This window comes from Lolium rigidum, chromosome 6 (assembly GCF_022539505.1).
Source record: "Lolium rigidum isolate FL_2022 chromosome 6, APGP_CSIRO_Lrig_0.1, whole genome shotgun sequence".
NCBI classification, from domain to species: Eukaryota; Viridiplantae; Streptophyta; class Magnoliopsida; order Poales; family Poaceae; genus Lolium; species Lolium rigidum.
Window position 1 is genome coordinate 25138527 of NC_061513.1, and position 72089 is coordinate 25210615.

At 42.2% G+C, this 72089-nt stretch overlaps 3 protein-coding genes across 3 annotated transcripts; all 3 read right to left on the reverse strand.

The window, feature by feature from the left end:
* Window positions 1–12883: 12883 nt before the first annotated feature.
* Window positions 12884–13507, reverse strand: LOC124660430. Its single transcript, XM_047198244.1, has one exon. The coding sequence runs from the start codon at window positions 13505–13507 to the stop codon at window positions 12884–12886; it is 624 nt and encodes a 207-aa protein (XP_047054200.1).
* A 20716-nt stretch (window positions 13508–34223) lies between these two features.
* On the reverse strand, window positions 34224–34969 carry LOC124662310. The gene has a single exon (XM_047200160.1). It carries the CDS (start codon window positions 34911–34913, stop codon window positions 34224–34226), a length of 690 nt encoding a protein of 229 aa, XP_047056116.1. The 5' UTR covers window positions 34914–34969.
* Window positions 34970–37859: 2890 nt separating this feature from the next.
* On the reverse strand, window positions 37860–38775 carry LOC124659695. The gene has a single exon (XM_047197521.1). It carries the CDS (start codon window positions 38697–38699, stop codon window positions 37989–37991), a length of 711 nt encoding a protein of 236 aa, XP_047053477.1. The 5' UTR covers window positions 38700–38775; the 3' UTR covers window positions 37860–37988.
* Between the last annotated feature and the right edge of the window lie 33314 nt (window positions 38776–72089).

The window sequence follows — 72089 nt, forward strand, 5'->3', positions numbered from 1 at the left end:
AATATTTTTGGTCTTTTTGTGTTTTGGGAAAGAAACAAAGTAAAAGCAAGAAATAGCAAACTAAAAGAAACACAGAAAAGCGAGATGGCAGAAATCTGCCAAAACCTGACAGCAGTACAGAAATCGATTTTTACAAAAAAATTACGTTGCTCAGTTCAAAAAGTGTTCAACTAATGAAAGTTAGATAATAACCTGGGGAACCTGCACAAAAATTGGCTTCGCGAAATAACGTTCTGGCTGTGCGCACGAATTTTTACGGTAACAGCCCAGAATCTGTTTTCAGGCAGCACTACCCCAAATATCATCTTCCTCTCATTAGAAAACCACTCAAAGAGACTAAACAAGTATATACAAGTATCCAGCAATCATAATATGCAAAGAATGAGTGATGCCGGTATACCTCCCCCCAAGCTTAGGCTTTTGGCCTAAGTGGAGTTCAATCCCATCGAGGCCATGAGGTAGTATCTCCCTGGTACGACGAAGATGGATCATATTCCGGGTATGTGCTAGAAGAAGCACCCGGATACGTGACGGTGTAGTCGTAGGAGGGCTCGGCGTCCTCGGAGTCATGCTGCTGGTGGAAATCTTGTATCTTCATATGTTCATCCACCTCTTCCTTAGTGCGCGACCATGGTTGCCTGTCAATATCGAACAAACCCGGCTGGGGAAGAGGGATTTCTTTCTCATCCCCGTCAGCAAACAACATTCTATAGGCCATATTATCTAAAGTAGACTCGGTGGTAACAAAATGATGGCTTTTCATAGCAATGATATCAAGCCTCCTAGGGGTTAATGGCACATCATTAGGATCAATAGGAAGCTCTAAATGTGTTAAAATGCGCAAGTGCAATAGTTCCTCCAAAAATAGGCCCCTTGGTAGACAAACGGCGAGCAATAAGAGAACCAAGATGATAAGATGTCCGTCCGAGTAAGTGCAATATTCAAGAAGGCAAGATGGTAACTAGAAATATTGCTAGTGTTCTCCCTACCAAGTATGCTAGTAGCAACGTAATATGCAAAATATTTAATGGCGGGGAGTTGAATGTTCCTTATCTTGCCCCGCTGAATGGTGCGGCAATCATCGTTGGTAATCCCTCGATAGAGCTCCAACAAGTCCCGGGGTTGTCATCAATCCTCCTTGCTGTACCTACAGGGGCAATATCCAATGCACGACAAAATTCTTCCAATTCCATAGTAACAGGAGTACCATAGATCTTGAATGCAACTCGTCGGATCATATTGCGTGTTTTGGAACTTGAAGCTCTCGACAAAATTTTTGGTGAGCATGTAGTATTGCTCCCTTTCATATCCAACGTAGGTGGCTAAGCCCGCCCTGTTGACAAGGGTGAAGAAATCATCCAATATCCCTGCATTTGTCAGAAAATCATAACATGGGAAGGATGAGGCATTAGGAGCCCCATTGTCTTCTTCGGGCGCGAAGCTAGGCGCGATGATGTCCTCATTGTACGATCGCCTAATTTGGGTGGCGGTCCTAGAAGGCCTCCCGGTGCTGGGTTGTTCCTTTCTTGAACAATTCTCCAAATTTGAACTTCTTCATTTTCTGAAATTTTCAACAATCAATATAAAACTTGATTTGGTGACATATAATTGAGGGAAACTACCATAGGAACTTGCTAGAGTACTAATCATGCATCAAAACTAGTTTCTACCACTTAGAACAAGCATGCAAGCTCACTAAGGCCTTGTTCGGTTGTTCCCATCCCGGGGGGGTTTGTGGCCCAATCCCGGTCAAATCCCGTGGTTCAGTACCCGCCGGGATGAATTCCGGCCCATCTCCATTGATGCGTTCGGTTAACCCCCGGGCGAGATATTTTCCGGCCCAATCCACCCCAATCTCCTCCAAACCACCGGGAAAAGAAAAATCGTCTCGTACCCCGTGGAATCATTCCCTGAAGCGACCAAAAAAATCCTTTCGCAAGCTGTGCGGCGTCGGCGTCGGCGTCGGCGGTGACGTATCCTGGATTGGTGGCGGCGGCGACGCGTTCCGCAGCCGGCGGCGGCGCGTCCGGCTCCGGAGCTGACGGAGGCAGAGGCAACACGTCCTGCAGGTTGCAGCCAACGGCTGTGGCGGCAGCGCGTTTAGACAGCGGCGATGCATCCTGGATCGGGGCGGTGGCGATGCATCCTGGAGCAGGCAGCGACGGCGACCCGTCCTGGAGCCGGCGGTGGCGCGACGCATCCTCGAGCCGACGGCGACGCGCCTCGAGCTGACAGCAGCGATGCGTACGACGGCGGTGTTGCTTGCTGAATGCAGGGATTAACCGAACAGTATCAAATGACAGGAATTAGCAGGGAACATGGGAGAGAGGTTAGTGGGGGATTCGGGTGATTGATTCGGGTTCACCCAGACTCTCCCTGGAATAGATCCACTAGTGGATCTAATCCCTTGCAACCGAACGAAGCCTAAACATGTTACCTACAGCAGCAAAATATTCAAGATATACTTCACCAAACAAAATTCTATTTGGATAATCGAAGGAGTCACATACCGGAGAGCAAATGTGCCAAATTTCAAACAGAAATCTGGGCTGAGCAAAGAGATCGAAAAATATTGAGCTCTTGAGCAAAAACGCGAGTGAGAGAAAGTTGGTTCGAGTTTTTTCGGGAGAGAGAAGATGCTGGGAGAAAGAGATGAAGAAGTGGGGCAAGGAGGGGCCCACACCACAGGGTGGCGCGCCCCCTTGCTGGCCGCGCCGGCCTGTGGTGTGGCACCCTGTGGTGCCCCACAGGTCATCCTCCGGTGCTCCCGAGTGCCTCGTCGAAAAATAGGACCAACGGTGTAATTTTCGCGAATTTTTGAAAACTTTGAAAAATGCACATTTCTGGGTATTAAGTTTATTATTACTGGCCAGGAAATTTTTTGAAAACTCTAATCTACTAAGAAAATTTAAAAATGCTACAGCAACTAAAGCAAGTGGAGGAAGAAAGAGATGTTGTTTACCTCCTCTATGCATATAAAATGTATTTGTTAACAAGGTTGATCAAGTCTTGCCACCAAATAAATTTTACATAGCATATGAAGAAATAAACCTCAAATCAATCATGTTACCTTGAATTGTATTGATATGGATCCAATCATAAGAGTTTGATATTCTTCTTTAGGCTCATATATAGGACAATCGATGGTTCCCACTTTGATAGTTCTCATATGAGAAATTGTATTAACTCCGTACGCTTTTTCAATCCTCTTGGGGAAATAGACAGTGTGTTCCTTATCATCAACATTGAAAGTAACCTTTCCTTTATTGCAATCAATAACAGCCCTGCGGTGTTAAGAAAAGGTCTCCCAAGAATAATAGACATATTATCATCTTCAGGCATTTCCAACACAACAAAATCAGTTAATATCAAGCAGTTATTAGTAACTTGAAAAGGAACATCCTCACATATACCAACAGGAATAGCAGTAGATTTATCAGCCATTTGCAAAGATATATCAGTAGGTATCAACTTATCTAGATAAAGTCTCTTATAAAGAGTAAAAGGCGTAACACTAACACCGGCGCCCAAGTCACATAGAGCAGTTTTAACATAATTATTCTTAATAGAGCAAGGAATAGTAGGTATACCTGGGTCGCCCAACTTCTTTGGAACTTTGCCATTGAAAGAGTAATTAGCAAGCATAGTGGAAATTTCCTCATTGGGGATTTTCCTTTTGTTAGTAACAATATCTTTCATATACTTTGAATAAGGAGGCAATTTAATAGCATCGGTCAAAGGGATTTGCAAGAATAAAGGTTTCATCCAATCACAAAATTTATTATAGTGTTCTTCTTCCTTTGATTTTAGTTTTTTAGCAGGAAAAGGCATTTGCTTTTGCACCCAAGGTTCTCTTTCATTACCATGTTTCTCAGCAATAAAATCTTCTTTAGTATACTTTTTATTTTTAGCATGCTTTTCGAGTTCTTTTTCAACCTCTTCTTTATCAGGAGTATCATTCTTATCATTATCTTTCTCATGTTCATTACCACTTTCAGTTTCAGCATCAGATATAGAAATACTATTAGGATCATTAACAGGTTCAGAGGATTCTACAACATTCTTATGTTTCTTTTTCTTTTTCTTAGATGGAGCTCTAGATTCAATGCGTTGAGAATCTTGTTCAATTCTTTTGGGATGCCCTTCAGGATATAGAGGATCCTGGGTAGAGACACCACCTCTAGTTGTTACTTCATAAGCATGTTTTTCTTTAGCATTATTTCCCAACAAGTCATTTTGCACTTTAGTGAGTTGATCAATTTGAGTTTGAACCATATGAAAATGTTTAACAAGCATCTTAACATCATTGGAGGTTCTCTCCACAATATCATGCAATTCACTAATAGCTTGAGAATTTTCCATTAGATGATTCTCTACTCTCATATTAAAATTTTCTTGCTTAATAATATAATTATCAAACTCATCTAAGCATTGCGCAGGAGGTTTTGAATACGGAATATCTTCCCTAGTAAAGCGCTGAAGGGAGTTTACCTCAATCATGGATGAAGGGGGAATTATCTCACATATATCTTCTATGGGAGGTAGATTCTTCACATCTTCGGATTTAATACCTTTCTCCTTGAGAGACTTCTTGGCTTCCCTCATATCTTCATCATTCAATTTAATTAAACCCCTCTTCTTCACTATTGGCTTTGGAGTTGGTTCAGGCGTAGTCCAATCATCATAATTCCGGCCTATTTTAGCCAATAATTCTTCAGCTTCGTCCGGAGTTCTTTTCCTGAAAACACAACCAGCACAACTATCCGGGTATGCCCTAGACTCAATGGTTAGTCCACTATAAAATATATCAAGTAAATCATGCTTTTCCAAATCATGGTCGGGCAGAGCTCTAATAAGAGAGCAAAATCTCGCCCAAGCCTCGGGCAATTTCTCTTCATCTCCACGATCAAAATTATAAACTCTCTGCAAAGCGAGCATGTTGAGCACTAGCGAGAAAGTATTTTCGGAAGAAAACATTAAGCAATTCTTTTGGACTTTTAATAGAACTAGGTGGCAAACTATTATACCAAGTTTTAGCGTCATCCTTTAATGAGAATGGAAAGATTTTAGCAACAAAGTAAGTACGCTTCTTAACATCATCGAGAAAACAAGCTACTCAAAGTAGATAACTCGATCATGTGTTCAACAGCACTTTCTTTTTCAGTACCACAAAAGGGTGTTTTCTCAACAATAGCTATATGAGATAGATCAAGAGAAAAATCACAATCTTTATCCCTAATGTTTATAGGAGATGTGGCAAATTTAGGATCAGGAGACAGTTTATATCTAACAGTATGTTCTGCAAGCAACTTTTTAATTTTTCTTGCATCGGTAGTAGCATTGCATTTTTCAATAAAATCATCATCAAGTTCCACATAATCTTCATCAAGATCATCACTAGAGTATTCAAGTTCGGGTGAATTAACGAGGTGTAGTAGCATCGGGAGTTTCGAGTATTTTCAATTTGTCTAGACCTAGCAATTGAAGCATCTAGAAAAGTTCCCAATGAACCACTATCATCAAGCACAGCAGAAATATTATCAGTATTATGAGAGTTTTCAGATTCAGTAGAAGTACCGAGCATTTGAAGCATGTGGCGGTGAAACAAGTTTATCAATCACGGATGGTGAATCAAGAGCAGCGAGAGGTACTCGAGTTGTACCTTTTCTTGTAGTGGATGGTAATATGGCGACCTTCGTATCGCCAGTTTTACCCATGATGGAGAATTTGCAGCGAACAATATCAATCCAAGTGAACTTCCAAATAAAGCTATGCTCCCCGACAACGGCGCCGGAAAATAGTCTTGATGACCCACAAGTATAGGGGATCGCAATGAGTCTTCGAGGGAAGTAAAACCCAATTTATTGATTCGACACGAGGGGAGACAAAGAGTACTTGAAAGCCTTAACGGCGGAGTTGTCAATTCAGCTGCACCTGGAAACAGACTTGCTCGCAAGAGTTTATCAGTAGTAACAGTTTTATAGTAGTAGCAGTAGTGAAATAACAGCAGCAGAGTAACAAAGACAGCAGTAGTGATTTTAGTAAACAACGGGATTAAAATACTGTAGGCACGGGGACGGATGACGGGCGTTGCATGGATGAGAGAAACTCATGTAACAATCATAGCAGGGCATTTGCAGATAATAATAAAACGGTATCCAAGTACTAATCAATCAATAGGCATGTGTTCCAATTATAGTCGTACGTGCTCGCAATGAGAAACTTGCACAACATCTTTTGTCCTACCAGCCGGTGGCAGCCGGGCCTCAAGGGAAACTACTCGGATATTAAGGTACTCCTTTTAATAGAGTACCGGAGCAAAGCATTAACACTCCGTGAACACATGTGATCCTCACGTCACTACCATCCCCTCCGGTTGTCCCGATTTCGTCACTTCGGGGCCATTGGTTCCGGACAGCGACATGTGTATACAACTTGCAGGTAAGACCATAAACAATGAATATCATGATGAAATAATAACATGTTCAGATCTGAGATCATGGCACTCGGGCCCTAGTGACAAGCATTAAGCATAACAAGTTGCAACAATATCATAAAAGTACCATCTACGGACACTAGGCACTATGCCCTAACAATCTTATGCTATTACATGACCAATCTCATCCAATCCCTACCATCCCATGCGGCCTACAGCGGGGGAATTACTCACACATGGATGGGGGAAACATGGCTGGTTGATGGAGAGGCGTTGGCGGTGATGGCGGTGATGATCTCCTCCAATTCCCCGTCCCGGCGGAGTGCCAGAACGGAGACTTCTGGCTCCCGAGACGGAGTTTCGCGATGTGGCGGCGTTCCGGAGGGTTTCGGCGACTTCGACTTCTCCCCGTGCGTTTTTAGGTCGAGGCGAATAAGTAGTCCGAAGGAGGGCGTCGGAGGCCGGCCGAGGGGCCGCACACCACGGGGCCGCGCGGGCCCCCCGGGCCGCGCCGCCCTATGGTGTGGGGCCCTCGGGCCTCCACCTTACTTGTCCTTCCGGCTCCGTCGCATTCTGGGAAAATAGGCCCTTTCGTCAAACTCCCGAGGTTTTTCCCGAAAGTTGGATTTACGCACAAAAACGAGACACGGAACAGTTCTGCTGAAAACGAGCGTTAGTCCGTGTTAGTTGCATCCAAAATACACAAATTAGAGGCAAAACAATAGCAAAAGTGTTCGGGAAAGTAGATACGTTTTGGACGTATCAAGATCTTCATGCATACTAACATGGGTGAAAAATTCTTCTATATTATCTCTTTCAATTATAGACCCTTGTCCCACAGGTATATCTTTTACAGTAAAATTAAAAGGAAACATGTTGAAATAAGTAAAGCAAATGCAAGTAACTAATTTTTTTGTGTTTTTGATATAGAGTGCAAGACAGTAAATAAAGTAAAGCTAGCAACTAATTTTTTTTGTGTTTTGATATAAGTGCAGCAAACAAAGTAGTAAATAAAGTAAAACAAGACAAAAACAAAGTAAAGAGATTGGATTGTGGAGACTCCCCTTGCAGCGTGTCTTGATCTCCCGGCAACGGCGCCGGAAAAAGAGCTTGATACGCGTACAGCACGCGTCCGTTGGGAACCCCAAGAGGAAGGTGTGATGCGTACAGCGGCAAGTTTTCCCTCAGTAAGAAACCAAGGTTTATCGAACCAGTAGGAGCCAAGAAGCACGTCGAAGGTTGATGGCGGCGGGATGTAGTGCGGCGCAACACCAGGGATTCCGGCGCCAACGTGGAACCTGCACAACACAACCAAAATACTTTACCCCAACGAAACAGTGATGTTGTCAATCTCACCGGCTTGCTGTAACAAAGGATTAGATGTATAGTGTGGATGATGATTGTTTGCAAAGAACAGTAAAGAACAATAGCAGCAGATTTGTATTTCATATGTAAAGAATGGACCGGGGTCCACAGTTCACTAGAGGTGTCTCTCCCATAAGATAAATAGCATGTTGGGTGAACAAATTACAGTCGGGCAATTGACAAATAGAGAGGGCATGACCATGCACATACATGATATGATGAGTATTGTGAGATTTAATTGGGCATTACGACAAAGTACATAGACCGCTATCCAGCATGCATCTATGCTTAAAAATTCCACCTTCAGGTTATCATCCGAACCCCTTCCAGTATTAAGTTGCAAACAACAGACAATTGCATTAAGTATGGTGCGTAATGTAATCAATAACTACATCCTCGGACATAGCATCAATGTTTTATCCCTAGTGGCAACAGCACATCCACAACCTTAGAACTTTACGTCATCGTCCCGATTTAATGGAGGCATGAACCCACTATCGAGCATAAATACTCCCTCTTGGAGTTAAGAGTTAAAACTTGGCCAGAGCCTCTACTAATAACGGAGAGCATGGAAGATCATAAACAACACATAGGTAATAGATTGATAATCAACATAACATAGTATTCTCTATCCATCGGATCCCGACAAACACAACATATAGAATTACAGATAGATGATCTTGATCATGTTAGGCAGCTCACAAGACCCGACAATGAAGCACATGAGGAGAAGACAACCATCTAGCTACTGCTATGGACCCATAGTCCAGGGGTGAACTACTCACTCATCACTCCGGAGGCGACCATGGCGGTGAAGAGTCCTCCGGGAGATGATTCCCCTCTCCGGCAGGGTGCCGGAGGCGATCTCTAGAATCCCCCGGATGGGATTGGCGGCGGCGGCGTCACAGTAAGGTTTTCCGTATCGGGGCTCTCGGTACTGGGGGTTTCGCGACGAAGGCTTTAAGTAGGCGGAAGGGCAACCTCGGAAGGGTCACGGGGCCCCCACACAGCAGGGCCGCGCGGACCCCTCCTGGGCCGCGCCGCCCTAGTGTGGCGGCGCCCCGTGGCCCCACTCCGTCTTCTCTTCGGTCTTCTGGAAGCTTCGTGCAAAAATAGGACCCTGGGCGTTGATTTCGTCCAATTCCGAGAATATTTCCTTTGTAGGATTTCTGAAACCAAAAACAGCAGAAAACAGCAACTGGCTCTTCGGCATCTCGTTAATAGGTTAGTGCCGGAAAATGCATAAATACGACATATAATGTGTATAAAACATGTAGATATCGTCAATAATGTGGCATGGAACATAAGAAATTATCGATACGTCGGAGACGTATCAGCTACCGGTAAGCTATTGTCGAATTTCATTGCAGGCTAGTGGTCATTATATCTCGCCAACACGAAGTCGTTGCTTCTAGGTTCTAGCTCTAGCATTGCATCAGCTCGACTATTTTCTGAGAATCCGGTGAAGAAACTACAATAGGGTCAAATTTGCAGAAATCGGACTGTAGTCATCAGTTGGAAAACCACATAGCTAGGTCGTTCACCTCAATGGTTGAGAACCTAAGATCCTTGAAGCACTGCGACTTGCAAGACCATCCTTCCTAGCCAGGCTGACAAACAGCTGCTTTGCCCTTCTATTGTTAGGAAGAGGATTGTTAGCAATACAGAGAGAACAATTGAGCAAACATAAGTCAACATCACATATGACATCATCATCACCTTGAACGATGGTTCGCAAGAGAAATTATGTAAATTCTCCTGAAGTGTTCGAGGTCAGACACAATAGGACCATTGCGAGGATAGAGTGTGACTTCTCTTCGCATGATATGTTGGATCCACCTTTGAGGCGCCGCTATCATGAACACATAAATTGAAGAAAATTCTTCACCCCGACGTTGATCTGTTGTTCCCTCACCTATTGGTCATTGTGTGCCTATCCGAGAGGAGGGTAACTAACAGAAAACACAGGTGAGAAAAAGAAGCTCTAGTGGCTAGGGTGATCACATGGGCCCTTTGTTTTGTACCTGATTCCTTTGTCTATTTGCTAGCACTTCTATTTCATATATGGACTAACATAGTAACAATAGCTAGTTGATGAGAAATTGAAGGCCATATTTGATGGCCACTATATCTAAAGCTAACACGCAGTGGACATTTGAAGATCTCCCCTCATGTATGACTGACAAGGAGTCAAAATTCTACATCCCATGGATGGGCCTAGTTTAATTCAAGGGTACTCAGATAATACCCATAATTTTTTGGCATAAATATTTTTATATATTGTATATATTTGTAAGTTAGTTATTCGGTAATTATTTTGTTTGTATTTGCCAGCACGAGTGGCCTTCAATAGCGTGAGAGCCCATTTGGCCCATCACTTTGCCTTCCATACAACGACCCATAGTTCATTTGAACCGGACACGGCTACATCTAGCTCCACCTCTTCCAAGTGTCCAGCGAGCGACATAATAGGAATTCATGATTCTTTACAAAACGTGCACCTTGGCAACCTCATTGTTGGCCGCCTGCAACAGGACTGCACCCATGTAGGAATGCAAGATGCGAGCATGGACATCGATTTGTTCCCATCTCCAAGATGAACATGAGTATGTTTTACACCTTTGATAGTTATTGATTGATTGGTGAATAAATTGGTTAATTTGATTGATGATGCCATCTTATCAGGCTTATACGGTGAATCATAAAGTTAGGCTATAGTTATTTATATACTATTTTGTAATATCTTTATAAATAAACATTCTGCCCTTATGATAAGAAATTTCTGAACATTTTGAGTTCCTTATGTAATAATTCTTCTGAAGCTTCATATGTCAAAAAAAATTTCATTACGAATATTGGCCGTTAAAATCCTGCGTCCGTCCATGCTGCCGCCAGGTTGTAATCTCCTCTCGAAATGCAGAGTTAAGGTTTCTCCTACGTACTCCCTTCCAGATACCTATCACCATGTTCGAGTGAGCAGAGAATATGATAAACTCGTCCACTTAGGGATGGAAATGGTTACCCATTACGCACGTCCTTGCTGCGAGAGCATCCATTAGGTGTACGGTTATGAAACTAAAAGAAAATACCCATGTATATGTAAATAGAAAAACATGATACCCATCGGGTAGAGCGGGTATGACTGGAATCGTAGAACCCATACCCGCATACATATTTACCTATCTAAAATTTACCAAGTGGGAAGCCATAATATTTCTAACATACTTATTTTTTCATTTAATCACGCATTTACGTTGCTAAGCTGAATCTCACGTTTCTCACCTTCCGGTCTTTAGTAGGTTACTTAGAATTCGACCCCTAGCTAAGACTGATTCACATCCTATCACGTGATTTTCGCGGTCTATATCATCTTTACATGATCACATCTTGACGTGTTATTGTTTACGGTCAAGTGTCGTTGTTTATGAGCATGTGTTATTGTTTATAACGTGCTCTTGTTTATAATTATCTGTTGATGTTTTTGTAATGTGTTGTTGTTTATAAATTATGGTTACATGTTCTTATTTACGACTATTTTTTGTCAATTTGATGTGTTGTAAATGCGGGTATTTTTACATGTGGATACCAATTTACCCTCACTTGGGACCGGTATAAAAAGCTAGGTGTAGGTAAGAATGACATGTAAGATCGAAGACGGTACGGTCGCTTTACCTCTGCCCATAACCTGCAGGTAGGGATCTACTCCTTTTTTTAAAAAAAAAACACATCATCCATTCCTAGGTCAATAGCAAGCCGCTTGTCGACAAGGTCGGTGGTTACCAACCACCGCTATACCTGGGCATCTGTCGGGCCAGGCAGAGCCGGCCGAGAAAAGCCCAATGTGTGAAAACCAGGCCCAAATCCAGCCCGGACAAAAATAGGGAAAGCATGTCGGGTCGTTTCGTTAAATGGCATTTTCGAGCTACCTAGGCCTGGCCCTGCCATCGGGCCAATAAATCTATGCCCAGTCCCGGGATTTTCGGGCTGGGCTTCGAGCTGGGCTACCCATGGCTAGGTATAACCACCGCACACCTCCCGAGCAGGTTTGAGCCCGGCCTAGGTAGTGTTCGGATTTTTGAAAAAAAACAGATTTATGAAATTTTCCAAATTCTAAAATTGTTTAGATGTAAAAAAATTCAGATTTTGGAAAAATTATAATTCTCAAAATTGTTCAAAATTCAAATTATTTTGAAAATTTCTTAGATTTGAAAAATATTCAAATTTTAAAAAATTTATGTATATTTTGAAAAAATTACAATTTTTTTAACTTTTGAAAAATGCTCGGACAAAAAAAGTTTATCTTTCGGACAGAAAACCGGCTACGATAGTTTGGCCTGCCATAAATGGAAACAAGTGTGTGTCGGGCTGGATCGGCATCCCACCGGATGGTGTATAGGAGCCCACGGAGGGGCTGGACTTGGCGCCGTTTCAAATCCGCACTGACCAATTTGTGGAGGACAGCCCAATGGATCCCGGGCCGAGTGACAATGAACCGTTGCTCTAGAGAAAATTTCTTCCTGGGGGGACAGTGCAGTTGGAGAGATCGGCAGACAGCAAGTTCAGAGATTAACAAGGTCCATAAAAACAAATAGTTGAGGAGAGATCAACAAACGGAGATACAGCTAGAAGGGGAAACAGACAGCGCAGAGAGCTGCAACATCCCTCAGAGAGAACGCGCCATGCATTTGTCATAGTAAGTACTACCGATGAACTGAGTTTGTTGATTCTGAACGGAAGAATCTCACAGCTGAATTTGTTCATCTAGACGAAAAACGGACCAAAGTTGAGACGTTTCGTACTGACTGCCACATTAATTTCTGTATCATCATAATCTCAGTTTCAGAAAATCTCTGTACATTTGTGCTTCGAATGCATCCCTGATCCTCGCTAACTATTTATTGACCTCTTAGCTCTCTACCTATATACCTAATCTGAATGAACATCTATGCACGTCAATTAATTAGTGGTGGTGCTCGACGAAGCGCCGGCGGCCGGCTATTGCGAAGCCAGCAGCAGCAGTCTGGCCGGCGACGGGAACACCCGCCTCTTGCCGCGCTCCGATATGGTCTCCAGCCTGGGCGATCAGGACCAGGGCCGGGTCCTCGGCCCGACGAGCTGCGCGTAGTGCCTCTTGAGCTCGGGCGTGCTGCACAGCTCCGTGGCCGATGCCGCGGCAGCCGCGACGCCGCACTTGCCGCGCCGGACAGCGCCGTCACTGGCACCGTCGCAGGTGATCACCTTCTCGATGAACTCCGGGAGGACCCGGATGAGCGGGGCCGCGCCGCCCTTGACGTACTCGAAGGGGCAGTCGCCGGGGCCGGCGAGGGACAACCGCTTCTCGCCCCCCGACAACGCGGCGAGCGTGGCGGCGGTGAGCACCGGCGGCGCCTTGTCGGACGGCCAGCCGGGGGAGAGGCGCGCGGCGGGGAGCACGAAGTAGGTGCGCCCGGGCAGGAGCCGCTCGGTAGGCGGCGTGATTGGGATCGGGAGGCCGACGAAGAAGCAGTCGGACGGGCACACGACGTGGACGCCGGGCGGGTGCAGCTCGGCCGCCACGTCCCCCGCCGTGGAGCATCCCTCGCCGTCGAGGCTGTCGTCCTCCTCGTTAACGAGCAGCACCCGCGTCTGCCCGCCCCAGTACACCAGCCTCACGGCCGTGGGGGCCGTGGCCGGCATGCTCACGCACGGGGAGAGGCCGTTGCCCATGGCGCGAGAAGAGAACTTGGGAAGTTTGTTCTAGAAGCTTCTAGACTGGGATGGAGGAAGAGACCGAGGAGAGCTGGTCAGCACAGGAATTGCGGCATGTCCCTGGGCATGTGTGTTTGAGGAAGAGGAGTATATATATCCGGGCAGAGTTGGATGGGGTTGACCATGGAAGATTCAACGAGTCCTGGCAGGGTCAGAGGCGCGTGCATGGCGTCGGCGTCGGCGTTGGCGTTGTTGTTGGGCTGGATCCACTCAGATCTGCTAATTTTTACTATTCACTCGGTCTCAAAAAAAAAAAGCTACTACTCAGTTGACTACTGCTCCAGCGCCGACTTGCATGCGTGTCTACGACAACTATTGTTTTTTCGACAAAAAAATATTAATCTCATGAGAATATAATTATTTCTAGCATACTCGGATACCCAATCATCAATAATTGTTTGCTATATATATGTAGGGTGTGCTTATGTCTCAGTCGACTGAGATTTTCTTAAGTCTCAGTCATCTCAGAAAAGTGTAACTGCAGTTCAAAAGAAATGTGCAACTCGGATCAGTTGTACTTTTCTAGTAGAAAAGTGCAATTGCATTTTTTTGACAGAAAAGTGCAACTCGGGTTCATTTTTATGGGTGCCTGAAACTTGAATTCTCAGTTGACTGAGATATAGCAAAACCGATATATGTAACTATCGTGTATGACTACGTGGCAACTGTCTTATTGCAATCTTGGAAAAGATCGACGCAAGTGGTGCACAAATAGTAGCTTACTTGCTTACATACATAGCATCAATTAAACATGATCGGGAGGGAGTAGCTGTTAACATGTTTTTCAATCATGGTCAATAGAGCACTGGATGGGGTTTGATCACCGGTTTAGCTCCTCGCGTGATATGACTATATCTATCTTGTTGTACGAAGATGATGATATGTTGCTTCCGTCGGATGATCTAGAGCAAGCTAGATTTAAACTTATGTTTTGTCCAAATGGGTATGTGTTTAACCTCAAGATTAACTTTAACAAAAGTGAAATCTACTGCTTAGGGCAGGTCAGGGAAAGATCTCTTCAGCTTCAAGAGATTTTACCTTCAAAGAAAGGGCATTATACCTGTGATACTTCCTCCGTTCCTTTCTATAGTGCCTATTGTTTTTTGGCACGGAAATTAGCGCGAGCCATTTTTTGACACAAAACCCCTAGCGATATCACAGACAAAATAGGAAACTGAAAACAGATCCCAGAAATATATGACCAGATCGGTTTCCAGATTTTCTAGACTTGACCTGATCGGTGGAAGGGGTTCTTTGCAAAAAAAACATAGCTTTACTCTTATATTCTGAAACAAATGCGAAAAAACAATAGGTATTATAGAAAGGAACGGAGGGAGTATATCTTAAGAATTTAGTACGAGAGTGAGAAAGGGTTATGAATAGTTATCGGATACCAGCGAGTGGTAAATTGAAAAGGAGGCCAGAGCGATGGCAAAGTAGAACTTTATCTTTTTCTAGGAGGAACAATGTCATTATTACTTAATTCATTGGAACTTTCTACCAAAAATATTTATATCTATATATGCTAACATAGACACATACGACTTATTAGCATACACGTAAGAAATGTGATATTGTCCTTACATTGTATCTATGGGTACCGAGCTAACAAAAGGTTTCAACGTAACTTATTTTGTGTATTATAGTTTTAGTTTCGTACAATATATTTACAACATTAGGCAATTCTTTGTAAACAATAACATAAATTTAGCAGCACCATTGTATGGCAACTTGTGCCAAGTATAATAGAATGTACAAATTGTAGATCTAATTTTGGTTAGATAACTCATACATAAGTAAAATAGTTTGATATAAGTTGATGAGTGAGAACAATTTTATTACCCTTGATTGTTGAGACCACAAATTGCTTGTACGGGTTCTATGCAAAATAACTTTTAGCTCGTTATTATTGGATAAATTGAACAAGTATGTAAGAAGTCCTCGTTATTTTACTATAATATATTTAGACCCATAAAATGACTAAAAAATGGATAAATTAACCAAACAATTATTTTAGAACTTTGAACGGTTTGTACCTGACTTTTTGAAGGCCGAGCAAAATGTAATAAATGTCAAAATAACAATTGTGAACAAAAAAACACAGCGTAGTCATATGCAAAATATTTATCCAACATAATTGCAGAATAAATTGAATTACGGCATACAATTTGTTATATTAAGTAGGATGAGTAACACCTACTTCAACTTGTGGATCCACCCTAAGTCGTCCATCTTGTTTTAAGAACTCTAGCACTTGTGAATTACAGTACCGTTGTCAGTGTCGCTGATACGTCTCCGACGTATCGATAATTTCTTATGTTCCATGCCACATTATTGATTATATCTACATGTTTTATGCACATTATATGTCATATTTATGCGTTTTCCGGAACTAACCTATTGACGAGATGCCGAAGGGCCGGTTCTCGTTTTCTGCTGTTTTTGGTTCCGTAAATCCTAGTAACGAAATATTCTCGGAATCGGACGAAATCAAGACCCGGGTTCCTATTTTTCCCGGAACCATCCGGAACACCCGAGAGCCGCCGGAGGAAGCCACGGGGGCCCCACACCACACCCCGGCGCGGCCGGAGGGGGCCGCGCCGCCCTATGGTGTGGTGGCCCCGAGCCCCCTCCGAGGCTGCCCTTCCGCCTATTTAAAGCCTCCGTCGCGAAACCCCCGATGCGAAGAACCACGATACGGAAAACCTTCCGGAGCCGCCACCATCGCGAAGCCAAGATCCGGGGACAGGAGTCTCCGTTCCGGCACGCTGCCGGGCGGGGAAGTGCCCCGGAAGGCTTCTCCATCGACACCGCTGCCATCTCCACCGCCATCTTCATCACGCTGCTGTCTCCCATGAGGAGGGAGTAGTTCTCCATCGAGGCTCGGGGCTGTACCGGTAGCTATGTGGTTCATCTCTCTCTTATGTGCTTCAATACAATAATCTCATGAGCTGCCTTACATGATTGAGATTCATATGATGATGCTTGTAATCTAGATGTCATTATGCTAGTCAAGTGAAATTTTACTTATGTGATCTCCGGAGACTCCTTGTCCCACGTGTGTAAAGGTGACAGTGTGTGCACCGTGTGGGTCTCTTAGGCTATATTTCACAGAATACTTATTCACTGTTATGAATGGCGTAGTGAAGTGCTTATTTATATCTCTTTATGATTGCAATGTGTTTTGTATCACAATTTATCTATGTGCTACTCTAGCAATGTTATTAAAGTAGTTTTATTCCTCCTGCACGGTGTAATGGTGACGAGTGTGTGCATCCGTGTTAGTACTTGGCGTATGCTATGATCATGATCTCTTGTAGATTATGAAGTTAACTATTGCTATGATAGTATTGATGTGATCTATTCCTCCTACATAGCGTGAAGGTGACGAGTGTGCATGCTTGTGTTAGTACTTGGTTTAGTCGTGTTGATCTTTCTTGCACTCTAAGGTTATTTAAATATGAACATTGAATTGTGGAGCTTGTTAACTCCGGCATTGAGGGTTCGTGTAATCCTACGCAATGTGTTCATCATCCAACAAGAGAGTGTAGAGTATGCATTTATCTATTCTGTTATGTGATCAAAGTTGAGAGAGTCCACTAGTGAAAGTCTAATCCCTAGGCCTTGTTCCTAAATACTGCTATCGCTGCTTGTTTACTGTTTTACTGCGTTACTACTGCTACCATATTACCACCATCAACTACACGCCAGCCAAGCTATTTTACGGTGCCGTTACTACTGCTCATATATATTCATACCACCTGTATTTCATTGTCTCTTCGCCGAACTAGTGCACCTATTAGGTGTGTTGGGGACACAAGAGACTTCTTGCTTTGTGGTTGCGGGGTTGCATGAGAGGGATATCTTTGACCTCTTCCTCCCCGAGTTCGATAAACCTTGGGTGATCCACTTAAGGGAAACTTGCTGCTGTTCTACAAACCTCTGCTCTTGGAGGCCCAACACTTGTCTACAAGAATAGAAGCACCCGTAGACATCAAGCACTTTTACGGCGCCGTTGCTTGGGAGGAAAGGTAAAAGGTACTCACACTCCGGATCTCGGCTACTAAGCTATTTTTGCCGTTGTAAGTACTCGAAGCTATTTCCTTTTGATCCTGCAATTGCATCTTTTTGTTTCTTGTTTACACTAGTTAGGCATAATGGACAACAATGAGCTTCTTATTCTATTTTCTGATTTAAGACATGGATGGTTTGATGCGAAAATTAAAAAACCTATGGAATCTTATTTGCATGCTGGTAGTAATATTAGTATGAATGCTTTGAACACCATTGTTGATAATGATATAGAAAGTTCTAAGCTTGGGGAAGCTGGTTTTCATGATATTTTTAGTCCCCCAAGCATTGAGGAGAAAATTTTCTTTGATGATACTTTGCCTCCTATTTATGATGATTATAATGATAGTGGTCTTTTGGTGCCACCTACTATGGAGAGTAAATTTTGTTGTGATTATACTATGCCTCCTATATTTGATGATGAGAATAATAATGATAGCTACTTTGTTGAATTTGCTCCTACTACAATTAATAAGAATAACTATGCTTATGTGGAGAGTAATAATTTTATGCATGAGACTCATGATAAGAATGCTTTATGTGATAGTTATATTGTTGAGTTTGCTCATGATGCTACTGAAAGTTATTATGAGAGAGGAAAATATGGTTGTAGAAATCTTCATGTTACTAAAATGCCTCTCTATGTGCTGAAATTTTTGAAGCTACACTTGTTCTATCTTCCTATGCTTGTTACTTTGCTCTTCATGAACTTGTTTATTTACAAGATTCCTTTTCATAGGAAGCATGTTAGACTTAAATTTGTTTTGAATTTGCCTCTTGATGCTCTCTTTTGCTTCAAATACTATTTCTTGCGAGTGCATCATTAAAACTGCTGAGCCCATCTTAACGGCTATAAAGAAAGAACTTCTTGGGAGATAACCCATGTGTTATTTTACTACAGTATTTTTGTTTTATATTTGAGTCTTGGAAGTTGTTTACTACTGTAGCAACCTCTCCTTATCTTAGTTTTATGTTTTGTTGTGCCAAGTAAAGTCTTTGATAGTAAAGTAAGTACTAGATTTGGATTACTGCGCAGTTCCAGATTTCTTTGCTGTCACGAATCTGGGTCTACCTCCCTGTAGGTAGCTCAGAAAATTAAGCCAATTTACGTGCATGATCCTCAGATATGTACGCAACTTTCATTCAATTTGGGCCTTTTCATTTGAGCAAGTCTGGTGCCCTAATAAAATCCATCTTTACGGACTGTTCTGTTTTGACAGATTCTGCCTTTTATTTCGCATTGCCTCTTTTGCTATGTTGGATGAATTTCTTTGATCCATTAATGTCCAGTAGCTTATGCAATGTCCAGAAGTGTTAAGAATAATTGTGTCACCTCTGAACATGTTAATTTTTATTGTGCACTAACCCTCTAATGAGTTGTTTCGAGTTTGGTGTGGAGGAAGTTTTCAAGGATCAAGAGAGGAGTATGATGCAATATGATCAAGGAGAGTGAAAGCTCTAAGCTTGGGGATGCCCCGGTGGTTCACCCCTGCATATTCTAAGAAGACTCAAGCGTCTAAGCTTGGGGATGCCCAAGGCATCCCCTTCTTCATCGACAACATTATCAGGTTCCTCCCTTGAAACTATATTTTTATTCCGTCACATCTTATGCACTTTGCTTGGAGCGTCGGTTTGTTTTTGTTTTTGTTTTGTTTGAATAAAATGGATCCTAGCATTCACTTTGTGGGAGAGAGACACGCTCCGCTGTAGCATATGGACAAGTATGTCCTTAGGCTCTACTCATAGTATTCATGGTGATACGTCTCCGACGTATCGATAATTTCTTATGTTCTATGCCATATTATTGATGATACCTACATGTTTTATGCACACTTTATGTCATATTTGTGCATTTTCTGGAACTAACCTATTAACAAGATGCCGAAGTGCCGGTTCTCGTTTTCTGCTGTTTTTGGTTTCGAAATCCTAGTAACGAAATATTCTCGGAATTGGACGAAACGAAGACCCGGGTTCCTATTTTCACCGGAAGCATCCAGAACACCCGAGAGCCGCCGGAGGGGCCCCGTGGGCCCCGGATGATAGGGTGGCGCGGCCCGGGCCCTGGCCGCGCCGGCCTATGGTGTGGCCACCCCTTCGACCCTCCTGCGCCGCCTCTTCGCCTATATAAAGCCTCCGTCGCGAAACCCCCGATGCGAAGAACCACGATACGGAAAACCTTCCGGGGCCGCCGCCATCGCGAAGCCAAGATCCGGGGGACGGGAGTCTCTGTTCCGGCACCCTGCCGGAGCGGGGAAGTGCCCCGGAAGGCTTCTCCATCGACACCGCTGCCATCTCCACCGCCATCTTCATCACCGCTGCTGCTCCCATGAGGAGGAGTAGTTCTCCATCGAGGCTCGGGGCTGTACCGGTAGCTATGTGGTTCATCTCTCTCCTATGTACTTCAATACAATAATCTCATGAGCTGCCTTACATGATTGAGATTCATATGATGATGCTTGTAATCTAGATGTCATTATGCTAGTCAAGTGAGTTTTACCTATGTGATCTCCAGGAGACTCCTTGTCCCACGTGTGTAAAGGTGACGAGTGTGTGCACCGTGTGGATCTCTTAGGCTATATTTCACAGAATACTTATTCACCTTGTTGAATGGCATAGTGAGGTGCTTATTTATATCTCTTTATGATTGCAATGTGTTTGTATCACAATTTATCTATGTGCTACTCTAGCAATGTTATTAAAGTAGTTTTATTCCTCCTGCACGTGTGCAAAGGTGATAGTGTGTGCACCGTGTTAGTACTTGGTTTATGCTATGATCATGATCTCTTGTAGATTGCGAAGTTAACTATTGCTATGATAATATTGATGTGATCTATTCCTCCTACATAAGCATGAAGGTGACAGTGTGCATGCTATGTTAGTACTTGGTTTAGTCTTTTGATCTATCTTACACTAAAGGTTACTAAAATATGAGCATTATTGTGGAGCTTGTTAACTCCGGCATTGAGGGTTCGTGTAATCCTACGCAATGTGTTCATCATCCAACAAGAGTGTAGAGTATGCATTTATCTATTCTGTTATGTGATCAAAGTTGAGAGTGTCCACTAGTGAAAGTCTAATCCCTAGGCCTTGTTCCTAAATACGCTATTGCTGCTTGTTTACTTGTTTTACTTGTGTTACTACTGCTGCGTTACTACTGCTTGTTTCTTGTCCTGGGCAAAGCACTTTTCCAGTGCCGTTGCTACTACTTATTCATACCACACTGTATTTCACTATCTCTTCGCCGAACTAGTGCACCTATTAGGTGTGTTGGGGACACGAGAGACTTCTTGCTTTGTGGTTGCGGGGTTGCATGAGAGGGATATCTTTGACCTCTTCCTCCCGAGTTCGATAAACCTTGGGTGATCCACTTAAGGGAAACTTGCTTCGCTGTTCTACAAACCTCTTGCTCTTGGAGGCCCAACACTGTCTACAAGAATAGAAGCTCCCGTAGACATCAAGCACTTTTACGGCGCCGTTGCTCGGGGAGGAAAGGTAAAAAGGCACTCATACTCCGGTTCCGAGTAACGAGTACTTTTCTGGCGCCATTGTGTTTGTGCTCGAAGCTATTTCCTTTAGATCCTGCAATTGCATCTTTTTGTTTCTTGTTTACACTAGTTTGGCATAATGTACAAGAGTGAGCTTCTTATTCTATTTCCTGATTTAAAACATGGATTGTTTGATGCGAAAATTAAAAAACCTATGGAATCTTATTTGCATCTTTGGTAGTAATATTAGTATGAACGCTTTGAACACCATTGTTGATAATAATGTAGAAAGTTCTAAGCTTGGGGAAGCTGGTTTTCATGATCTTTTTAGTCCCCCAAGCATTGAGGAGAAAATTTTCTTTGATAATACTTTGCCTTCTATTTATGATGATTATAATAGTGGTCTTTTGGTACAACCTACTATGGAGAGTAAATTTTATTGTGATTATACTATGCCTCCTACACTTGATGAGAATAATAATGATAGCTACTTTGTTGAATTTGCTCCCGCTATTACTAATAAAATTGATTATGCTTATGTGGAGAGTAATAATTTTATGCATGAGACTCATGATAAGAATGCTTTATGTGATAGTTATATTGTTGAGTTTGCTCATGTTGCTACTGAAAGTTATTATGAGAGAGGAAAATATGGTTGTAGAAATTTTCATGTTACTAAAACACCTCTCTATGTGCTGAAATTTTTGATGCTACACTTGTTTTATCTTCCTATGCTTGTTACTTTGCTCCTCATGAACTTGTTTATTTACAAGATTCCTATGCATAGGAAGCATGTTAGACTTAAATGTGTTTTGAATTTGCCTCTTGATGCTCTCTTTTTCTTCAACTACTATTTCTTGAGAGTGCATCATTAAAACTGAGCCCATCTTAATGGCTATAAAGAAAGAACTTCTTGGGAGATAACCCATGTGATATTTTGCTACAGTACTTTGTTTTATATTTGTGTCTTGGAAGTTGTTTACTACTGTAGCAACCTCTCCTTATCTTAGTTTTGTGTTTTGTTGTGCCAAGTAAAGTCTTTGATAGTAAAGTGAATACTAGATTTGGATTACTGCGCAGAAACAGATTTCTTTGCTGTCACGAATCTGGGTCTAATTCTCTGTAGGTAACTCAGAAAATTAAGACAATTTACGAGCATGATCCTCAGATATGTACGCAACTTTCATTCAATTTGAGCATTTTCGTTTGAGCAAGTCTGGTGGCCTAATAAAATCCATCTTTACGGACTGTTCTGTTTTGACAGATTCTGTCTTTTATTTCGCATTGCCTCTTTTGCTATGTTGGATGAATTTCTTTGATCCACTAATGTCCGGTAGCTTTATGCAATGTCCAGAAGTGTTAAGAATGATTGTGTCACCTCTGAACATGTAAATTTTTATTATGCACTAACGCTCTAATGAGTTGTTTCGAGTTTGGTGTGGAGGAAGTTTTCAAGGGTCAAGAGAGGAGGATGATATACTATGATCAAGGAGAGTGAAAGCTCTAAGCTTGGGGATGCCCCGGTGGTTCACCCCTGCATATATCAAGAAGACTCAAGCGTCTAAGCTTGGGGATGCCCAAGGCATCCCCTTCTTCATCGACAACATTATCGGGTTCCTCCCCTGAAACTATATTTTTATTCCGTCACATCTTATGCACTTTGCTTGGAGCGTCGGTTTGTTTTTGTTTTTTGTTTTGTTTGAATAAAATGGATCCTAGCATTCACTTTGTGGGAGAGAGACACGCTCCGCTGTAGCATATGGACAAATATGTCCTTAGGCTCTACTCATAGTATTCATGGCGAAGTTTCATCTTCGTTAAATTGTTATATGGTTGGAATTGGAAAATGATACATGTAGTAAATTGCTATAATGTCCTGGATAATTTGATACTTGGCAATTGTTGTGCTCATGTTTAAGCTCTTGCATCATATACTTTGCACCCATTAATGAAGAAATACTTAGAGCTTGCTAATTTGGTTTGCATATTTGGTTTCTCTAGAGTCTAGATAACATCTAGTATTGAGTTTTGAACAACAAGGAAGACGGTATGGAGTCTTATAATGTTTACCATATGTCTTTTATGTGAGTTTAGCTGTACCGTTCATCCTTGTGTTTGTTTCAAATAACCTTGCTAGCCTAAGCCTTGTATCGAGAGGGAATACTTCTCATGCATCCAAAATCCTTGAGCCAACTACTATGCCATTTGTGTCCACCATACCTACCTACTACATGGTATTTCTCCAGCCATTCCAAAGTAAATTGCTTGAGTGCTACCTTTAAATAATTCAAAATTTATCACCTCTGATTTGTGTCAATGTTTTATAGCTCATGAGGAAGTATGTGGTGTTTTATCTTTCGATCTTGTCATTTACTTCTGACGGACTTTCACAATGGACTAGTGGCACATCCGCTTATCCAATAATTTTGCAAAAAGAGCTGGCAATGGGGTTCCCAGCCCGATTAATTAACTTGCATTAATAATTCTCTTCACATGTTTTGCTACGATTCATCGGTAAGCAACTTAATTTTGCAAATAGACACTCCTTCATGGTATGTGATTGTTGGAAGGCACCCGAGGATTCGGTTAGCCATGGCTTGTGTAAGCAAAAGGTTGGGAGGAGTGTCATCCATAAATAAAGAAAAACTAAACTAAAGTACATGTGTAAACAAAAGAGAAGAGGGATGATCTACCTTGCTTGGTAGAGATAACGTCCTTCATGGGAGCCGCTCTTGAAAGTCTGGTTGATGAGGTAGTTAGAGTGCCCACTACCATTCGTTGACAACAACAAACACCTCTCAAAATTTTACTTTTATGCTCTCTTTATGTTTTCAAAATAAAAGCTCTAGCACAAATATAGCAATCGATGCTTTCCTCTTTGAAGGACTATTATTTTACTTTTATGTTGAGTCAGTTCACCTATCTCTCTCCACCTCAAGAAGCAAACACTTGTGTGAACTGTGCATTGATTCCTACATACTTGCATATTGTACTTGTTATATTACTCTATGTTGACAATTATCCATGAGATATACATGTTACAAGTTGAAAGCAACCGCTGAAACTTAATCTTCCTTTGTGTTGCTTCGATACCTTTACTTTGATTTATTGCTTTATGAGTTAACTCTTATGCAAGACTTATTAATACTTGTCTTGAAGTACTATTCATGAAAAGTCTTTGCTTTATGATTCACTTGTTTACTCATGTCATTACCATTGTTTTGATCGCTGCATCCACTACATATGTTTACAAATAGTATGATCAAGGTTATGATGGCATATCACTTCAGAAATTATCTTTGTTATCGTTTTACCTGCTCGGGACGAGCGAACTAAGCTTGGGGATGCTTGATACGTCTCCGACGTATCGATAATTTCTTATGTTCTATGCCATATTATTGATGATACCTACATGTTTTATGCACACTTTATGTCATATTTGTACATTTTACGGAACTAACCTATTAACAAGATGCCGAAGTGCCGGTTCTGTTTTACGCTGTTTTTGGTTTCAGAAATCCTAGTAACGAAATATTCTCGGAATTGGACGAAACGAAGACCCGGGTTCCTATTTTCACCGGAAGCATCCGGAACACCCGAGAGCCGCCGGAGGGGGCCCTGTGGGCCCCGGATGATAGGGTGGCGCGGCCCGGGCCCCGGCCGCGCCAGCCTATGGTGTGGCCACCCCTTCGACCCTCTGCGCCGCCTCTTCGCCTATATAAAGCCTCCTTCACGAAACCCACGATGCGAAGAACCACGATACGGAAAACCTTCCGGAGCCGCCGCCATCGCGAAGCCAAGATGCGGGGGACAGGAGTCTCGTTCCGGCACCCTGCCGGAGCGGGGAAGTGCCCCCGGAAGGCTTCTCCATCGACACCGCTGCCATCTACCGCCATCTTCATCACCGCTGCTGCTCCCATGAGGAGGGAGTAGTTCTCCATCGAGGCTCGGGGCTGTACCGGTAGCTATGTGGTTCATCTCTCTCCTATGTACTTCAATACAATAATCTCATGAGCTGCCTTACATGATTGAGATTCATATGATGATGCTTGTAATCTAGATGTCATTATGCTAGTCAAGTGAGTTTTACCTATGTGATCTCCGGAGACTCCTTGTCCCACGTGTGTAAAGGTGACGAGTGTGTGCACCGTGTGGGTCTCTTAGGCTATATTTCACGGAATACTTATTCACTTGTTGAATGGCATAGTGAGGTGCTTATTTATATCTCTTTATGATTGCAATGTGTTTGTATCACAATTTATCTATGTGCTACTCTAGCAATGTTATTAAAGTAGTTTTATTCCTCTTGCACGTGTGCAAAGGTGACGGTGTGTGCACCGTGTTAGTACTTGGTTTATGCTATGATCATGATCTCTTGTAGATTGCGAAGTTAACTATTGCTATGATAATATTGATGTGATCTATTCCTCCTACATATGCATGAAGGTGACGAGTGTGCATGCTATGTTAGTACTTGGTTTAGTCTTTTGATCTATCTTACACTAAAGGTTACTAAAATATGAGCATTATTGTGGAGCTTGTTAACTCCGGCATTGAGGGTTCGTGTAATCCTACGCAATGTGTTCATCATCCAACAACAAGAGTGTAGAGTATGCATTTATCTATTCTGTTATGTGATCAAAGTTGAGAGTGTCCACTAGTGAAAGTCTAATCCCTAGGCCTTGTTCCTAAATACTGCTATTGCTGCTTGTTTCATTGTTTTACTGCGTTACTACTGCTTGTTTACTGTCCTGGGCAAAGCACTTTTCTAGTGCCGTTGCTACTACTTATTCATACCACCTGTATTTCACTATCTCTTCGCCGAACTAGTGCACCTATTAGGTGTGTTGGGGACACAAGAGACTTCTTGCTTTGTGGTTGCAGGGTTGCATGAGAGGGATATCTTTGACCTCTTCCTCCCTGAGTTCGATAAACCTTGGGTGATCCACTTAAGGGAAACTTGCTGCTGTTCTACAAACCTCTGCTCTTGGAGGCCCAACACTGTCTACAAGAATAGAAGCTCCCGTAGACATCACATGGCGAAGTTTCTTCTTCGTTAAATTGTTATATGGTTGGAATTGGAAAATGCTACATGTAGTAATTCTAAAATGTCTTGGATAATTTGATACTTGGCAATTGTTGTGCTCATGTTTAAGCTCTTGCATCATATACTTTGCACCCATTAATGAAGAAACACTTAGAGCTTGCTAATTTGGTTTGCATATTTGGTTTCTCTAGAGTCTAGATAATATCTAGTATTGAGTTTTGAACAACAAGGAAGACGGTGTAGAGTCTTATAATGTTTACAATATGACTTTTATGTGAGTTTTGCTGCACCCTTCATCCTTGTGTTTGTTTCAAATAACCTTGCTAGCCTAAACCTTGTATCGAGAGGGAATACTTCTCATGCATCCAAAATACTTGAGCCAACCACTATGCCATTTGTGTCCACCATACCTACCTACTACATGGTATTTCCCCGCCATTCCAAAGTAAATCGCTTGAGTGCTACCTTTAAAATTCCATCATTCGCCTTTACAATATATAGCTCATGGAACAAAATAGCCTAAAAACTATTGTGGTATTGAATATGTACTTATGCACTTTATCTCTTATTAAGTTGCTTGTTGTGCGATAACCATGTTTCTGGGGACGCCATCAACTATCTTTGTTGAATATCATGTGAGTTGCTATGCATGTCCGTCTTGTCCGAAGTAAGAGAGATCTACCACCTTAATGGTTGGAGCATGCATATTGTTAGAGAAGAACATTGGGCCGCTAACTAAAGCCATGATTCATGGTGGAAGTTTCGAGTTTTGGACATATATCCTCAATCTCATATGAGAATAATAATTGTTGCCACATGCTTATGCATTAAAGAGGAGTCCATTATCTGTTGTCCATGTTGTCCCGGTATGGATGTCTAAGTTGAGAATAATCAAAAGCGAGAAATCCAAAATGCGAGCTTTCTCCTTAGACCTTTGTACGAGCGGCATGGAGGTACCCCATTGTGACACTTGGTTAAAACATGTGTATTCCAATGATCCGGTAGTCCAAGCTAATTAGGACAAGGTGCGGGCACTATTAGTATACTATGCATGAGGCTTGCAACTTGTAAGATATAATTTACATATTTCATATGCTTTATTACTACCGTTGACAAAATTGTTTCATGTTTTCAAAATAAAAGCTCTAGCACAAATATAGCAATCGATGCTTTCCTCATTGAAGGACCTTTCTTTTACTTTTATGTTGAGTCAGTTCACCTATTTCTCTCCACCTCAAGAAGCAAACACTTGTGTGAACTGTGCATTGATTCCTACATACTTGCATATTGCACTTGTTATATTACTTTACATTGACGATATCCATGAGATATACATGTTATAAGTTGAAAGCAACCGCTGAAACTTCAAATCTTCCTTTGTGTTGCTTCAATGCCTTTACTATGAATTTATTGCTTTATGAGTTAACTCCTATGCAAGACTTATTGATGCTTGTCTTGAAGTACTATTCATGAAAAGTCTTTGCTTTATGATTCAGTTGTTTACTCATGTCATTACCATTGTTTTCATCGCTGCATTCATTACATATGTTTACAATATGATCAAGGTTATGATGGCATGTCACTCCAGAAATTATCTTTGTTATCGTTTACACTGCTCGGGACGAGCGAGAACTAAGCTTGGGGATGCTGATACGTCTCCGACGTATCGATAATTTCTTATGTTCCATGCCACATTATTGATGATATCTACATGTTTTATGCACATTATATGTCATATTTATGCGTTTTCCGGAACTAACCTATTGACGAGATGCCGAAGGGCCGGTTCTCGTTTTCTGCTGTTTTTGGTTCCAGAAATCCTAGTAACGAAATATTCTCGGAATCGGACGAAATCAAGACCCAGGTTCCTATTTTTTCCCGGAACCATCCAGAACACCCGAGAGCCGCCAGAGGGAAGTCCTGGGGGCCCCACACCACACCCTGGCGCGGCCAGAGGGGGGGCCGTGCCGCCCTATGGTTTGGTGGCCCCAGGCCCCCTCCGAGGCTGCCCTTCCGCCTATTTAAAGCCTCCGTCGCGAAACCCCTGATGCGAAGAACCACGATACGGAAAACCTTCCAGAGCCGCCGCCATCGCGAAGCCAAGATCTGGGGGACAGAAGTCTCTGTTCCGGCACGCTGCCGGGGCGCGGAAGTGCCCCCGGAAGGCTTCTCCATCGACACCGCTGCCATCTCCACCGCCATCTTCATCACGCTGCTGTCTCCCATGAGGAGGGAGTAGTTCTCCATCGAGGCTCGGGGCTGTACCGGTAGCTATGTGGTTCATCTCTATCTTATGTGCTTCAATACAATAATCTCATGAGCTGCCTTACATGATTGAGATTCATATGATGATGCTTGTAATCTAGATGTCATTATGCTAGTCAAGTGAATTTTACTTATGTGATCTCCGGAGACTCCTTGTCCCACGTGTGTAAAGGTGACGGTGTGTGCACCGTGTGGGTCTCTTAGGCTATATTTCACGAGAATACTTATTCACTGTTATGAATGGCGTAGTGAAGTGCTTATTTATATCTCTTTATGATTGCAATGTGTTTTGTATCACAATTTATCTATGTGCTACTCTAGCAATGTTATTAAAGTAGTTTTATTCCTCCTGCACGGTGTAATGGTGACAGTGTGTGCATCTGTGTTAGTACTTGGCGTATTCTATGATCATGATCTCTTGTAGATTATGATGTTAACTATTGCTATGATAGTATTGATGTGATCTATTCCTCCTACATAGCGTGAAGGTGACAGTGTGCATGCTGTGTTAGTACTTGGTTTAGTCGTGTTGATCTTTCTTGCACTCTAAGGTTATTTAAATATGAACATTGAATTGTGGAGCTTGTTAACTCCGGCATTGAGGGTTCGTGTAATCCTACGCAATGTGTTCATCATCCAACAAGAGAGTGTAGAGTATGCATTTATCTATTACGTTATGTGATCAAAGTTGAGAGAGTCCACTAGTGAAAGTCTAATCCTAGGCCTTGTTCCTAAATACTGCTATCGCTGCTTGTTTACTGTTTTACTGCGTTACTACTGCTACCATATTATCACCATCAACTACACGCCAGCAAGCTATTTTCTGGTGCCGTCACTACTGCTCATATATATTCATACCACATGTATTTCACTATCTCTTCGCCGAACTAGTGCACCTATTAGGTGTGTTGGGGACACAAGAGACTTCTTGCTTTGTGGTTGCAGGGTTGCATGAGAGGGATATCTTTGACCTCTTCCTCCCCTGAGTTCGATAAACCTTGGGTGATCCACTTAAGGGAAACTTGCTGCTGTTCTACAAACCTCTGCTCTTGGAGGCCCAACACTGTCTACAAGAATAGAAGCACCCGTAGACATCAGTCGCCGCGTGCTCTAGCATTTCATGTCCATGGCAATCATCCACCCTTGGGACATTGATGGCGAGCGTGGACGCAATGAATTCATGATGCAAATTTTTTTGTTTTTTTTTACCAAGGAGAAAACCACTGGGCTTGTAAATGCCATGGGTTTGGCCAAAAATTGAAACTGAGATGAATTTGTTTCACCAGTTCTTATCTTTTTTTAACCATCTCAAGAGGGTCTAGTATCGCAAAAAATTCAGGCATTTCGGTCCAAATCACAAAACATCGGTTTGGAACCATGTATAATTTACATTTTTATGGATTCGTGTGGAAATTAGAAACAAATATGAATGTATCAGGTCAAAGTTCCATTGGAGTACAGATAAACATAAACAAAAATACCACTTAAACTAGGAATAAGTTCATTTGCTAAAAGATCAAGGGGGCTTGTGGATTGTGTATGTAGAAATCGTGAATATTACTTTACTTGCAAAGTAATTATAGAATCTTTTCAATTAGAAGTGTTGCTGGCGAACCCTATGTACAAACGAATACATAAAGAAAATCACCGGCAACCAAGTTGTTCAGAAGAATGGGGACTCTTGCTTCAGGCAGGGCTTTATGGAGATCAACAACCCTTTCTAATTTTGTTGTTGTAAGTTCATGTTTAGGTATGAAAGAAAACCTGCTTTTGGTAAGAGAACAGGTATACTCCAAAACGTTTTGCAACTACCTTCCCCGGGCCTTTTTTTTCCACTTCTCTTGATTGCAATGCAAGAGAAGATTACATCACGTTTAGTTTAAAAGGGCCTTGGTGGTGGAAAGATTTACACAATGGCAATAATTAATTCGTTCTATCATTTTAAATGATGAGGATGGCTGGCGTTCATGGAAACTGAACACATCTAGTGTTTTTAGTGTCAATTCTTATTATTCTGCAACTGCAGAATTCGTGGAAAAGCTTCCTAGGGCATGTACAGCGCTAGGCACTTACTTGGGGTGCTTAAGTGGTTGGTTACTCCATGCAGCAAGCGTCGGCCGCTAGAGAGGTGTAATTTGCAGCTTATTTCCAAGCGCCCGCCTCCTACTTTTCCACCGACGCCAAAGAAACGGCCAGGAACTTCAGAAAACAGCCAGAGATATTTTAGAAATTCTTCTGAAGTGTTCGATATCAGCCACAAATAGGACCATTACGAGGATAGAGTGTGACTTCTCTTCGCATGATATGTTGCATCCACCTTTGAAGTGCCATCACCATGAACACATAAATTGAAAAGTTTGTTGCACCCCAATTTCGATCCGTTGTTCCGCCACCTATTGGTCGTTGAGTAGCTATCCGAGACAAAGGTTAACTAGCAGAAACACATGTGAGAAAGCGAAACTCTCGTGGCTATGGTGATCACATGGGCCCTTTGTTCTCCTTTGTCCATTTGTTGACACTTCTTTTTCATATATGGACTAACATAGTTATAATAGCTAGTTTAGTGGGAATTAAAGGCCATATTTGACGGCCACTATCTAGAGCTAACGCACCATGGATATTTGAAGATCTCCCCTCATGTATGAGTAACGAGGACACGAAGTTCTGTCGTCCAGGGATGGGCTAGTTCAATTAATGGGTACTCAGATAATACCCATTACTTTTTGAATAAAAAATTTATAGATATATATTGTATATATTTGTAAGTTAGTTATTCGATAATTATCCAGTTTGTATTTGTCAGCACGAGTGGCGTTCAATAGCATGAAGCCTATTTGGCCCATCTCTTTGCCTTTCATACAACGACCCCTAGCCCATTTGAACCGGATACAAATACATCTAGTCCCACTTCCTCCAAGTGTCCAGCTAGCGACATAGTAGGAACTCATGATTCTTTACAAAGCATGCACCTTGGCAACCTCATTGTTGGCCACCTGCAAGAGGACTACACCCATGCAGGAGTGCATGATGCGAGCATGGACGGCGATTTGTTGCCATCTCCAAGCTGAACATCAGTATGTTTTACATTTTTTATAGTTATTATTAATTAATTGGTGAATAATATGGTTAATTTTATTGATGTTGCCATCCTATCAAGCTTATACGGAGAACCATAAAGTTAGTCTATAGTTTTTTATATATTATTTTGCAATTTCTTTATAGATCAACATGCCACCCTTATCATAAGAAATTTCTGAACATTTTAAGTTCCTTATGTAATAATTTTGTGAAGCTTCATATGTTGGATTTTTTAAATATGAATACCCACAGTCAAAATCTTGCGCCTGTCCATGCTGCCACCGGGTTGCAATCTCCTCTCGAAGTGCAAAGTTGTGGCTTCTCCTACTCCCTTCTAGGAAACAGGCTGTCACCACATTCGACTATGACAAACTCATCCACTTAGGGATGGCAATGGCTACCATTTACCCGCGTACTTGCCGCGTAAGAACCCATTAGGTGTAGGGTTATGGAACAAAAAAAATTCATGGGTAAGTAAACGTCAAAATATCCTACCTATGAGATAGAGCGGGTAGAGCTATGGGATCATAGCACCCATACTCACGTATACATTTACCCGTCTAAAATTTAACAAGTGGGACACCGTAATATTTCTAACGTACTTATTTTTTTCCCATAATCACGCATTCATGTGGCTAAGCCGAATCTCACACTTCTCACTTCTGCAATCTCTATTAGGTTAGTTAGGATTAGATCCCTAGTTAAGACCGCATCACCTCCTATTACGTGATTTGCACGGTCCATATCATCATTACATGATCACATCCTAATGTGTTATTGTTTACGAGCAAGTGTCATTATTTATGAGCATGTGTTATTTTTTATAACATGCTCTTATTTATAATTATGTGCTGATGTTTTTATAATGTGTTGTTTATAAATTATGGTACCATGTTCTTATTTACGACTATTTCTGGGCAATTTGATGTGTTCTAAACGCGGGTATTTTTACTTACGAGTACCCATTTACCCTGGCAGGTGACATATATGAAAAAACTAGGTATAGGTATGAATGACAGGTAAAATCAGAGACGACGGATACTGGTATGGTTGCTCTACCAACTGGTAGGGATCTCTTCTTTTTTTAAAAAAAAACAACTCATCCACTCCTAGGTCAACATCAAGTTAGAGCGGCTGGCAAATTTGACATGCGCCACGGGGTGTGGGCTTGCCTAGGTAGCGCTTTTTTTTGCTTCATTTTTGTTTCTTTTTTTGCTTCTTTTTCATTTCTTTTTTCGTTTTTCATTTTTTATTGTTCTATTTATTTTTTATAAACATTCAGCTTTTCAAGGTGTTTAGATTTTTGAAAAATCCGAATTAAAAAATTCAAATAATGAAATTTGTTAAGATGCAAAAATTATTCAGATTTTTGAAAAAATATAAATTTTAAAAACATTCAAATTTCATATTGTTAAAATTCTGATTTGTTTTGAAAAAAATCATATTTTAAAAATTCTAAAAAAAGTTTAGATTTTATAACAAAACGAATTTCGACTTTGTTCAAAATTTTAAAAATGTTGGGACACTTTTCGAAACTGAAAAACCCAACATAAAACCATTAAAACCAGGCTGAAAAACCAATTAAACCTGACAAAAGAACAGCCTCGGTAGAATGGAAACAAGTGTGTGCCGCACGTGATCGGTACCACACTGTGTGTAAGGATGACAATGGGCAGGGTAGAGCAATACCATACCCATGCCCGTGTAGTCAATGGGTACTACCCATACCCGTACCCATGGGTATAAAACATTACCCATACCAATACCCGGCGGGGTACCCGTACCTATTGGTACCCGATGGGTAGGTTAAACTGTACACAAGTCAATCACAATTTTACATTTATTGATAACATATTCGATTGAAAAAATTAATTATCTTAACTCAATAACAAGTAGTTGAATACATAACAATTAACATAATATAAATATCACATTCTCATATTCTAACTCATAAGTCAACAGAAGTAGACATGTCACGTAAAACTTTAACAATAAACGGACAGGGTATGAGTATACCCGTGGGTACGAGGCTATACCCGTGCCCTCCCCGTGACTTAGCGGGCAGTGTATGGGTAAATTGCCATCCTTAACTGTGTGGCTTATAGGAGCCCCCAAAGCGGCTCAACTCGGACCCGTTTGAAATTCGCACTGACTATGAACACTCAGTGTGGCCGGCCCGTGCCGCCCAGTTTTTGGAGGACAGCCCAATGGATCCCGGGCCGAGTGACAATCAACCGTTGCTCTGAAGAAAATTTCTTCCTGGGGTGACAGTGCAGTTGGAGAGATGAGCGTACATACAGCAAGTTCAGAGATTACCCTAAAAAAACAAGTTCAGAGATTACCCTTAAAAAAAAGCAAGTTCAGAGATTAACAAACGGAGATACAGCCAGTAGGGAAAACAAACAGCGCAGAGGCTGCAACTTCTCTCAGAGAGAACGCGCCATGCATTTCTCATAGTATTCCATACTACCGATGAAGTGAGTTTGTTAATTTTGAACTGAAGAATTGCACAGATGAATTTGTTCGTCTACAGGAAAAGCAGGCCACAGTTGAGACGTTTCGTACTGAAGAATATACTTGCCACATTACTGTATAAACAATTATCTCAGTTTCAGAAAATCTCTGTACATTTGTGTTTGGAATGTATCGCTGATCCTTTCTAACTACTTATTGATCTCTTAGCTCTACCTACCGTTAATCTGAATGAACATCTATTTACATGAATTAATTAGTTCAGCCTGGCCGGCGACAGGAACATCCGCCTCTTGCCGCGCTCCGATATGGTCTCCAGCCTGGGCGACCAGGTCCTGGTCCTCGGCCCGACGAGCTGCGCGTAGTGCCTCTTGAGCTCGGGCGTGCTGCACAGCTCCGTGGCCGACGCCACGCCCACGACGCCGCACTTCCCGCGCCGGACAGCGCCATCACTGGCACCGTCGCAGGTGATCACCTTCTCGATGAACTCGGGGAGGACCCTGATGAGCGGCGCGGCGCCGTGCTCGCCGCCCTTGACGTACTCGAACGGGCACTCGCCGGGGCCGGCGAGGGACACCCGCTGCTTGCTCCCCGGCGCGGCCGACAGCGAGGCGAGCGTGGCGGCGGTGAGCACCGGCACCTTGCCGTCGGACGAGAGGGAGAAGCGCGCGGCGGGGAGCACGAAGTAGGTACGCCCCGGCAGGAGCCGCTCGCTAGGCGGCGTGATCGGGATGGGCAGGCCGACGAAGAAGCTGTCGGACGGGCACACGACGTGGCCGCCGGGCGGGAGCAGCTCGGCCGCCACGTCCCCCGCCGTGGGGCACCCGTCGGCGTCCTCGTCGTCGTTGACGAGCAGAACCCGCGTCCGCCCGCCCCAGTACACCAGCCTCGCCGCCGCGGGGGCCGTGGCCGGCTTGCTCACGCACGGGGAGAGGCCGTTGCCCATGGCGAGAGAAGAGAACTTGAGAGCTTTGTTCCAGAAGCTTCTAGTACAATCGAATGGAGGAGGTAGTAGTCAGACAAGAATTGCGGCATGTGTCATGTGTGTCTGAGGAAGAGGAGTATATATCCGGGCAGAGTTGGAGGGGGTTGACCATGGAAGATTCAACGAGTGCTGAACTGGCCATCTGGGCGTTCCATGTGCACGTGCTTGTTTATCATTTTTACGGCGCGCGTGCATAGCGTCGGCGTCGGCGTCGGCGTTGGCGTTGTTGTTGGGCTGGATCCACTCAGATCTGCTAATTTTTACTACTATTCACTCGGTCTCAAAAAAAAAAAGGTACTACTCAGTTGACTACTGCTCCAGCGCCGACTTGCATGCGTGTCTACGACAACTGTTTGTTCTTTCCACAAAAAAAATATTAATCTCATGAGAATATAATTATTTCTAGCATACTCGGATACCCAATCAATATTTGTTTGCTATATATATGTAACTATCGTGTATGACTACGTGGCAACTGTCTTATTGCAATCTTGGAAAAGATCGACGCAAGTGGTGCACAAATAGTAGCTTACTTGCTTACACATACATAGCATCAATTAAACATGATCGGGAGGGAGTAGCTGCTAACATGTTTTTCAATCATGATCAATAGAGCAGTGGATGGGGTTTGATCACCGGTTTAGCTCCTCGCGTGATAATGTGATATGACTATATATATCTTGTTGTACGAAGATGATGATATGTTGCTTCCGTCGGATGATCTAGAGCAAGCTAGATTTAAACTTATGTTTTGTCCAAATAGGTATGTGTTTAACCTCAAGATTAACTTTAACGAAAGTGAAATATACTGCTTAGGGCAGGTCAGGGAAAGATCTCTTCAGCTTCAAGAGATTTTACCTTCAAAGAAGGGCATTATACCTGTGAAATATCTTAAGAATTTAGTACGAGAGTGTATGAATAGTGATCGGATACCAGCGAGCGGTAAATTTAAAAGGAGGCCAGAGCGATGGCAAAGTACAACTTTATCTTTTTCTACGAGGAACAATGTCATTATTACTTCATTCATTGGAACTTTCTACCAAATATATTTATATCTATATATGCTAACATAGACACATACGGCTTATTAGCATACACTATAGTGTATCGATTGGTAAATATTAATCTAGTAGGAAATGCGATATTTTCCTTAAATTGTATCTATGGGTACCGAGCTCAACAAAAGGTTTCAACATAACTTATTTTTTGTATCATAATTTTAGCTTCGTACACTATATTTACAACATTAGGCAATGCTTTGTAAACATTAACATAAATTTAGCAGCACCATTGTACGGCCACTTGTGCCAAGTATAATAGAGATGTACAAAATGTAGATCTAGTTTTGGTTAGATAACTCATACATAAGTAAAATAGTTTGATATAAGTTGATGAGTGAGAACTATTCTGTTACTCTTAAATGTTGAGAATATAGATTGCTTGTACGGGTTCTATGCAAAATAACTTTTAGCTCGTTGTTATTGGATAAACTGAACAAGTATGGAAGAAGTCCTGCTATTTTTACTATAATTTATTTAGACCCATAAAATGACTAAAAAATGGATAAAAAACAAATATTTTAGAAGTTTGAACGGTTTGAAGGCCGAGCAAAATGTAATAAATGTCAAAATAATAATTGTGAACACAAAAACACAGCGTAGTCATATGCAAAATATTTATCTAACATAATTTCAGAATAAATTGAAATACCATGTACAATTTGTTATATTAAGTAGGATGGGGAACACCTACTTCAGCTTGTGGATCCACCCTAAGTCGTCCATCTTGTTTTAAGAACTCTCGCACAATATATAGTTCTAGTTGCAACCTGCACAAGTTGAGCCGCGAAGCTACAAATTTACTCCACTTGCAACCCCATACAAATGGATTTCTTAACTTTTCTGCACCTCCAACTTTTGAACCTAAATAAAAAAAAAGTACCTACACATCAAGCATGTATTCCCCCTATTGACATGACTCCACATGTTGTTGTTGTTTCCATCCGGAAATTTGTTGCACATTTCAATGCAGAAATTACAAAACATAATGGTACAATGGATTGAGGTAAACATTGAGGGATCCCTACCTTTCCAAGTTCTCTATATGACATTACCGTTGTCAGTATCGCCGCATGCTCTAGCATTTCATGTCCATGGCAACCATCCATCCTTGGGACATGGATGTCGAGTGTCGTGTGGACGCAATGGGTTCATGATGCAACTTTTTTTACCAAGAAGAAAACCACTAGGCTTGTAAAGGCCATGGGTTTGGCCAAAAATTGAAACTGGCATGAATTTGTTTGACCAGTTCTTATCTTTTTTAACCATCTTAAGAGGGTCTAGTATCGCTAAAATTCAGGCATTTCGGTCCAAATCACAAAACATCGGTTTGGACAAACGAACCATGTATAATTTAAATTTTTATGGATTCGTGTGGAAATTAGAAACAAATATGAATGTATTAGGTCAAAGTTCCTTTGGAGTAGAGATAAACATAAACAAAAATACCACTTAGTAAACTAGGAATAAGTTCATTTGCTAACAGATCAAGGGGGGCTTGTGGATTGTGTACGTAGAAATCGTGAATATTACTTTACTTGCAACGTAATTACAGAATCTTTTCAATTAGAAGTGGGGCTGGCGAACCCTATGTACATAAAGAAAAAGCACTGGCAACCAAGTTGTTCAGAAGAATGGGGACTCTTGCTTCAGGTTTTATGGAGATCAACAATCCTTTCTAATTTTTATGATAAGTGAGTTTGTTAATTTTGAACTGAAGAATTGCACAGATGAATTTGCTCGTCTACACGAAAAGCAGACCAAAGTTCAGATGTTTCGTACTGAAGAATATACTTGCCACATTAGTGTATAAACAATAATCTCAGTTTCAGAAAATCTCTGTACATTTGTGTTTGGAATGTATCCCTGATCCTTTCTAACTATTTATTGACCTCTTCTTAGCTCTCTACCTAGCGTTAATCTGAATGGACATCTATGCACGTCAATTAATTAGTGGTGGCGCTCGAAGAATCGCCGGCTAGTGCGAAGCCAGCAGCAGCAGTCTGGCCGGCGACGGGAACACCCGCCTCTTGCGGCGCTCCGATATGGTCTCCAGCCTGGGCGACCACGGCCGGCTCCTCGCCCCGACGAGCTGCGCGTAGTGCCTCTTGAGCTCGGGCGTGCTGCACAGCTCAGTTGCCGATGCCGCGGCCGCGACGCCGCACTTGCCGCGCCGGACAGCGCCGTCACTGGCACCGTCGCAGGCGATCATCTTCTCGATGAACTCGGGCAGGACCCTGATGAGCGGCGCCGCGCCGTGCTCGCCGGCCTTGACGTACTCGAACGGGCACTCGCCGGGGCCGGCGAGCGACACCCGCTTCTTGCTCCCCGGCGCGGCCGACAGCGAGGCGAGCGTGGCGGCGGTGAGCACCGGCGCCTTGCCGTCGTCTGACGAGAGGGAGAAGCGCGTGGCAGGGAGCACGAAGTAGGTGCGCCCCGGCAGGAGCCGCTCGGTAGGCGGCGTGACCGGGATGGGCAGGCCGACGTAGAAGCTGTCGGACGGGCACACGACGTGGCCGCCGGGCGGGAGCAGCTCGGCCGCCACGTCCCCCGCCGTGGAGCACCCCGCGGCGTCGTCCTCGTCGTCGTTGACGAGCAGCACCCGCGTCCGCCCGCCCCAGTACACCAGCCTCACCGCCGCGGGGGCCGTGGCCGGCTTGCTCACGCACGGGGAGAGGCCGTTGCCCATGGCGCGAGAAGAGAACTTGTCGACTGTCTTCCAGAAGCTTCTAGACTCGGATGGAGGATGAGACGGAGGAGCTGGTCGTCAGCACAAGAATTGCGGCATGTTTGTCTGAGGAAGAGGAGTATATGTACGAGCAGAGTTGGAGGGGGTTGACCATGGAAGATTCAACGGAGCTGAACTGGCGTTCCATGTGCACGTGCTTGTTTATCATTTTTACGGCGCGCGGGTCCCGGCTGGGTCAGCGGTCAAAGGCGATGGCCATGGCGATGGAGATGGAAGTGATGACGTGGCGGGACGTGATTGGGTAGCGGATGGCGGGAAGGTTGGAATTGTTCTCGAGTCAGAGGGGCGGTGGTGCGCGTGTATGGCGTTTGGCGTCGGTGTTTGGGCTGGATCCACCCAGATCTGCTACTAGTAATTTTAAATTCTCTTCTTCCAGATACTAATTCAGTCGGCTACTGCTCCAGCGCCGACGTGCCATGCGTGTCTATGACAACTGTTTGCTGTGTTTAGTTATCGTGTATGTAATGGATTTGTGTCAGCTTGGTCATCTAAAGATAGAGCTATAACATGTGGGCAAGAGAGGACTAGAAAGCCACGTTGGCTCCAGAAGTTCTGAATTCCTGAATATGGCAAATTAGTACTCACTCCAGCTTCAAACAAGTATTCACAAAAACACAATGTACCTTGCTTCCTAAAACAAAACGGGATTTCACGCGATCCTTGATGGCTTGATGAAATGATACACACCCCCCACCCCCGGTGAACACTCAAAAAAAATTCAAGTGTTGTCTTACTTATTTATGTTAAAGGGAGTACAAATTAAGAGTTGGCCAATCAATCAAAAAACCAAAATCAAATAACCCTTTCTGCTGCATGTCTTAGAGATGATAATTAAGTCTCCAATCTATTTGGAATGACTAGATTATGAAAATTGCCATTGGAGGGTTGATGTCCATTTTTTCCTACACACGAGGCTTAGTTGCTTCTCTTTATTTGATCTAGGTGTTTTACAATCATGATCAGCAGAATAGTGGATGGGATTTGATCACCGTTACAACTCCTCGCATGGTATGTGTATCGATCTTGCAGTATGAAGATGATGAAGGGATTCGTAGCATAGAAAACAAAAAATTTCCTACCGTAGCATAGAAAACAAAAAATTTCCTACCGCGAGAACGCAATCCAAGCCAAGATGCAATCTAGAAGACGGGAGCAACGAGGGGATGAACGAGACTAACCCTTGAAGATTTCCAAAGCCTACAAGAGGAGGCTCTCGTTGCTGCGGTAGACGATCACTTGCCGCTTTCAAAAGCGCGTAGAAGATCTTGACGGTGCCACAATCGGGCAGCACCTCCGTACTCGGTCACACGTTCGGTGTTGATGAAGACGACGTCCTTCTCCCCGTTCCAGCGGGCAGCGGAAGTAGTAGATCCTCCTCGGAATCCCGGCAGCACGACGGCGTGATGGCGGTGGTGGTGGAGAACTCCGGCAGGGCTTCGCCTATGCGCTGCGGAAGTAGTATGTGGAGGAGGGGCGCTAGGGTTTGGGGAGAGAGAGGGGGTAGGGCGCCGGCCATGGGAAGCCCTAGGTGGTGCGGCCAAGAGTGGTTGCCCCCCTCCCTCTTCTCATCATTATATAGGTGGAAATCCTCAAGAGTTGTAGTCCAAGTCTTCGAATAAGACCCCAACAACAAAACCTCCCATAGGTGGGAAACCTACTCAAGGAGGGAGTCCTACCCAAGGTGAGACTCCCACCTTTCCTTTAGGTGGGGTGGCCGGCCACCTATGGTGGAGTCCACCTGGGACTCCACTCTTTAGGGTTTGGCTGGTCATGCAAGGTGGAGTCCCTCCGGGACTCCACTTTCCATGGTGATTTCTTCCGGACTTTTCTAGAACTTTCTAGAACCTGCCATAAATGCACCGGATCATTTCCAAACTTGGAATATGACTTCCTATATATGAATCTTATTCCCCGGACCATTCCGGACCTCCTCGTGATGTCCTGGATCCCATCCAAGACTCCGAACAAAACTTCGAACTCCATTTCTTATTCCATATCTACTTAAATGACATCAAACCTTAAGTGTGTCACCCTACGGTTCGCGAACTATGTAGACATGGTTGAGACCTCTCTCCGACCAATAACCAATAACGGGATCTGGAGATCCATAATGGCTCCCACATATTCAACGATGACTTAGTGATCGAATGAACCATTCACATATGATACCAATTCCCTTTGTCACGTGATATTTTACTTGTCCGAGGTTTGATCATCGGTATCTCTATACCTTGTTCAACCTCGTCTCTGACAAGTACTCTTTACTCGTACCGTGGTATGTGGTCTCTTATGAACCATTCATATGCTTGCAAGCTATTTAGACGACATTCCACCGAGAGGGCCCAGAGTATATCTATCCGTCATCGGGATGGACAAATCCCACTGTTGATCCATATGCCTCAACTCATACTTTCCGGATACTTAATCCCACCTTTATAACCACCCATTTACGTGGTGGCGTTTGATGTAATCAAAGTACCTTTCCGGTATAAGTGATTTACATGATCTCATGGTCGAAAGGACTAGGTAACTATGTATCGAAAAGCTTATAGCAAATAACTTAATGACGTGATCTTATGCTACGCTTAATTGGGTGTGTCCATTACATCATTCATTAATGACATAACCTTGTTATTAATAACATCCAATGTTCATGATCACGAAACCATGACCATCTATTAATCAACAAACTAGTTATACAAGAGGCTTACTAGGGACTCCTTGTTGTTTACATAACACACATGTATCAATGTTACGGTTAATACAATTTATAGCATGGTATGTGAACATTATCATAAACACAAAGATATATAATAACCATTTATTATTGCCTCTTGGGCATATCTCCAACAGATGATACTATCTTGCTTCTGCGCGATAATTTAGAGTGACCTATAAATTAGAATTTTATGATTTGTTTATCAGAATATATGTCTGACGTCAGTTTAAACACATTCTTTTTTACTTCGGAGAAGGGGCTTTACCTATGAAATATCTTGAGAACCTAGTACATGAGAAAAGGATAAAATAGTGACCGGATACCACTCGGAAATTGTTGACGTCAGAAACCCCCTGGCGGGCAGAGACGGGCAACACCGTAGAGCCGGGAACAACTAGGGCTGCGGCTGGCCCCAGTCCCTCAGAGCGACGGCCCGCAAAGCCTCCTGGTCGCACGCGCCGATGTTTATCACAAGGGCGTGCCACCTGACCTATACCTGGTCGGGAAGGTGTGGATGATGCCTCGCTTAGTTTCTGCGGGGCACACACGTAAACATTAAATACGAGCCTCGATCGGCTCTCGAGGTTATCCTGTGAATCGGCTCAAAGAGCCGATCCACCCATGATTCAGACGGGGTGTCCGAATATATGGTGGTCCTGCTTGATCAAAGTAAAGCTAATGAGATCTACGACGATCTAGGGTTTTCACCGCATAATCGGATCGTCCTACTCCAGGTTGGGCCTCGCGGCCACGCACGGTGATCGTAAGCCGATCCTAGACAAGGCCTAAAAACCAACACGAGGTTGATCCCGGAACATCCTGCTTAGGGCCAACGAACGACACCCTACGTGCCGCTGGATCCTCCCCCCTTTGTAAGGCCTAACTATTGCAGATATTAAACTAATCCTTGTAGAACAAGGAGCACTCGTAACGGATCAGATCTACTAAACTATGATCAAGCGGGGTGCCGCCCCTACACCTAAGATAGGTGTAAGGGCGGCTAGACATGCAAGGGTTGCACTACGAAAGCATGTAATATGAAGAACAATGCTAACCCTAACATGTCTAAGATAACTACGTTGCTCGCCATCAAAAAGGCTTCAGTACGAGCAACGCATGAACAACGTGGGCAGGCTTGTGCTGCCTAGATCGCAAGATGCGATCTAGGCACACTAGTAGGAAAAGTCTCATCAGTGGCGCACGAAAATTTGATTCTGTGGCGCACGGGTGGTGCGCCACAGAAACGTCGCCACAAAAATAAGCTTTCTGTGGCGCACCGGATCGTGCGCCACAAAAATAAGGTTTCTGTGGCGCACTTGTTCTTAGGTGCGCCACGGAAAAGCGTGCGCCACGAATTGCTTCTTAGTGCGCCACAGAATTTGCTTGTATTATACACGATTTTGTGCTGCCTGGTATACATATACGGTTTATACACAGCAATACGGATACACAATACGGATACACGGGTTATATACGGCAACATTCAGATATAATATAAATATCATGTACATTGCACAGATATAACATAGACATCATCATCACATTACTTAGAGCCCGATCGAGATACATATATAGTGGCAAGTGTCAAATGTTTTGCATACAACTCTTAATTCATACAAAATTCACAATTTCGAGATACAAAGTAGTCTTCATCCGGTTCCTCCTTTGCTCCGTCATCTCTACCCACCAGGCTCGCTTGCATCGGGGTCCTTCCATCCAGTTCCTACTATGATGAAAATGGAAGAAAGTGAGACCAACAAGTATCCGATGCACAAGAGAAATGGAATAAATGCCTCATACATTGTTGGTCAACACAAATATTAACATTCGGGGACGGTGTAAGTGAGACCAAGTCCGATGCACAAGAGATTGATATTTGTGCTATCTTACCAGGCTCACTTACGCCGCCCCAGAGTGTACTGGTGACCAAACATTTTAATCATCGGCATTTTGAAAATCTCAAAGCAAATGGAATGACAAAATGGAATAAGTGCCTCATACATTGTTGGTCAACACAAATATTAACATTTAGGGATGGTGTAAGCGAGGCCAGGTAGGATGCACAAGAGATTGTTATTTGTGCTATCTTACCAGGCTCACTTACGCCACCCCCAAGTGTACGGTGACCAATCATTTTAATCATCGGCATTTTGAAAATCTCAAAGCAAATGGAATGACAAAATGGAATAAGTGCCTCATACATTGTTGGTCAACACAAATATTAACATTTAGGGATGGGGTAAGCGAGGCCGGGTAGGATGCACAAGAGATTGATATTTATGCTATCTTACCGGGCTCACTTACGCCACCCCCAAGTGTACGGTGACCAAACATTTTAATCATCGGCATTTTGAAAATCTCAAAGCAAATGGAATGACAAAATAGAATATGTGCCTCATACATTGTTGGTCAACACAAATACTTTGCAGAAGGGCCCCCTTTCCCCGGTCGGCGTTCCGTCAACGGGTGCTTGACGACACAACAACGCCGATCCGCATCTCCGGCGCGGAACCACGCCGGTCCCTCGGCTGTCCGGTGAACGAGTCCTTGATGCAAAGACCGTGCCGGCCTGCCCAGCATTATGCCGGGCCGTGTTGCCGCGCTTCAAGCCGTGTGTCCCGCGCCCTGCACTTGTTCGCCTTCTTGCCCGGTGAACCAATAGGCTGATCGTTGGAATAAGGAAACCGATGACAGCCGGTCGCAAGATTAAATTGCGATCGGCCGTCATCGGCTTCCTTATTCCAACGATTAGTCTATTCGTTCACCGGGCAAGAAGGCGAAGAGTGCAGGGCGCATGATCGACACGGCCCGAAGCGCGACAACGAGGGTCGGCATGATGCTAGGGAGGCTGGCACCGTCTTGGCATTAAGGACTCGTTCACGTACTCGGACGGCGAGAGAAGAAAAGTGGTGCTGCGCCGGAGAGGCATGTCGGCGTTGTTGTCTCATCAAGGACTCGTTCACGGAACGGCGGCTAGGGAAAGGGGGCTCGTCTACAAAGTATATTGCGGCGTATAGGTGACCAAACATTCTAATCATCGGCACTAAAATGGAAGAAAGGCCAATGCAATTAAGAAGTAGCTAGTATGAACTAAATGGAATGCCTCATACTTTGTTGGTCGAAACAAATATGAACATCCCGGGATGGCGTTAGTGAGGCCAGGTAGGATGCACAAGAGATTGATATTTGTGCCATCACACCGGGCTCACTAGCGACACCCCGAGTGTACGATTGACCGAACATTCTAATCATCGGCACTAAAATGGAAGAAAGAGCCAAGTGGTATCAACTAAATGGAATGCCTCATACTTTGTTGGTCGAAACAAATATTAACATCCGAGAGATGGAGTAAGTGAGGCCAGGTAGGATGCACAAGATATTGATATTTGTGCCATCACACCAAGCCTCACTTGCTCCACCCCGAGTGTACGAGTGATCGACCAACCATCTAATCATCGACAAGTAAATCACTTGGGGTAATGTTAAAATGTTTGTCTCCATATTTGGGAGACATTTTTAATATTGGAGTCTAGCTAATGGAAATCAAGAACTAGTCTTGATCTCCAAATGGTGATTAGAGGGAATTTATTCATCTTAAGCAACATTAGGGACAAATGGGATCATGCAAGGGACTTGGGTCATTTGGATCATAAGGCATCAATTAAGGAGGCAACCAGGGACAAAGGGAAACATTTGATGATCCATTATCATAGGCAACAAAGCAGCAACTTTTTCCCCTCTAATCTAGCTAGAGTCCTTAAAAGAAATCCATCATAAGCATGGTCAAATACACATATATAGCATTTGGAGAGCAAACAAGCGGTAGCCATATCACTCAATCCAATAATATAGTAATTTGGATCATAAGGCATCAATTAAGGAGGCAACCAGGGACAAATTAAGGGAAACATTTGATGATCCGGTAAGTGCATGACACTTTGAGCTACCCAAGAATAAAGGCCAACGAGTGGATAAACATCTGCTCAACCATTTCTTGCACTAGAGGAAAAGTAACCAACATTGAAACTTGAATAGTCAAGTGACACTACAAGCAGCTCACACACACATGCAAACACATGTGTTGACAGTAACTAATGGATATCAAGAACTAGTCTTGATCTCCAAATGGTGATTAGAGGAATTTATTCATCTTAATTAAGCAACATTAGGGACAAATGGGATCATGCAAGGGACTTGGATCATTTGGATCATAAGGCATCAATTAAGGAGGCAACCAGGGACAAAGGGAAACATTTGATGATCCATTATCATAGGGACATAAGTCAAGATGCTCAAACACACATAGCATGCATGGAGCGAGATGCTCCAAAGGGATTATTCATCACTTGGTATATAGACCAAGTGATGCGGCATAAGAGAGGCCAATCAAGAACCGAGTAAATCCAGTAAGTGATAGATATGCCTAAACAAGCAACAACACATAGCATATCCCAGCTAACCGGATGAGACAAGTCTTGGTAGCCAAGCTGAATCACCTAGCACCACCTAGCCTTTTAAAACCATCGAAAGCAGTCCTTTTTCTTCAAAGGATACCACGGTGGAATTCATTTACATGATCCCCTACTTGTGGATATCTCTATTTTCATCAAAGCCAACACAAGAAATAGAAATTTATCATTACTCGAGTTGAGTTCAAAACAAAGCTGGGGTACCATAAGGGATTATTCATCACTTGGTAGTAACCATCATAAGCATTCCATTTAAATCACACATTTTAGTATATGTTCTTATCCAAGTTTTTGCCTCGGCCTTTGCATCATTGGCTGAGCTAAGACATCAAGCTTACGGCCGAGGAGCATTCTTTATTTTTAGGGAACTATATGAACTATATGCACATGATCCGAGTAAGCCCACCGGTAGCATTTCATGCATTTAAATTCCTATGAACCAGTTAACCTCACTCGAGCACAACAAGCATCACTAGCGGTAGCATCAAATGAACCAACCCGAGTAGCAATGCATCACCGAGCACAACAAGCATCATTAGCGGTAGCATCAAATGAACCGAGTTAACCTCACTGAGCACAACAAGCATCACTAGCGGTAGCATCAAATGAACCAACCCAGTAGCAATGCATCACTAAGCCATCAAGATTAACGAGTTAACCTCACCGAGCACAACAAATGAACCGAGTAGCATCAAATGAACCAACCCAGTAGCAATGCATCACTAGCAGCAATGCATCCAGAGCCAACAAATGAACCGGTAGCATCAAGATTAACGGCTAAGCATCACTAGCAGCAATGCATCCAGAGCCAACCGAGCGAGCATTTCGTCGAGCACGTTGTGCTCGCGCGGGGAGGAAGAGGGAGGGGAGGGGAGGGAGCTTACCGACGATTTGGACAGTTGTGGAGGAGCTCACCGACGACGACGGCAGGGGTGGAGGTCGCGGCGGCTCTTCCACCTTGACGCGGCGGCGGCTCCTCCACCTTGACGCCGCGCCGGCCCCTCCTCCTCCACGCCGCAGCGGCTTGTGCTGCTGGTGGCGGGGATGGGTGGAGCGTGGCGGCATCCGGCCATCGCGGAGGAAGGCGGCGGCGGCGGCGGCAGCGACGGCATCGCTCGCCATGGAAGGCGGCGGCGCGGGGGGAGAGGGGAGAGAGGGAGAGGAACTTCGTGGCGAGGGAGGGGTACGGCCTTGATATAGTACACGTTATTTCGTGGCGCACCGAGACAAAGTGCGCCACGGAAAACATTAGTTTTGTGGCGCACCGTCGCCGTGCGCCACGGAAGAAGTAATTTCGTGGCGCACCGAGGTTTGTGCGCCGTAGAAATTGTAAAACCAATGGTTGGGGGTGACAGGGTGTGGGGCCCACCAAGTTTTTGTGGCGCACCGTTTAGTAGTGCGCCACAAAATTAATCTATTTCTGTGGCGCACCGAGCTTCGTGCGCCACAAAATAAGTTTCTGTGGCGCACACAAAACGGTGCGCCACAGAACTAAGCTTCGCCTATAAGGGTTTTCCTACTAGTGGCAGCATGATGCTTACCGGTAGAAACCCTCGAGACGAAGGAGTTGGCGATGCGCCGAGATTTGTTTGTGGTTGAACGTTGGTTGTTGTTTATTCGATAAACCCTAGATACATATTTATAGTCCAGCGGACTTTCTAATGTGGGCGTGCACCAAACCGTGCACGAGTAAGATTCTAACTTCTAAACTAAGATGCGATCTAATATGTTACAGATACACGGGCAATTAAGCCCAACTTGGTATAAAAGGCCGATTCACGTATTCCTTCTATATATATTTCTTCAAGCCCATCTTGATCGCGGCCCACCTCGACTCGGTCAAATTCTGGTGATAACACATGCCCCTACTGGTTTTGGAAATGACATTTCCAAAATCATTATGCCTTTCTTTCATCGGGTCATGTCGTGGCGGAACCGTCGCGATATCCGTCATCATGATGCCTTGCCTTCTCAACTCCTCCGCGTGACTTGGCAGTCTTTTCTCTTTCTTTCAAGCACCACTTCCTCGGAAACTGCTGTGGCATTGAATTCCCACTATATCCCCTTTTATTTAACCGTTCGACACAGTTCAACTCTTCACCCCTTCCGCATTAGCACTCCAAAAAACCCTCCTCTGCAACCATGTCTTCTTCCTCTTCCTCTTCCTCTTCATCGGATCTTTCCCACGTGTCCTCTCCCATCCGAGAGTCGACGCCCTCGTGGGGTACGCAGGCGGCGTACGACATCCTCGCCCCAACGGCGTGGGACAAAGAGGACCACGACTCCTCCGTCTGGTCCGAGGATGACAAATCCACGACCGACGGGGAGAGCGACCTCCGCTTCCTTGCCGACGGGGAGCCGGAGGAGGAGAGCGATGACGATCGCTTCTCACGGGCAGACTTCACCACCTCGGAGGAGGTGAAGGAGGAGGAAGAGGGGGAGGATGACGACGACAGCCTCCCCGACGAGCCGCCGGCCAAGCGCCATTGCCCCCGGCCGGGGAATCCGAGTGACTTCGACGGCCGACGGCGACGACGACGACGAGGAGGATGAGGACAACGAAGGTCCTGCCGGCGGCCGCTGGAGCAGCGACGACGAGCCGGCCGGGAGCAGCTCCGACAGCGGCGATGAAGGCGATGACGAGGGCTGTAACAGCCCGTAGATAGGACCCCTAGCTAGGATCAGTAGCAGTAGACGGGGCAATGTATCCCCTTAGCACTCCCTTTTGAGAGCAATCAGCTCTTCGGTGTAAGAAATCCGGTACATCAATGAAGAAATTCCCCAATTCGATTTTGCCGATTTCCTCTAGGATAATTTAGCCGATTGTCCTTCGTACTGATTCCGCCGATCGTCAATCTGGTCAATGCCCAATAAGCCGACGGCAGCGCGTCGGTTCCTCACGATAAATTTCGAGATGGATCCACCCGGACCCAAACTCCTTGTCGAACAAGGCCAAGCCATAATCGCGCAAATCCTAGGACTTGCAAATGCAGATCTCTCAAGATGGCATGTTAAACCTAGCGGCAAAACTCCTGAAATAATGTCCGGTCTCCTTATTAACTTTAAATTTCAGACATTTTTCTGCCGCATTATCCTCTCCGAATTCCGCTCGCTCAGCTCCAGCAGCTTCCTTCTGCAACAATCCACTGTCTTTCGAACGAGCTGTTATGAAGAGTGAGCCGATTTCGACAAAATCGGTTAAACCTTCGAGGGCGAGCTGCCCCCCGAGCCTCAGCCAAGGCGAGGATAAAGAATGGACCATCACCCGCTTCCAAGCTGTGGTGCCGCATCTACCGATTCCAACAAATCGGTTCCCCGGATCATTGATATTTCGGGGCGGGCTCAATCACGTCCAAGAGAGCTATCTGCGGGGCCACCGGCCGATCACCTTTCTTCCGTTGACGGTCGACACGGTGGATGATTACCCACGGCTCCATGGTCACGGCTGATTTGCATGCCAACATTCCTCCGATAGTACTGCTCGAGCCGGCGACACGGCAACTTTGCGCACTTGTACTAAGGTCGATGACCGTGCATCGGCTCTGCATCATGACACACCTCAAAAAGGATCGTTAATCCTGACTATGAATCTAACCAGCCCATCTACCAGCTTCAGGCAGGTGTCCACGACAGAGCCCTGGGCTTGTCGCTGAATCAACAAAATCGGCTTCCTGTAGCAAAGGATCCTTCAGGGCAAACTGCCCCCCGAGCTTCTTCAGTTCAATCCTTGCGCCTTGTTGATCAGATCGGCTCATCATCTTCGGCAGGCTGCAGCAACTACCGGCGAGGATGTCTTTGCATTTCTGACGCCCTCCAAACTCTGGGTTCATTGATTCTTAAGTCGATGTCTGCACATCGGCTATGCTCGAAAATTTTTGAATTTTCGGCCGACTTGTGTATCGGCCCCCATACTCCAATACCCCTCATCAAAGGATGAGACGCTTCTACTGCATATCCTCGTGTTTTATCCACCTGGGTGCCCCCCCGAGCCGATTCTATCAAGAGAAATGTGGTGACCCGGCATACCACTGCATGGTGTAGTATGCAAGTCTGATATAACACCAATGAAACACAGTTCCACTAGTATTATATCGCTCAGAGTGGTACAACAGAAACATATGCGGGTCCAAGGCATGTCTATAGAATTACAACATTGACTCCGTTACATAAGATCATCACAGACCTCCTAATTTACAATGAGGTAAAGCGCAAATTACTCCGGAAGAACGACTCGTAAACTAGTCTTATCACGAACTCTATTTGTAGAGTATTTAACTAGCTACGAGAGGCTATGAATAGATTCTAGCTAAATAGGAGCTAAGTTTAGGAAGCTAGTTCCTTTCTATTGCTAATCTAGGTTTCTCCTTGTTGGATGTGGTATCCGCCTCTTCGACGGGTTCCTGTCCCTTGAAGTAGTTGTTGACTCCTCGATCTTCGTGTTGCACTCGTAGATCCTCCTTCGGTGCCTCCATATCTAAGCGGGGGATTTAAGAGTGGGATGAGTACGAGCGTACTCAACAAGTTCATTATAGGAAAGAGGTGTTTAATGCACTAGCTACGGCATTAGACCAGAAAGTCTAATACCAATGCAGGTTTTCATAATCATTTCTTCAAGAGGTTGCTTTTATTCAGAAGAACTATGTCCGTCGGCCTTCACCGGTTTACTAGAACTTCATGGAGCTCCTTTCCGGCCGCGTTCGCGAGTTCCATATCCCGGAACAGGGAGTGACGAGTCACGGTTCTTTACACTCGCGAGAGGTGTGTTGCTTTACCCATAAGAGATCTTATCCTTGGTGCCAACCGGTGTACATTCCTGTCCACACTTCCTATGGTGTGAGGCCCGGTATAAGGTCTAGCCAATCATGTTCCTCCGCTACCTCGAACACCCACCCTTTTGTAAGATTGTCCTCCCCTATATCCATGATGAGACCGTTCCGGGCATTTATATGCCTTCCCCTATCATCATGGATAGACCGTTCCGGACACCTTACAATCCCTCATAGACCGCAATACCGTGGGGACTTAAGGCTTCCCCAGCCTACCGCTTGTTCTTCGAACGACAAGTGTCTACGGACTGTGCCGTGGGGACTTAAGGCTTCCCCAGCCTACCGCTTGCCGCCGACCGATACAAGTGTCTACGGTAAAGCGCATCCGTTGATGAACGAGAGGTGGAAACACTTTTGACTACTCCGTCCCACTCCGGATCTTATGGTTAACACGGATATTACGGCACAAGAATCACTGGCGACATTTGTTGTTTAATCCTAGATGGATATAAACCCGTGCAATGGAACCTCCACCATATCAACACAATCCATGGTTCCATTGCCCACCACATAGTCATATTCATAGTTATGAAAGTAGTGGTTTTGATTTTTATGCAATAGTGATAACCATAATACTTTGCAAGTAATTTGATAGAAATACTCAAATGACATGAGCAAGTGATGAACTTGCCTTTCTTGGCTCGCAAGATTATGCAGGCAAGGTCTTCGATACGTAGTAACTCCAACTTCTGAAATAACATCATCGTCCGGTAAGGACGATGTTTAAAAGATTGGCAAGGATGCAATAATGCATAATAATGAGATGCAATCGCTTTAAGCGTGACCTAACCCCGAGGATTTAGGATTAGTGAGTTGAAATGATTTGTTTAGGATGTGTTGCACTTTTAGGGTGATTCATAAACAAGGTTCTTATTCAGGTGTGGTTACATGGTATCATGAACAGGTGCTGCAATATATAATAACAATAAGATTAATAGCACACAACTATAACATTTGGTATAATCTTAACATGTAATGAATAGTGGTTGGTTTTAACACTACATGGCATGGTTAATGATTAATTATCATATACTTCAAAAGAATAACTTTTGAAGAACATGTTCTTTAATAAAGAACAAGTATGATAATTAGGGTTGTGGGGTTCTATGGTTTACTTTGTTTTCCATCGCTTCTGGAGTAAGTAGTAGATGAATCCCAACAAAGTTGGATTCATCAATACCTAGGGCTGGTAAGGCTGAGTTAAGCCTAGGCATCCTAAGCAAGTATTTATACATGGTTGTTATCAAGGTTGATTCATCTGGCTGGTAATTGCTAGCTAGAGTTTATAGGTTCTTATAAGCAGGGTTGAAGATGATTCCTTATTTTCTTCAAAAGAATAACTTTTGAAGAACATACTTCTTATAAAATAAGAAGTATAACAATTAAGGTTGAGGTTGTCTAGGTTTTGTTATTGGATTCACTAAGTAAGAAATGGTGGTTTCCTAAGTAGGATGTTTAATAATTATCTTACACTAATAGGGTTTAGTGGGCATGGGATATATAATGATAAATATTGGGTATAATAGCTATTATGGTTCATCACAAGGGTGTGATGCTAATTAAGGTTCATAAAGGATTATATCCTTGGTGATAGAGACTAGGTTTGATCCTACTTGATCAACTTGGTTTAATGGTATGCATACATGGAATGCTAAATTGGTAGTGATAGGGTTCTACATTATATGTGAACATGGCAAGTATTAATTTGCTAATTATGGTTCTGTGGATGAAAATAGAACACCATGATTACATGTGAGGATCTAGGGTTTATATTTTAGAAGTGTATTAGGTTTCAATTGAAACAGTGGAGCTAGGTTCTAACTGGTATTAGGGTTTTAGGATTACCCATGAAATGATGAGTTCCTAGTTTTCTATCCTATTGAACTAGGGTTTCCTAATTACCCTATAATTCTTGGATTAATAACTTTATTAGTAAAGTTGAAGTTATTAATAACTTAGAGTCAAAATAATGTTGGGTTTGGCAATTTTATTTTTTTTTAAATGAATTAATAATTAGGGTAATTACTAATCAGGGTTTTAAATCCTTTTGATAAGGATTTAATAAAACAATAAAGAAAAATTAGTTTTAAAGTTTTCTTTATTTATTTACTGGTTTCAATTTAATTTTAAAAGTTTTCCTTATTTATTGAATTTAATTGAATTTAGAATTAATAAATAAGGCTTAAATAACAAGAATTAAATACTTAAATTTTTATTAAAAATAAAAATTTCATTTTATATTTTTATTGGATAGAGTTTACTTTTCTAAGAATTTTGATAACTCATTTGTATTTTTCTGAGTTAATATGAATTTTGTAGATTTATTTAAAGTTTCAGTAATTATTGAATTGAAATATAACACAAGAAAAGCTAAACCTACCCGGGCAGTGCTACCCATAGTCACAGACAGGTGGACCAGTGGTCCACGTGGACTGCCACGCGAGTAGCGACCCGTCAAACTTGACCAGGGCGTTTGACCCACCGGCGGTTAAACGCCGGCGTGTCTGCGTGCGGCGGCGCAGTCGATTTTTGGCTTCCCTGGACGCGCGGCTAGCACTACTCGACTCCCCTCGACGTGGTGAGTACGATGGTGGTGTTGGATTTCCAAAACGAGCACCGGAACATCGCCGGCGACCACCATCTGCGGCGGCGGGCTCCGGCCAAGCGTCTAAATGAAGCTAGGATGCGTCATAGGAAGCGAATAAGGGCTCAATCGATGCGTCTGCTCACCAGAAGGCTTCCTGGATGGTCGGCGACCTCGATTGTGATCGGAGAAGACGGCGAGCTCCAGTTCCCGGCGAACCCGGGCGAAAGGGAACGCCGAGAGTCGTACTCCTCCCGGCTCCCCGGATGCGTGCTTCCTCCCGCAGGCTCTACGAGTCGAGGCGCATCTGCTGGACCTAACCCTGGTCTCCGGGGTGGCTTGAATCGGCGGCTAGCCGGAGAATTGTCCGCCAGTGACCCCGGTGTTAGAAGAAGAGTGAGAGAGATTGAGGGCCTGAGAGATATTGTGGTGAGGTGTCGAAGATCAAGCATTCAACGGCGCTCCTCCAGGTGGTTTTATAGCTCTCGGGGAGGTCGGCAACGTTGGCACGACGGCGACGACTGGCCGGGATGCACATTTTGTTCATTGTTACTACTGGGCGCGAATCTTGGCGGTTTTGGATGCGATGGACGCGTGAGGAATTATGAGCACCTCAGGCTTGATCCCTGGCGTCCGCCCGCCCTTATCCTCGACGAGGAGGTGGCCGGCGAAGTGGCGCACGCCTTCGCCGTGTCGTCCATGCGAGGAAGACGAAGGCCACGCCTTCGCACGATTCTTAAAGCGAGGTGAACAGGTATTTTAGTTGAATTGGGTTGGCCTGGTGGGCTATTGCTTGGGCTGCTCTGCTGGGTTGTTCTTGGGCTGCTCCGGCCGAGTGAGCCTGTTTCTCCATCTTCATTTATTTTAGTTTTGCTTTTTCTCTGTTTTCCATTTTGTTAATTTAAATACTGTTTTGAATTCAATCAAATTTTGTAAATTTGATGGATTGAATTCAAGTAAAATTCATTCAAGGCACTTAAAGATTGTTGTTGTTTATTAATAGATTTAATATGTACTAAAACATTGGTTTCTCAATTACTATTTGTACTTGAATTTAAATATTCCTATTGTCATGAATTTAAATATCATCTAGAAAACATTCAAATTATTTTCCAATGATATTTTTCTCACTTAGTGATATGTAGGTTTTATTTGGTACTACTATGCAAGGAACAATTTCATGGTATTATTTATTACTTGAATTGCAAATAAGAAGGTGGCTTTAATGGCATGATTTCATGTACTAAAATATCTAAAGATTTGACCTCTTATTTGGGAATGTGGTCACTTGCACATAATCTTATGTGAGCACTTGCTTGTTTAAGGGTTAATTAGTGAAGCATAGAATTTAGCTAATGAGCAATTCTAGGATTCTAATTATATTCACCTAATGGTACTTGGTTCAATTCTCAATTATGGTCTGGTTTTATAATTGTAGTCACCCTAGTGATACAATGGTTATAGTTGAGATATAATTTTAATTTGTAGAAGTAAGATGGCATCATATTGCAATTGCTAGGGTTTAATCTCCCCTAACCAAAATATTATGGTTACTTGCTTAATTGTTTCTTTTCTCTTTTAATTATTAAGGACTTGAGAATTGATTTTATCTTCTACCTATTAACTTCTATTATTATCCCCAACTTATCATTAAAGTAACTATATTGATTATGGTTCTTTTTATAGTTAACTTTGGTCATAAGAATGGATGATTTCTCTCCATTTAAGTATGGAGTTTTACTCTAAGGTTTTGCTTATGTTTCTTAGATGAAAAATGAGTGGAATGTATATGTGGTAGAATTCTACTTGTGATCACCAAGTGGTTCACAAGTTAAGGTTGGGGTCTAAGCCTAGGGTTGTTTATTATTGATCTCCTTATAATTTCATGTGGCTAATGATATCTGATTATCCTATTAGGGTTTACTTATCCTCACATACTTCAAGAGCATGATCATGGTTAGACATGATCCACTTGTGCTTGATATCCTTACCTCAAGTTCTTAGGGTTTATGATCATCACTTAATTTATAATGATCAAGGTTTGGCTTCCTACATTATTTCTTATGGAATGGGTTCTCACTTCCATGATCAAGCATTGTCTTGATCAACTAGGATATATCACTTCTATTTTACTTTCTAGGATGGTCATGGTTGTCTCAATAGTTTTATATCCCAGGAAAATGCCCGGAATATTCACTTAAAGTTCTCTCAAGAAATGATGGTTTAACCTTTTGGATATTTGAATAGATCTCCCCCTTAAAACCAAGTGTTTCCTTAACTCACTTGAGTGTAACACCAGATCTTGAGCTCTTTTATTTAAGAATGGTTTATTCTAGGGTTTATGGTGCACTCACAAGATCTCTTTAGGTATCTAGGCTAAGATTCCATTTGTCTAACTTAATTACATTAATCTCATCCTTATTTTATCAACTCGGGGATATGGTATTATTCCATGTGATGTTGGGTTGTCTCACCACTCTAAGATGAAATGGTTAATCTCCTAATACTTTAGTTCAAAGGTTGTCCTTTATTCTTAAATAGGTAAAGCTTGGATTAATTTAAGACATGGAGAAGATAAGTGAAGAATAGTTTCCCAATTATTGTTACTTGATTTCCAATTAAATAGATGTTCTTATGTTATGGCAAAGAATACCATGGTATGATCAAGTAGTTGATCATTGTGTAAAGTGTTGTTGTGTTGATTATTAGTTCCATTTGATCTAACCCTTTAGATCAAATCATCTCTACCCAAAACAAGGTTTGAACAAAGTCACATTGAGGTTTATAGCGCTTGACTTGATGAGCTACTTCAATTCCACCAAGGTCAAGTGAAACTTCGATTCATTGTGACTGTTTTACTTTAAAGCGCGAAAATTCCCCAGATTTTCTATGCATGAATGCAATGCACACATCTGTTTCCTCTATTTTTGTAACCCCAATACACGGGATATTACGAGTCTCTACCCCTTAAACTAAACTTCGTCCTCGAAGTTTGATATCTCTCACGTTTCGGAGTGTGGATCTGACTTGTGCAGACTACATCTTTTCTCAAACTCCTTGGTGATCTCACTGGATATAATTGAATATATCCCTTGTCCAGATTCTTCCTGGAATCCATTAGTGTTTGACATCAAACAACTATTACTTCCTTTACTTCCATGATTTCCTCCAATATTATAAGCTTGTTTCCTTTCTCATTGAAGGTTCAATGATTGGGACTTCTTCTTGTACTGACGGTCTTAATTGAAGACTAATTGGATAACATTCTCCTATTTGATAAAATAGGTCTTTGTTTTCCCTTACTACCAAAATTGGAGTAATGGTGCTTAATAAGGTACTAACTATGGAATTGGTCGTGATGGTTTATTTTTCTAATAATGGATTAGACTCATTTAGTCCATCCAATCATGGTTTATAATTAATACCTATAACTATTTTGGGTTATTTAGGTTCCATGAAAGGAATCTTTCAAATGGACTTAAGTTTTGGTATAGTCAATCTCTTTTGGTCTTTGGCCTTCTAGAGCTGTATTTGGTCCACGATATTTCCTTCGTTCAACTTTATTAACCTTAGTTTACTTGAGCTTCCGTACTTCTGAGTAACTATTACTCACTTTCTCAAGTTATAGTACACTTCTTACTTCCTCGAGGTATGAACCTCGGCTTCTGGTCTGACTTCCTTTTAAAAGTAGTGTTCAATAATCTTATGAAAATAAGAACGAACTTCCTCTCAGTTCAGACCTTTTGCTTCAATCAAGCTTAAAGTATTGAGTTATTGTACATCCAACTCAATCTTTACTCTACCCCTTAGAGTTTTCTTATGGTCTTCAACTCTTTTTCTTCCAACTATTGGACTTATGTTAGAACATTGGTATAGGTCTTGTTTATGATTTATATTCCTCTAAGGTTTTGCGAAGAATCTTTGTGGTGTATCCACTCAATTGTGGACATCCAATGTGAATCCTTTGACTAAATGTTTATAGATCTAGATATTTGACTGACAAGATTTTTATTTGTCCACAAACTTTTGTTACAACTAATTAAATCGTGGACTATTTGTAATACCAACTGATACTGGCTGTGGTTATTATACCAACTGTGGCTATTTGATATAAAAAAATGAATTCTATTATAGGTTCTAATTAACTGGACGAGACATCTTCTTCTTTATCTCGCAGTATTGATATTATACCAATTGTGGTCTTCTGATACCAACTATAGTCTTCTTATATCTTCTATGGGTTCATAAGTCATCTTTCTTCCTTCGAGGGTTTATTGTTGCAAGAAAACCACTAGCTGACACTATGATTATAGTATTCGAAGTGATTTCCCATGCATTCCCTCTTCTATGTTGACTATGGATCTGCTTGAGCTTCACCATAATCACCAGCTTTCTCACCTTCATGCTTCTTATGTACTAAAGTACTCCTCTGTTGAGGTAAAGCATGAGTTTTGATTGGTACATCCTTCTGAATATTGTGGTTGCTTCCCACAACTTTACTTCCTTTCTCTGATGAACCTTCATCTTGTCTTCGGAATCTTCCAGAATTTGTCGCTTCCTCACACGAATACTATTACCCTCTAGATCTATAGCATCAAGTCAGAACTTGATATTGCAACATGCATTTGCATATCAAAGTCAAACTTCATGTATGGATCTAGTCAAACAATGAAAATTCAATAAAATCCAAGAAGATTCAGCTTTGTGCATATAATACACATCATCATAAGCCTGAATATGATTGTTGAGTAAGACTTCTCTAAACATCAGGCTCAGATGTGTAGTATATAACACCACATAAGATAGGTTTATATCGTGATACTTAGCACGAGTATAGGGAATTCTACTATTTGTCTCAACCTTTACCTTAATTGCACATCTGCAATGAGATAAACTTGAAACAAAGTGGTTTGGGATGGTTAAGGTTAACCTAATTTTCTTTGGAAGTACTACTTAACTTAGTATTATTCCATATATAAGTGCTATTGAGGACTATTTGGTATGATACCTCTAGTTCTAATATGGTTACTCTGAATACATATCTATTAAGATATAACTCCTATACTTCCAAGTGTTTCTATTATAAGCATATGGTCATGATGTGCTTGGCACACTTCCATATTTTTGGTACACAGTTCTTGCACTATTGTTGAACAACTGACTTCTTAATGTACACCTTTTAATTATTATAAGGTTCTAGTCCATCACATAACGATTCTCAGGTGAATCATATATGATTAGCAACTATACCATATAAGTAGACAAATTTTATTCCAATCACTCTTCCTTACCTCCCATGATTGACTCATCATGGTCTATACTACCTCATATAACTCAGAGTTGTCACTTACTATCAATTGTTTCACATATCTATATAATTTTAATTACTCATTACTTAACTTGGTCTACATCTTCTATTAGGATTTCTTAACTATCTTCATCACTTGATTTACTCCTATTACAGGTCTGGATAATTCTTACTTAATCATGACTCGTGTTGGTACACATCTTCCAATAGGATAGCTTCCTTATGGTTGTATCCTCTCTTTGGACTACCATGTATTGTATACCAACTGGGGTCTACTCATCTATTGTTTTAAGGACTTCATGGTGTACCACATGTTTGGGATTAGCTAACTAACTTTATTTTTATCTTGGTAAGCTAGATAAGAAATGTTGACTCAAGTGTGTCAGGATTATTCTCAAGTGAATATCCATCTCAAGTCATAAAAATTCTTTGGTTTACCTAGGACAACTTCCTATAGACACTACCAATCCTATAGGTCTCCTTTGAAGGGTTTTAATCCTAGGGTCAAAGCATTTGCTCTGATACCAACTGTGGTGACCCGGCATACCACTGCATGGTGTAGTATGCAAGTCTGATATAACACCAATGAAACACGGTTCCACTCGTATTATATCGCTCAGAGTGGTACAACAGAAACATATGCGGGTCCAAGGCATGTCTATAGAATTACAACATTGACTCTGTTACATAAGATCATCACAGCCTCCTAATTTACAATGAGGTAAAACTGCAAATTACTCCAGAAGAACGACTCGTAAACTAGTCTTATCACGAACTCTATTTGTAGAGTATTTAACTAGCTACAGAGGCTATGAATAGATTCTAGCTAAATAGGAGCTAAGTTTAGGAAGCTAGTTCCTTTCTATTGCTAATCTAGGTTTCTCCTTGTTGGATGTGGTATCTGCCTCTTCCGACAGGTTCTCGTCCCTTGAAGTAGTTGTTGACTCCTCGATCTTCGTGTTGCCTCGTAGATCCTCCTTCGGTGCCTCCATATCTAAGCAGGGGATTTAAGAGTGGGATGAGTACGAGCGTACTCAACAAGTTCATTATAGGAAAGAGGTGTTTAATGCACTAGCTACGGCATTAGACCAGAAAGTCTAATACCAATGCAGGTTTTCATAATCATTTCTTCAAGAGGTTGCTTTTATTCAGAAGAACTATGTCCGTCGGCCTTCACCGGTTTACTAGAACTTCATGGAGCTCCTTTCCGGCCGCGTTCGCGAGTTCCATATCCCGGAACGGGGAGTGACGGAGTCACGGTTCTTTACACTCTGCGAGGTGTGTTGCTTTACCCATAAGAGATCTTATCCTTGGTGCCAACCGGTGTACATTCCTGTCCACACTTCCTATGGTGTGAGGCCCGGTATAAGGTCTAGCCAATCATGTTCCTCCGCTACCTCGAACACCCACCCTTTTGTAAGATTGTCCTCCCCTATATCCATGATGAGACCGTTCCGGGCATTTATATGCCTTCCCCTATCATCATGGATAGACCGTTCCGGACACCTTACAATCCCTCATAGACCGCAATACCGTGGGGACTTAAGGCTTCCCCGGCCTACCGCTTGTTCTTCGAACGACAAGTGTCTACGGACTGTGCCGTGGGGACTTAAGGCTTCCCCAGCCTACCGCTTGCCGCCGACGGATACAAGTGTCTACGGTAAAGCGCATCCGTTGATGAACGAGAGGTGGAAACACTTTTGACTACTCCGTCCCACTCCGGATCTTATGGTTAACACGGATATTACGGCACAAGAATCACTGGCGACATTTGTTGTTTAATCCTAGATGGATATAAACCCGTGCAATGGAACCTCCACCATATCAACACAATCCATGGTTCCATTGCCCACCACATAGTCATATTCATAGTTATGAAAGTAGTGGTTTTGATTTTTATGCAATAGTGATAACCATAATACTTTGCAAGTAATTTGATAGAAATACTCAAATGACATGAGCAAGTGATGAACTTGCCTTTCTTGACCGCAAGATTATGCGAGGCAAGGTCTTCGATACGTAGTAACTCCAACTTCGAAATAACATCATCGTCCGGTAAGGACGATGTTTAAAAGATTGGCAAGGATGCAATAATGCATAATAATGAGATGCAATCGCTTTAAGCGTGACCTAACCCCGAGGATTTAGGATTAGTGAGTTGAAATGATTTGTTTAGGATGTGTTGCACTTTTAGGGTGATTCATAAACAAGGTTCTTATTCGGGTGTGGTTACATGGTATCATGAACAGAGTCTGCAATATATAATAACAATAAGATTAATAGCACACAACTATAACATTTGGTATAATCTTAACATGTAATGAATAGTGGTTGGTTTTAACACTACATGGCATGGTTAATGATTAATTATCATATACTTCAAAAGAATAACTTTTGAAGAACATGTTCTTTAATAAAGAACAAGTATGATAATTAGGGTTGTGGGGTTCTATGGTTTACTTTGTTTTCCACTGCTTCTGGAGTAAGTAGTAGATGAATCCCAACAAAGTTGGATTCATCAATACCTAGGGCTGGTAAGGCTGAGTTAAGCCTAGGCATCCTAAGCAAGTATTTATACATGGTTGTTATCAAGGTTGATTCATCCGGTCGGTAATTGCTAGCTAGAGTTTATAGGTTCTTATAAGCAGGGTTGAAGATGATTCCTTATTTTCTTCAAAAGAATAACTTTTGAAGAACATACTTCTTATAAAATAAGAAGTATAACAATTAAGGTTGAGGTTGTCTAGGTTTTGTTATTGGATTCACTAAGTAAGAAATGGTGGTTTCCTAAGTAGGATGTTTAATAATTATCTTACACTAATAGGGTTTAGTGGGCATGGGATATATAATGATAAATATTGGGTATAATAGCTATTATGGTTCATCACAAGGGTGTGATGCTAATTAAGGTTCATAAAGGATTATATCCTTGGTGATAGAGACTAGGTTTGATCCTACTTGATCAACTTGGTTTAATGGTATGCATACATGGAATGCTAAATTGGTAGTGATAGGGTTCTACATTATATGTGAACATGGCAAGTATTAATTTGCTAATTATGGTTCTGTGGATGAAAATAGAACACCATGATTACATGTGAGGATCTAGGGTTTATATTTTAGAAGTGTATTAGGTTTCAATTGAAACAGTGGAGCTAGGTTCTAACTGGTATTAGGGTTTTAGGATTACCCATGAAATGATGAGTTCCTAGTTTTCTATCCTATTGAACTAGGGTTTCCTAATTACCCTATAATTCTTGGATTAATAACTTTATTAGTAAAGTTGAAGTTATTAATAACTTAGAGTCAAAATAATGTTGGGTTTGGCAATTTTATTATTTTTTTAAATGAATTAATAATTAGGGTAATTACTAATCAGGGTTTTAAATCCTTTTGATAAGGATTTAATAAAACAATAAAGAAAAATTAGTTTTAAAGTTTTCTTTATTTATTTACTGGTTTCAATTTAATTTTAAAAGTTTTCCTTATTTATTGAATTTAATTGAATTTAGAATTAATAAATAAGGCTTAAATAACAAGAATTAAATACTTAAATTTTTATTAAAAATAAAAATTTCATTTTATATTTTTATTGGATAGAGTTTACTTTTCTAAGAATTTTGATAACTCATTTGTATTTTTCTGAGTTAATATGAATTTTGTAGATTTATTTAAAGTTTCAGTAATTATTGAATTGAAATATAACACAAGAAAAGCTAAACCTACCCGGGCAGTGCTACCCATAGTCACGGACGAGTGGACCAGTGGTCCACGTGGACTCGCCACGCGAGTAGCGACCCGTCAAACTTGACCAGGGCGTTTGACCCACCGGCGGTTAAACGCCGGCGTGTCCGCGTGCGGCGGCGCGATCGATTTTTGGCTTCCCCGGACGCGCGGCTAGCACTACTCGACTCCCTCGACGTGGTGAGTACGATGGTGGTGTTGGATTTCCAAAACGAGCACCGGAACATCGCCGGCGACCACCATCTGCGGCGGCGGGCTCCGGCCAAGCGTCTAAATGAAGCTAGGATGCGTCATAGGAAGCGAATAAGGGCTCAATCGATGCGTCTGCTCACCAGAAGGCTTCCTGGATGGTCGGCGACCTCGATTGTGATCGGAGAAGACGGCGAGCTCCAGTTTCCGGCGAACCCAGGCGAAAGGGAACGCCGAAATTCGTACTCCTCCCAGCTCCCCTGGATGCGTGCTTCCTCCCAGAGGCTCTACGAGTCGAGGCGCATCTGCTGGACCTAACCCTGGTCTCCGGGGTGGCTTGAATCGGCGGCTAGCCGGAGAATTGTCCGCCAGTGACCCCGGTGTTAGAAGAAGAGTGAGAGAGATTGAGGGCCTGAGAGATATTGTGGTGAGGTGTCGAAGATCAAGCATTCAACGGCGCTCCTCCAGGTGGTTTTATAGCTCTCGGGGAGGTCGGCAACGTTGGCACGACGGCGACGACTGGCCGGGATGCACATTTTGTTCATTGTTACTACTCGGGCGCGAATCTTGGCGGTTTTGGATGCGATGGACGCGTGAGGAATTATGAGCACCTCAGGCTTGATCCCTGGCGTCCGCCCGCCCTTATCCTCGACGAGGAGGTGGCCGGCGAAGTGGCGCACGCCTTCGCCGTGTCGTCCATGCGAGGAAGACGAAGGCCACGCCTTCGCACGATTCTTAAAGCAGGTGAACAGGTATTTTAGTTGAATTGGGTTGGCCTGGTGGGCTATTGCTGGGCTGCTCTGCTGGGTTGTTACTGGGCTGCTCCGGCCAGGTGAGCCTGTTTCTCCATCTTCATTTATTTTAGTTTTGCTTTTTTCTGTTTTCCATTTTGTTAATTTAAATACTGTTTTGAATTCAATCAAATTTTGTAAATTTGATGGATTGAATTCAAGTAAAATTCATTCAAGGCACTTAAAGATTGTTGTTGTTTATTAATAGATTTAATATGTACTAAAACATTGGTTTCTCAATTACTATTTGTACTTGAATTTAAATATTCCTATTGTCATGAATTTAAATATCATCTAGAAAACATTCAAATTATTTTCCAATGATATTTTTCTCACTTAGTGATATGTAGGTTTTATTTGGTACTACTATGCAAGGAACAATTTCATGGTATTATTTATTACTGAATTGCAAATAAGAAGGTGGCTTTAATGGCATGATTTCATGTACTAAAATATCTAAAGATTTGACCTCTTATTTGGGAATGTGGTCACTTGCACATAATCTTATGTGAGCACTTGCTTGTTTAAGGGTTAATTAGTGAAGCATAGAATTTAGCTAATGAGCAATTCTAGGATTCTAATTATATTCACCTAATGGTACTTGGTTCAATTCTCAATTATGGTCTGGTTTTATAATTGTAGTCACCCTAGTGATACAATGGTTATAGTTGAGATATAATTTTAATTTGTAGAAGTAAGATGGCATCATATTGCAATTGCTAGGGTTTAATCTCCCCTAACCAAAATATTATGGTTACTTGCTTAATTGTTTCTTTTCTCTTTTAATTATTAAGGACTTGAGAATTGATTTTATCTTCTACCTATTAACTTCTATTATTATCCCCAACTTATCATTAAAGTAACTATATTGATTATGGTTCTTTTTATAGTTAACTTTGGTCATAAGAATGGATGATTTCTCTCCATTTAAGTATGGAGTTTTACTCTAAGGTTTTGCTTATGTTTCTTAGATGAAAAATGAGTGGAATGTATATGTGGTAGAATTCTACTTGTGATCACCAAGTGGTTCACAAGTTAAGGTTGGGGTCTAAGCCTAGGGTTGTTTATTATTGATCTCCTTATAATTTCATGTGGCTAATGATATCTGATTATCCTATTAGGGTTTACTTATCCTCACATACTTCAAGAGCATGATCATGGTTAGACATGATCCACTTGTGCTTGATATCCTTACCTCAAGTTCTTAGGGTTTATGATCATCACTTAATTTATAATGATCAAGGTTTGGCTTCCTACATTATTTCTTATGGAATGGGTTCTCACTTCCATGATCAAGCATTGTCTTGATCAACTAGGATATATCACTTCTATTTTACTTTCTAGGATGGTCATGGTTGTCTCAATAGTTTTATATCCCAGGAAAATGCCTGGAATATTCACTTAAAGTTCTCTCAAGAAATGATGGTTTAACCTTTTGGATATTTGAATAGATCTCCCCCTTAAAACCAAGTGTTTCCTTAACTCACTTGAGTGTAACACCAGATCTTGAGCTCTTTTATTTAAGAATGGTTTATTCTAGGGTTTATGGTGCACTCACAAGATCTCTTTAGGTATCTAGGCTAAGATTCCATTTGTCTAACTTAATTACATTAATCTCATCCTTATTTTATCAACTCAGGGATATGGTATTATTCCATGTGATGTTGGGTTGTCTCACCACTCTAAGATGAAATGGTTAATCTCCTAATACTTTAGTTCAAAGGTTGTCCTTTATTCTTAAATAGGTAAAGCTTGGATTAATTTAAGACATGGAGAAGATAAGTGAAGAATAGTTTCCCAATTATTGTTACTTGATTTCCAATTAAATAGATGTTCTTATGTTATGGCAAAGAATACCATGTTATGATCCGTTGTATGATCAAGTAGTTGATCATTGTGTAAAGTGTTGTTGTGTTGATTATTAGTTCCATTTGATCTAACCCTTTAGATCAAATCATCTCTACCCAAAACAAGGTTTGAACAAAGTCACATTGAGGTTTATAGCGCTTGACTTGATGAGCTACTTCAATTCCACCAAGGTCAAGTGAAACTTCGATTCATCGTGGATCGTTTTACTTTAAAGCGCGAAAATTCCCCAGATTTTCTATGCATGAATGCAATGCACACATCTGTTTCCTCTATTTTTGTAACCCCAATACCTGGGATATTACAAGAAATGATGGTATCGACTCTGTTGGATAACATGTCGAGCCCAGGCAGCATGGTGGGTGAGGATAATTTTGGCCGATTGCTGGAATCGGCCTCCACGTTGCTTGCTCGGTGAAGGTTTTGTAAGTTCCCTTCATAAATTTTGGGGCCGATCACAAGGATCAGCCTCGCCATGTTTGCTCCTTGACGTGCTCTTGCTACTCGTTCAGGCCGGTAGATAAAACCAGCCCAATCTCTGACTTTATCATGTTGGTGCGCTTGCTGTCGTCCACCTTGAGTGCATCGTGAAATCGTGGAGCACTGATGCGTGTAGTTGACACGTCCGTTGGGAACCCCAAGAGGAAGGTGTGATGCGCACAGCGGCAAGTTTCCTCGGTAAGAAACCAAGGTTTAATCGAACCAGTAGGAGTCAAGAAGCACGTTGAAGGTTGATGGCGGCGAGATGTAGTGCGGCGCAACACCGGAGATTCCGGCGCCAACGTGGAACCCGCACAACACAACCAAAGTACTTTGCCCCAACGAAACAGAGTGAGGTTGTCAATCTCACCGGCTTGCTGTAACAAAGGATTAACCGTATTGTGTGGAAGATGATTGTTTGCGAGAGGAAACAAGTAAAACAAGTATTGCAGCAGATTTGTATTTCGAGTATTAAAGAATGGACCGGGGTCCACAGTTCACTAGAGGTGTCTCTCCCATAAGATAAAAGCATGTTGGGTGAACAAATTACAGTCGGGCAATTGACAAATAGAGAGGGCATAACAATGCACATACATGACATGATAAGTATAGTGAGATTTAATTGGGCATTACGACAAAGTACATAGACCGCCATCCAACCGCATCTATGCCTAAAAAGTCCACCTTCAGAGTTATCATCCGAACCCCTCCAGTATTAAGTTGCTAACAACGGACAATTGCATTAAGTATGGTGCGTAATGTAATCAACAACTACATCCTCGGACATAGCGCCAATGTTTTATCCCTAGTGGCAACAAGCACAACACAACCTTAGAACTTTCTCGTCACTTCGTCCCGGTGTCAATGCAGCATCAACCCACTATCGAGCATAAGTACTCCCTCTTGGAGTTAAAAGTAAAAACTTGGCCGGAGCCTCTACTAGAAACGGAGAGCATGCAAGATCATAAACAACACATGTATAATAACTTGATAATTAACATGACATAGTATTCTCTATCCATCGGATCCCGACAAACACAACATATAGAATTACGGATAGATGATCTTGATCATGTTAGGCAGCTCACAAGATCCAACAATGAAGCACAATGAGGAGAAGACAACCATCTAGCTACTGCTATGGACCCATAGTCCAGGGGTGAACTACTCACTCATCACTCCGGAGGCGACCATGGCGGTGTAGAGTCCTCCGGAGATGAATCCCCTCTCCGGCAGGGCGCCGGAGGAGATCTCCGGAATCCCCCGAGATGGGATCGGCGGCGACGGCGTCTCGCAAGGTTTTCCGTATCGTGGTTTTTCGCATCGTGGGTTTCGCGACGGAGGCTTTAAGTAGGCGGAAGGGCAGGTCAAGGGGCGTCACGAGGGGCCCACACTATAGGTCGGCGCGGCCGGGGCTTGGGCCGCGCCGCCCTATAGTCCGGCCACCTCGTGGCCCCACTTCGTGTGTTCTTCGGTCTTCCGGAAGCTCCGTGGAAAAATAGGGCCCCGGGTTTTCGTTTCGTCCAATTCCGAGAATATTTTGTTACTAGGATTTCGAAACCAAAAATAGCGAGAAAACGAGAACCGGCACTTCGGCATCTTGTTAATAGGTTAGTTCCGGAAAATGCACGAATATGACATAAAGTGTGCATAAAACATGTAGGTATCATCAATAATATGGCATAGAACATAAGAAATTATCGATACGTCGGAGACGTATCAAGCATCCCCAAGCTTAGTTCTGCTCGTCCCGAGCAGGTAAAACGATAACAAAGATAATTTCTGAAGTGATATGCCATCATAACCTTGATCATACTATTTGTAAACATATGTAGTGAATGCAGCGATCAAAACAATGGTGATGACATGAGTAAACAGGTGAATCATAAAGCAAAGACTTTTCATGAATAGTACTTCAAGACAAGCATTAATAAGTCTTGCATAAGAGTTAACTCATAAAGCAATAAATCAAAGTAAAGGCATTGAAGCAACACAAAGGAAGATTAAGTTTCAGCGGTTGCTTTCAACTTGTAACATGTATATCTCATGGATAATAGTCAACATAGAGTAATATAACAAGTACAATATGCAAGTATGTAGGAATCAATGCACGGTTCACACAAGTGTTTGCTTCTTGAGGTGGAGAGAAATAGGTGAACCGACTCAACATAAAAGTAAAAAGAATGGTCCTTCAAAGAGGAAAGCATCGATTGCTATATTTGTGCTAGAGCTTTTATTTTGAAAACATGAAACAATTTTGTCAACGGTAGTAATAAAGCATATGAGTTATGAAAGTTATATCTTACAAGTTGCAAGTCTCATGCATAGTATACTAATAGTGCCCGCACCTTGTCCTAATTAACTTGGACTACCGGATCTTTGCAATGCACATGTTTTGACCAAGTGTCACAATGGGGTACCTCCATGCCGCCTGTACAAAGGTCTAAGGAGAAAGCTCGCATTTTGGATTTCTTGCTTTTGATTATTCTCAACTTAGACATCCATACCGGGACAACATGGACAACGAGATAATGGACTCCTCTTTAATGCATAAGCATGTGGCAACAATTATTATTCTCATATGAGATTGAGGATATGTGTCCAAACCGAAACTTCCACCATGAATCATGGCTTTAGTTAGCGGCCCAAAGTTCTTCTCTAACAACATGCATGCTCCAACCATGAAGGTGGTAGATCTCTCTTGCTTCCGTACAAGACGGACATGCATAGCAACTCACATGATATCCAACAAAGAATAGTTGATGGCGTCCCCGTAAACATGGTTATCGCTCAACAAGCAACTTAATAAGAGATAAAGTGCATAAGTACATATTCAATACCACAATAGTTTTTAAGCTATTTGTCCCATGAGCTATATATTGCAAAGGTGAATGATGGAATTTTAAAGGTGGCACTCAAGCAATTTACTTTGGAATGGCGGATAAATACCATGTAGTAGGTAGGTATGGTGGACACAAATGGCATAGTGGTTGGCTCAAGGATTTTGGATGCATGAGAAGTATTCCCTCTCGATACAAGGTTTAGGCTAGCAAGGTTATTTGAAACAAACACAAGGATGAACGGTACAGCAAAACTCACATAGAAGACATATGGTAGACATTATAAGACTCCATACCGTCTTCCTTGTTGTTCAAAACTCAATACTAGATGTTATCTAGACTCTAGAGAAACCAAATATGCAAACCAAATTAGCAAGCTCTAAGTATTTCTTCATTAATGGGTGCAAAGTATATGATGCAAGAGCTTAAACATGAGCACAACAATTGCCAAGTATCAAATTATCCAAGACATTTTAGAGTTACTACATGTATCATTTTCCAATTCCAACCATATAACAATTTAACGAAGAAGAACTTCGCCATGAATACTATGAGTAGAGCCTAAGGACATATTTGTCCATATGCAACAGCGGAGCGTGTCTCTCTCCCATAAAGTGAATGCTAGGATCCATTTTATTCAAACAAAACAAAAACAAACCGACGCTCCAAGCAAAGTACATAAGATGTGGCCGAATAAAAATATAGTTTCAGGGGAGGAACCTGATAATGTTGTCGATGAAGAAGGGGATGCCTTGGGCATCCTCAAGCTTAGACGCTTGAGTCTTCTTAATATATGCAGGGGTGAACCACCGGGGCATCCCCAAGCTTAGAGCTTTCACTCTCCTTGATCATATTGCATCATACTCCTCTCTTGACCCTTGAAAACTTCCTCCACACCAAACTCGAAACAACTCATTAGAGGGTTAGTGCATAATAAAAATTCACATGTTCAGAGGTGACACAATCATCTTAACACTTCTGGACATTGCATAAAGCTACTGGACATTAATGGATCAAAGAAATTCATCCAACATAGCAAAAGAGGCAATGCGAAATAAAAGACAGAATCTGTCAAAACAGAACAGTCCGTAAAGATGGATTTTATTAGGCCACCAGACTTGCTCAAACGAAAATGCTCAAATTGAATTAAAGTTGCGTACATATCTGAGGATCATGCTCGTAAATTGGCGTAATTTTCTGAGCTACCTACAGGGAGATAGACCCAGATTCGTGACAGCAAAGAATTCTGGAACTGCGCAGTAATCCAAATCTAGTACTTACTTTTCTATCAAAGACTTTACTTGGCACAACAAAACATAAAACTAAGATAAGGAGAGGTTGCTACAGTAGTAAACAACTTCCAAGACACAAATATAAAACAAAGTACTGTAGTAAAAACATGGGTTGTCTCCCATAAGCGCTTTTCTTTAACGCCTTTCAGCTAGGCGCATAAAGTGTAACTCAAGTAACATCGAGAGATGAAGCATCAACATCATAATTTGTTCTAATAATAGAATCATAAGGTACCTTCATTCTCTTTCTAGGGAAGTGTTCCATACCTTTCTTGAGAGGAAATTGATATTTAATATTACCTTCCTTTATATCAATAGTAGCACCAACGGTTCGAAGAAAAGGTCTTCCCAATATAATGGGGCAAGATGCATTGCATTCAATATCCAAGACAACAAAATCAACGGGGACAAGGTTATTGTTAACCATAATATGAACATTATCAACTTTCCCCAAAGGTTTCTTTTTAGCATTATCAGCGAGATTAACATCCAAATAACAATTTTTCAATGGTGGCAAGTCAAGCATATCATAGACTTTTTTAGTCATAACAGAAATACTTGCACCAAGATCACATAAAGCATTACAATCAAAATCTTTGATTCTCATTTTAATGATGGGCTCCCAACCATCCTCTAGCTTTCTAGGAATAGAAGTTTCAAGTTTTAGTTTCTCTTCTCTAGCTTTTATGAGAGCATTTGTAATATGTTTTGTGAAAGCCAAATTTATAGCGCTAGCATTGGGACTCTTAGCAAGTTTTTGCAAGAACTTTATAACTTCAGAGATGTGGCAATCATCAAAATCTAAATCATTACAATCTAAAGCAATGGGATTATCATCCCCAAGGTTGGAAAAAATTTCAGCAGCTTTATCACAAGCAGCTTCAAATAGCTTTAGCAGTTTCAGGTAATTTTGCGCGCTTTGCACTAGGAGTAGAAGCATTGCCAACACCAATTATTTTATCATGGATAGTAGGAGGTGCAGCAACATGTGAATCATTAGCATTTCTAGTGGTGGTAATAGTCCAAACTTTAGCTACATTTTCCTTTTTAGCCAGTTTTTCATTTTCTTCTATATCCCACCTAGCACGCAGTTCAGCCATTAATCTTATATTCTCATTAATTCTAACTTGGATGGCATTTTCTGTAGTAACAATTTTATTTTCAATATCCCTATTAGGCATAACTTTCGATTTCAAAAGATCAACATCCGAGGCAAGACTATCAACTCTAGAAACAAGAATATCAATTTTATTGAGCTTTTCCTCAACAGCATTTGTTAAAGGCAGTTTGTGTACTAATAAATTCTTTAAGCATGGCTTCAAGTCCAGGGGGTGTATTCCTATTATTGTTGTAAGAATTCCCATAAGAATTAGCATAACCGTTACCATTATTATAAGGATATGGCCTATAGTTATTACTAGAATTGTTCCGATAAGCATTGTTGTTGAAATTATTATTTTTAATGAAGTTTACATCAACATGTTCTTCTTGGACAACCAATGAAGCTAATGGAACATTATTAGGATCAACATTAGTCCTATCATTCGCAAGCATAGACATAATAGCATCAACCTTATCATTCAAGGAAGAGGATTCTTCAATAGAATTTACCTTCTTACCTTGTGGAGCTCTTTCCGTGTGCCATTCAGAGTAATTAACCATCATATTATCAAGAAGCTTTGTTGCTTCACCAAGAGTGATGGACATAAAGGTACCTCCAGCAGCTGAGTCCAATAAATTCCGCGAAGAAAAATTTAGTCCCGCATAGAAGGTTTGGATGATCATCCAAGTAGTCACTCCATGGGTTGGGCAATTTTTAACCAGAGATTTCATTCTTTCCCAAGCTTGAGCAACATGTTCATTATCCAATTGTTTAAAATTCATTATGCTACTCCTCAAAGATATAATTTTAGCAGGGGGATAATATCTACCAATAAAAGCATCCTTGCATTTAGTCCATGAATCAATACTATTCTTAGGCAGAGATAGCAACCAATCTTTAGCTCTTCCTCTTAATGAGAAAGGAAACAATTTTAATTTTATAATGTCACCATCTACATCTTTATATTTTTGCATTTCACATAGTTCAACAAAATTATTAAGATGGGCAGCAAGCATCATCGTAACTAACACTGAGAAAATTGCTCTCGCATAACAAGATTAAGTAAAGCAGGTTTAATTTCAAAGAATTCTGCTGTAGTAGCAGGTGGAGCAATAGGTGT

Bases quoted from the DNA above. Each gene is read 5' to 3' on its own strand.
- LOC124660430 (XM_047198244.1), bottom strand. From the start codon at position 13,507: ATGGGCAACGGCCTCTCCCCGTGCGTGAGCATGCCGGCCACGGCCCCC.
- LOC124662310 (XM_047200160.1), bottom strand. From the start codon at position 34,913: ATGGGCAACGGCCTCTCCCCGTGCGTGAGCAAGCCGGCCACGGCCCCC.
- LOC124659695 (XM_047197521.1), bottom strand. From the start codon at position 38,699: ATGGGCAACGGCCTCTCCCCGTGCGTGAGCAAGCCGGCCACGGCCCCC.